Genomic DNA, 72,089 nt, shown 5'->3' on the forward strand with positions numbered 1-72,089 from the left:
TGTCAGAGGGTGACGTCAGGCCTCGGCCACGCGTCACCCCCACGTCGTATCGGAGGTACCTCTGACATTACCGCTTCCGTATGTAAGGCGGTGCGATATAATACCACCTGCGGTTTCCGGTTTTCGCCAACCCGCCCTGCAAATGTCACTGCCAGCGTCATTGCCACGTCAACGCCGCGTCGGCACGCCCCGACCACCATTGCTCCACCTGTCTGCCACCTCATCATCCCCGTGGACCTCTCATATGCCGCCACGTCACCCGATGACGTCATGCTGATGTCATCCGGCCCTGACCCCACCTATGACGTCATGCTAACGTCATCCAAAAAACGCGCCAAATTTCAAAAAATAAATATTATAGCCAAAATTTCGCGTTTTTTGTACTTTTTTACAAAAACGACTATTGCACCTGCATGCATTTTTCACGTCCAACCGTGCACCAACCTGCAGAAGTCAACCTGGAGACCGCTGGCGCACCATTTCCATCTGCGTTCTTGACCATTGCTGGCTGTATATCAGGTATTTATCCATGCAAATCCCTCCTGCTCCCGATTTTGTCTGTAAACTGCCAAAATAACTTAAAACAGTGAAAAACATATAATTCACCGGTAATTCCACTGTGCCTGGTCTCCATTTACACCTAGAACGATGAAATTTACCAGTTGAGCCTTGTTTGCCCGAGTTTTTACCTAGAATTGCATTCTGTTCACGCAATTGCGAAATTGGTAACCCAAACTGCACAAAGTTGCTGAGAAAAGGAGTTTTAAGGCCAGATACTGGTCTTGTCCATACTTTAAGCAGTATTTCAATTGCTTCAATTGACCCTCTGTTCCTCTGTTTATCAATAAATCACCTTTCCCCTCAGGAAACACTCTTTTCTGTTGCTCTGCACACCAACACAAGTTTACATACAACAGAATCCTAAAAGAAACCATGGATCCACAAGTAGCTCCTGTGGCCCTCAATGTTGCCCCTTTGAATGCCCCCCAGAGAGAATTGGAGTGGAAGGCATTAGCAGATTTGGATTATCAAATTTCAGAGGAAATGCTAATGCGCAGCAAGTTCCACATCCACCTGCTAAATGAACTAAAAATCAAGCATGAGGCTGGAACAGATATATTGGGCATTTGGCATTCCTTCCTCCCGATCTTTAAGCTCCCTCAGGTCAATCAATTTCCTGATCTAATTCACCTGTGTGCTGAAGGTTATGATGCCACCCAGAGGGCTGTGCTTGACCCTTCAGGCACAATTGTTTTCTATATTACACCTGAGGCCATCAGAGAGATGCTGCAGTTCAAAACAGAGAAGAAATTGGTTCCTCTATCACTGGTTGATCTGATACAGCAGGGAGCCCAACTAACAAATGCCCAGATCACCAAGCTCAACCAACTATATATTGATTTTGATACTGTGAAGTATCCTCCCATTTGTCATGTTTACCTCAACCAATTGGGCAGGGACCTTGTTGATATGATCAGTCCCATTCTGGGGTATAACTCAATTGAGTATGTGGATGAAACTGTGCTGGTGATGATGCTCATGTTTTCCCCTGGCAAAACTCCAGTCTGCTATGACTATTCCACCTACATATCAGACAAAATGCATGAGCAATTGATGAACCTACCAAGGGAAAGGATGTTCAGATACACCTCCTACATTTACCACTTGATTGTATACCATCAACATGAGAAATTCTCTTTTGCTATGAAAAGAAAGGATGCACAAGCCAATCTAAGGTCAGTAGTGTATTGGACCTCTGCTTTTCACTGCATATCCAATTCTCCATACACTTACTGTGATTTCATAGATCTTTTTATCCATCCAGCCATGTCTCTGCTTCTGAGCTCACCTCCTCCAAGATTAACCGATGAGATGCAGAGACTCCTTCACTTGTCAAAAGCATACAGCATTGGGGATTGGTATTTTTACCAACATCACACAGTTATTATGATATATGGTTGTGAGTTACCCCCATACAGACTGCGCAGATATGTGCCTATGAGGCTGTTTGCCCTTGAATACTTCAGGCAATTTGGAAATGCTGATGTGAAGAACTTCTCAGGCAAAGGCAAGAAAGCATAGCTGAAAGTAAGAAACCAATTGGGCCACTTTCTCTATAATAAAAGGGAGGAAGGCTGGATAGAGGCAGATAGAATGCTAGAAGGCCTTGGCTTAAAGACCAGTTTCCTCTGGAAACCTTATGACCCCAACCACTTTGTAACTGTAAGAAGGGTCAAGTATAGGCTGTCCAGCTATGACCATGTGAGGTTGCCACATGTAGAAAAATATGCAAACCAAGTAAAATGGAAGAGGGGCACCTTAGAGGAACCTATCACACAAGAAGAACTAAATGAAAGAGCACGAAGAAATCTCCTAAAGATGGCTGACTTAGAGCTTTCTGCACAGGTGTTTACTCTTCCAAGCACTCAAGTGGGAACAACTGCATCTTCCTCCACAGCAAATCAGCAAGCAGCCAAAGTTACTGAGCAAACCTCTTCCAAAGGCAAGGAGAAGGAGATGGAACCAGAACAGCCACCTCATGAGGAGGTACAGCAGCAACAACAACAGGTACAACAGCCACAAGAGGGGCAGCAAGAGAAAGAGCAGCCATTACAGCAACAAAAGGCAGCTGAGGCCCCAATTTCTACTGAGCAGCAGCCACCACAAATGGTGCCTCCCAGGCAGGAAACAACAGTTGAAGCCTCAGTCCTCCAAACTCCACAAAAGGAAGACATAAGCAGAAAAAGGGACAGAGAGACTCCCATGACAACATCAATAAGTCATGGGGAGAAGAGGCATAGAATGAATCCCCTTTCAGAGGAGGAAATGCCTATTGGGCAGTCATTGGGCATGGGCCCACCTAGTATGGAGGCATCTGCAAGTTCCTTCCAACAGGAACAAGAGAGGACAGTGGGAGGGGAAGTCAGCTCCTCAAGCCAACAAAGAGAAGGTGAAATGGGCATCAAACAGCAGTTCATTGACATAAAGAAGAGGAATGAGCCCATAAAAATACAGCTATACAATCATTTATTGAAAATGGCTCCCACTAACCAGCAAAGACTAATGTATGCATATGATGTTCAGGAGGGCAAGATGATCATGAGTCACTTTATGCCAACTACATTGCATCCACAGTCCCCTTCAGACTATTTGAGGACCAATCTTGAGGTCCTTGCCAAAGACATCCACCCAATGGACAAAATTGAATTGCATAAACAAACGGGTGAGATGGTGTATGCCTCCTTGGCAGATAAGACACTGGATAACTACAGGCTAGAAAATAGCCTAAATAATACAGCTGTCCAGCTGGAGTTGGAGAGGGCCTCCTCTCAAGCAAAAGACAACAGGATCAGGGCCCTAGAAGATATAATCATAGAGATTGGGCATGACCCCAAGGACATCAAGGGCATACAAGAAATATTGAAATTAAGGGATGCAGACATGACAGCTTTGAGAAAAAAGATCAAAATCCCAGCAACTATTCACCCTCAAACGGATGAAGTTTCCCAGCAGAGACATGATCAAGAGGCCACAACTTTTCTGGTGTCTTTATACAAACAGTTGATCCGGAATCAAGAAAAGTTGGGAGAGTCAGAGGCTGCACAGGCAGCATTACAAGCATCATTACAGCAAAAGGAAGGAGGTTAGACATCTCAGCCTCCTCCAGAAATAATCAATCTGGAAGAAGCTCCTAAGACCACTGCCCCTCCCATTCAGCAGACAGAGCAAACAACACCATCTACATCAGCAGCTGCACCAACAACAGAGCAGGCTCAAAGTCTAGATATGTAGAAACTTAAGAATGAGATTCAGGTCCTGGAAGCTCAAATGTCAGAGCTGAATCAAGCCAAAGATACTTTGGCTAAAATAAATGAAAAATATGATAAATCCAAGCAGACTGTAGCTGAAAAAGAAAGAGAGACAAAGGCTCTCAAAAAGAGGATAAATGAGCTGGAAAAAGAGCTCACACTTGATAAAGTAACAGCTGAGCTCAAGGCAATCCTATGGGCCAATATCGGCCAGTCCATCACTGACCAGTGGCACTACATTGAGACTATACATGAGCAGTCAGAGCTCATTGCAAAAGCACATAGGGAAATCAAAAGAGCAAGGGCATCTCTTGGCAATATGCCAGATGCTGCCAACAAAATGATCAATGTGTTAAATCACAGAACAAGTTCTCAGCTGACCACCATGGGCATTACCAACAGAACTGAGACCATCTCAGTAGTCAAAAGGGTCCTGACCTTAAGAACCCTGGTACAAACATTAGAGAGGAGAAGCCAGGATATGTAGACAGAGATCAATAAATTCATGGACAGATTTCTAGCATTGCAGAACAAAGGTCTCCCTAGCATACTAAGCAGTGCAGGAAAACTACTTACCCATGAAAATTATGCCAAGAGGGTCAACACCTTTGCTACAAATCAGGTTGCAGAAAATCCCAACACTTCAGCAGAATCAGGGCCAGCATCAGAGCAGATTCTCTACAACAGGGTAGAGAACTTATTTTTTATCATGAATGAAATCAATCATTTATTCGATGTTCCTCCAAATTTCTATAAGTACACAGAGGCAGATGAGACTATAGAGGAAATTTTGAGACATCAATTGCCCACACAGGAAGTCTGGACTAGATTGATACAGTAAATATTATCAAACCAGAGCCTGTAATCAAGTTCTTTCATTAAAATATGCAAGTTGTCATGCACAGGAAAATATGATAAAAACAACATCCGTGGAAAGGAGAAGGCTGAGCCAACTCAGCAGAACTATTCGGCCAATAAAACAAGGTTGACAGCTGCAGATGACAAGGCCGAAAACTACAGCACGACAACCACAAAGCGTACATTCTCCAGAGTTAAAGCAAAACATTCAGACAGACTCAGTGGCCTCCAAAGGTCAAAATATCTTCTGACATACATAAAGAGCATTTATGATTATATTCAAAGATGTAATAACTTCTTATCTACTATGCTGTACGAGTTGATGAAGATATTTATTTCTCAGATGACTCAATGCCTGAGATATTTTTGTATGAAACATTTGTATAAATTCCCCCTCGCATGAGTTTGCAGGTGTTGTTGTTGATTTCTCTTCTAGGTTTCTTTTGTTGTAAACTCTCAAAGAAGTAATACAAAGGTTGATGGAATTTCCAAAGCTCTGTGTTTCTTGATTCATTGTGGTGTTTAGCTGAAAGTTACAGGATTCCTGCGTACTTCATAGCACAATAAGTCTTCCTTAAAACTCTGCGTTATGTGTTTTCTAGTCTTTTCATCTCTCTTTCATGTTTATAAACTTTACTGTTAATGGCAAGGAAAAAGAATAGTTCCAGGATTTAATCACAGATTACCCTGAACTCAGTCTAAGCTGTTATGAATTTTTTTCTTCAGTTATAGTAAATAAGGTGTAATTCTTAAATGCTGCACTTTCATACTATATCTCTCACAGTGATAAATATTTCAGGAATTCAAGTTTGCTCCTGAGGAATACATCTCCTTCTCACACCCCAACTTAGTGAAAAATTCTTAATTGCTTTTCACTGGTTGTTTACATATCATCATCACAATCTCAAGTTTGTTTATGAAGTATTTAAATGGCCCTATAATTTCAGCAACTCAACTCAAGATTTCAAATAACCTGTAGCCACAGACTCCATTGCCCAATGGACTAACCTCTTCTGCAGATTTCTCACTATTAGGTACAAAAAGACATCCTTCAACCAAAGCATAAACCAAAAACCCTCACTCCGTAGCTAGCCTAAAATCTCCACAGAACAGAGACAAACCTTAAAGAGAGAGCCCTCTCTGATTATAGTTTGGCTAGAAACTGTAATCCAAAGATTGGTTAGTGGTTACCCCGGCCGTATTCCCTTAGAGTCAAAGGGAACAACCTGGGTGTTAACATAAATGGCGACTCCGCTGGGGACTCCTTAGGATTTTCTAATTACTATACATCTCCCAAAGCTACAAATCAAGCCTGAAATCAGTCAGGAAGCCTTCAAAACTGTTTCTGTGTTACATTAACAGCTTTAGGGAAGAGCTGTTTCAGTCAATCTTCATATTAGCTTTGAAATATATATAGCCATTCCAAAAATCTTATCCAGTCCTTGCAGATATAAAAACTTCCTATAAAATCCAAAAAACAGTTAGAAGCTGGCTCCCAAGAAAAATCCACGGCATACTAGGTCAAATCCTGACCCTAATCCACCCACTATTGTTGATAATCCCAACACTATCCCTAGAATCATTAGGAAGTAGCAAAGGCAGGAGCAGCTTGCTGATTTAACTACAAATATAGTTCATCCCAACCCCAATCAAGGTACTTTTTCGGTCCACCCCTAGTTCCCCTAGTTCACCATCCACATCTCAAAGCCCTCCTCCCACATCTTCATCCACTGCACATATTCCCTTGAATCACACTCTAGGTTCGGCTTTACTTGTTACCCCTGTGGTACCCACCATTCCTATTATCCCAGCTACCCCTGTTAATCCCCTAAACCCTGTAAATATGGCTAGATATGCACCCTTACAGTTGCCTGCTAATCCTGCAGCTTTGCCTCAGGATTACCAAACCAAAATCTCATATTTTGACTCCACTGGCCCTTACTCTGCTATTCAACATGCTAAAAGGATGCAAGATCACTTTGAAAACTATGAAATCGATGATGATAGTGTGAGAATGAGAATCTTTGTCCAGAGCTTGACAGGTGATGTTAGAACCTGGTTCAGATCACTTGCTGCAACTACCATCACAACCCCTGATGAGCTTTATCAAGCCTTTACTAACAGATGGGAGAAGAAGAAAGATCTCTTGCACATACTTGGTGAATATGACACAATCAAGAGGGGTCATCAAGAGACCGTTCTGGAGTATTGTGCTAGGTTCAACAATGTGTACAACGCAATACCACAAAACTTAAGACCTCCCCCTGATTTGGCCTTGTACAAATTCCCTGATTGATTTGATCCTGACATGGCATATCAGTTGAAGGAAAGAGCACCTGAAACTCTCCAAGATGCCCAAAAGGTTGCTGTCACAGTGGAAGCAAACCTGATTGCTAAAAGAAACAGGGCAAGACTAGAAAAGAGAAACATATACAAAGAAGAACCCTCAGCCTTTGATCAAAAACTAGATGCAATACTTAATGGTATGAAAAGATTGGGTGATAGAGTGGAATCAGTTGAGAGAAAGGCATCATGGGAAGCACCATGAAACAACCCCACAAGGAATCCAAACTTTAGGAGAAACCAAAACCCAATCGCTGGCAAGGCCAGTTCTGATCCAGAAATCAGACCTCCATTCCAAGAAAACTATGCTGAAACATCCACTTCAACAGAGCAAGAAGATGATACCCACATTAACTTGATGGGCTTGAATGATGGGCATCAAGTTTTCCTAAGTCAAGAAGATCATAAAGATGATGACATTGAACAATTCCAAACCAAGTCAGGTGAGTCGTTTGACTTCAAACAAGGCTATGACACAACTGTTTATGAAGTTCATAAACAATACAAACTAAGAAGTATAACTATAAATGTAACACATCCTGACAAAACAAAGGACAAGCTGCAGCCTAAAAGAGCCATAGTCACTGAACCAATTAACACAACTAATTCACCTACAAAGGAGATAACCATTGAGGAAGCTACTGAACAACTTCCCTCAACACCACAGCCATTGACTGCATCTTCTTGGCAGCCTAATCCAAGTGATCATCCTCAAGAGATGAGTGCAAAGGACAAGCCTCAAGATCAAGGTAAGAACCAAGAAGAAAGCATAGTGAACAAAGAAAGGGTCGCTGCCCACAACACTAAGTTTCAAACTAAAAAACCTTTTGACTTGGAAGCTGAAATTGGCAAACTGAAAGTGGCTATCCCTCTCTCAGAATTAGCCAAGCATGATATCTACAAACAACAGATTAAGAAATACCTTCAACTCACTCATAGTAAAGATAATGTCAATGTGTTGGATGACACCCCAGAATTGCTGTTTGGTCCAGAGGTTGATGGAAAAATAGCAGTCACAGGGATATTACCTTTCTATATTAGTTTACATGTGCATGACAAGATACTACACAATGCAATGTTTGATTCAGGTGCTTCTCATAACCTTATTCCTAAATCAGTGATGGAGAGGCTCAACTTAGACATTACAAGACCATATAAGGACCTGTTCTCATTTGACTCCAGCCAAGTCAAGTGTTTAGGCTTGATAAAAGACTTATGTGTATCCCTTGTCCAATATCCAAATAAAATAATCTTAATGGATGTTGTAGTTGCTGATATCCCACCCAAATATGGAATGTTGTTATCAATATCATGGGGGGCTAAACTCTAAGGTTCCTTACAGTTAAACATGTCATATGCCACAATCACAGTCTTTGGTCAACCCAAGAGACTATATAGAGAGTCACTCATGAAATACATGGTCAGCAGTGAAGAAAAACCTCAAAACTTCCCCATATATGCTGTCCATTCTGATATAGATTCATACATTCTCTTCAATGATAATTCAGGTCCTACAAATAATGATGAAACCAAAATACTCAAACAAGATCAGGGCTGTAATGAACAAACTGCTGCTCTAGAAATAAAGCTGATCCAATCAAGTGATGAGATTGTTCTAAAAGACAAACAAAATGAAAAACCAGAACTTCAACTCACAATCCCAGACCACAGAGAAGTTGTTAAGTCTCCCCAAGAACATGAGATCCTATGGTTCCTTGAATTTGATGGATCAGTCAACAAGCTAGGGGCCGGAGCTGGAATCTGGATACATAATAAACAAAACAGTCATGCAGAGGGCCGAGCCTATAGACTGAACTTCAGGTGCACTAACAACATGGCTGAATATGAAGCTCTCTTACTAGGCCTCAAGCTAGTAAAATCCCTACAAGCCATAAAAGTTTCAATCCTAGGAGATTCAGACCTAGTTATCCAACAAGTCAAGGGTAATTTTGTCACCAATGACAAAAGATTGAGGTCTTATAGGTCTGCTGCTGCTGAATTACTAAATTCCTTCACTGAATTTCAGATTTCCAAGATTCCCAGAACCCATAACCTTCATGCCCATAGTTTGGCCACATTTGCAAGTACCTGCAAGCTACCTTTTGAGCCCCACCACTGCTTTACAGCTGAGATAAAGCACAGACCATCTGTCCCAAACAATGTCAAGGATTGGCAAGTGTTTGATGATGACATACAAATAAACAATTTCTTGACTTTGCAGCAAGAATTTTCAGGACTAAATATTGACACTGAAAGAGCAAGTCAATCACAAATACTTGAAAGAGCAAGTCAATCACAAATACCTGAAAGAGAAAGTCAATCACAAATACCGGAAAGAGCAAGTCAATCACAAATACAGTATGAACAGAATACCAAAGCAATGTCACCTAAAATAGTTAACCAAATGCTACACCCTACAATTTTTAACAAAGACAACATACTAGAAATTCAACAAATTAATTGTGAAGAGACAGCTGATGATGAAGCTGAAGTGATACAGTTAAAAGACAATTTTCTTCCAACAGGTTTAGCTCCATTGGAGGACATTTTTTACTCCAATGATGTTCCAAGTAAACCAAAAATGCAGCCCCTCAACACTGCCATAGAAGAATGTAACATTGGGACTGTTGAAAAACCCAAAATAATAAAGTTGTATGCTGCATTACCCCCTGATCAAAAGCCTAAATACATTGACCTTTTCAAGGAGTTCCAGGATGTCTTTGCTTGGAGTTATGAGGATTTGAAATCCTATGACACCTCTGTAATTCAACACACTATCCCTCTCAAGCCAGATCAAAAACCTTTTAAACAAAAACATAGGAGAATCAATCCTATGCTTCTCCCAGCAATGGAACAAGAAGTACAAAAAATGTTTAAGGCAGGCATCATAGCACCAATCAGATTCTCTGATTGGATTTCAAACTTAGTCCCTACAAGGAAGAAAACCGGTGAGATAAGGCTTTGTGTTGATCTAAGGAACTTGAATCAAGTATCCTTGAAAGATAATTATCCCTTACCCAAGATGGATCACATCTTGCAGAGAGTAGTGGGGGCCTCAAGAATCTCTTTACTTGATGGATTCTCAGGTTTCAACCAGATCTTAGTTCACCCTGATGATCAGGACAAAACAGCATTTACAACCCCATGGGGAACCTTCAAATATGTTAAAATGCCTTTTGGGTTGAAGAATGCAGGGGCTACATTCCAAAGAGCAATGGATATTGCTTTTTCCAAAGAGATTCATGGCTTTCTTGTCATTTATTTAGATGACCTCACACCTTTTTCCAAATCTGACCAAGAACATTTGAAACATCTAAGGCATATATTCATAACTTGTAGGAAATATGGAATTTCCTTAAATCCTAAGAAATCCCTGTTTGGTTTGGAGGAAGGTAAACTGTTGGGTCACATCATTTCTAAAGATGGCATTAGGATTGATCCAGACCAAATCCAAGCCATCTTACAAATGCCTCATCCAAGAAATGTGAAGGAATTACAAGCCTTTTTGGGAAAAATCAACTTCCTAAGGAGATTCATCCCAAATCTGGCCGAACTAAGCAGACTACTCAATAACATGCTTAAAAAGGATTCAAAAGTAAAATGGACAGTAGAAGCAAGTCAAGCCTTTGAAGGAATAAAGGTGGCCCTCACCCAAACTCCAGTTCTGACAAATCCACAATTTGATAGGGAATTTATCATATTTTCCTTTGCCTCCCAACACACAATTGCTGCTGTTTTATTACAGAAAGATGACCAAGGAAATCAGAAACCCATTGCTTTCTTTAGTAAAGCTCTTAGAGATACACCCCTGAAATACCAGATCATGGAAAAACAAGAATATGCTTTGGTCAAAGCTATTAAAGACTTCAGGATCTACATTCTATACTCCCATGTTATAGCCTATGTACCAAGCCCAATTGTGAAAGACATACTTACTCAAGAGAACTTAGAGGGCAGAAGAGGAAAATGGATTGCCAACATTTTAGAATTTGATATTGAAATAAAACCTACAAAATTGATAAAAGGGCAGGGCTTGGCCAAATTAATGTCTGAAACAAATTTCCAAGCCTTGGACATCAACCAACTGGACAGTGAACCGGAGCTGGCGACTCCAAAGATCAAGGTAGCCTTTGAACAATCCCCCTGGTATTCTAATATATGCTATGTATTGCAAAACCTGTGTGCTCCCCCAGGGCTGCCCAGAACTAAATGTAGGTTCTTAAAAATGAAAGCTTCAAAATTTTGTGTAATAGATGGCAATCTGCTTTGGAAAAACCATGAGGGAATCTTGTTAAACTGTTTGACTGAAAATGAGACTAACAAAATCATGGAAGAATTTCATGCAGGTAATTGTGGTGGACATTTGTATTGGAAGTCCATTGTGGATAAGATATTGAGAGCTGGTTATTATTGGCCCACTGTTTTCTCTGATATCAATAAATTTACTATTGCATGTCATAAATGCCAAGTGTTTGAGGGAAAGAGAAAGCTGCTGCCACTTCCTTTAAGGCCTATTGCAACAGAGAGACCTTTTCAGCAATGGGGCTTGGATTTCATTGGAGAAATTCATCCCTCATCCTCAGGCCAACATAGATGGATTCTAACAGCTACAGACTACTTCACCAAATGGATTGAGGCAATCCCATGTAGACAAGAAAATGACTCCACTATCATTCAGTTCCTTGAGGCCAATATCCTTGCTAGATTTGGATGTCCTGATAAGATAATAACAGACAATGTTGTTTCTTTCAGATCTAAGAAGATGGTAAACTTCTTCCACAAATTCCACATTACTTTGGGCCATTCCACTGCATACTATCCCCAAGGAAATGGCCTTGCTGAGTCATCAAATAAAAGCCTTGTAAACATCATAAAGAAGGTAATGGAAGAAAACAAGAAGAATTGGCATAAGAAACTTGTGAATGCCTTATGGGCAGATAGACTGACAACCAAGAGATCCATAGGGGTCAGCCCATATGAGTTAGTCTATGGATTAGAAGCCAAATTTCCTTCATCACTAGGGATCCCTATTATGAAACTACTTCAAGAAAGTCAAGTTGAGCCAAATGATATGCAAAGGAGGGTGAATCAAATTATCTGTTTACAACAAACTAGAGACCAAGTTTATAATAGAGTTCAAATCCTACAAGAGAAGCTGAAGAAAGCTTTTGACAGAAGAACTAAGGCTGAGGATTTCAACATGGGTGACAAAGTTCTCAAGTGGGATTCAAGAAGGGAAGACAAAGGAAAACATGGAAAATTTGAGTCCCTTTGGAGAGGACCATTTATCATCCAAGCAATACAAGGAAACAACACTTACTTTCTTAAGAATCTTGATGAAACTGATCTGGATGAAGGTCCTGTGAATGGCAGGATGTTGAAGCACTATTTTGACTACCTTCCGTGAATATAACATGGCTGCTACCTTGTACATAATTTACTGTGTATAGTGTTCTTTTTCAGCATGTGAATAACTTAGTTTCAAGGATCTTGCAGAAGCAGGAAAAGGCTGTAGCTCAGCAAGTTCTATAGATATGACAGTTCAAGGTTTTGATGTTTCAAGGAAGAAAAGACTCCAAGTTTTGGTAAAGAAAAGTCAAAGAGCCAAGGCATCCTGACCTGCTGTTCTTGGTCTTTCAAGAAGAAAAACCATCCCCATGTGGAGCCACTGTTGGATACCTATACCAATAGGTTTCATGTTTCATGATTGGAAAATTCAAATGCCAAATATGCTCTGCTTTGCTGATACAAAGATCCCATATTTCCAAGAGAAGACAAAGTCTGTACATAACTTCATGATTACTAAGTTTTGATGAATGATCCAACAGTCTAATCTGGATCATGCCATGTTTCAATTTTCTGTTGTAGAATAGAGAAAGAAGTCTGTCCAAACTGTTTAATCTTGGCAGACAAATAGTTAGGTAGAGAATTAAGGTTCCCAACTGCTTAATCTGGGGCCTTGGAAGAAATAAGGGCAGTGCTAGATAGGCAATCAAAAGAAAAAGCCAAAAGAAAAGAAAAGGCACATAAGGGTCTGCCAGTCCAAGTGCACCCTCCATGAAGAAATCAAAAAATGCTAGGCAAATAGATGGGTAGGTAGATGGGGTTGCAGAAGTGTCATTCCTTTTTGAGTGTTTGATAACCTGTTTACAAAGGAACATCAGTGGATTGAGAGGGTCCTCTTCTCCATCACGTTGCAGCAAAGTAAAGGAGCATGTCTAACTTCCCATTATCCCCTTTCACTCTCATTACTAACATCCCTCCATCAGTTGAGACTCATGGAAGAATGTGAGGTTTTATGGTGGTTCTTATTCCTTTGAAAGCCACATGTCTTGTCTAAGATTCTTTTCATTTTGATCTACTCCCTAAGCTAAGTGGTTTTCAAATAAACTTGGTAATATCACTCCTCATTCACCTTTCCCATCCATATTAACCCCTAACTTCTATTAGCTAAAATCCCCTATGTTACCCTTTCCCTACTATTATAACACCATGGTGTATAAACCCCAAGCATTGTATAAATACTCCCCCCCTTGGCATTATAGCCATATGTTCACTGTTAGGGATTGAATTGGCATCCGGTCAGTTTAAGAACCCTAAACCTTACCCCTTTTTTCCCTCCGGAAGCCATTTGACCCATTAAAACCTTCATTGGCTAAGAAACCTTGCAAAAATCCATTATTGTACCCCTAACCCGCTCCATCTGAAAAATATCCACCAAAAACCCACTTTTCTCCGTTTGCCCAAAGTCTTTGCGCCATGCGCATTTTTGCAAAAAACATATGAAAAACCCACTTTTTCATGTTAACCAAAGTTCGGGCGCTATGCGTGTTTTTATAAAAATACAATGAAAAAACTATGCAAAACCCCCATATTCCAAATGTTTCTGCCGGGCGCAAATCCCAAAAGAAATATTATTTTAATCCCGCCCGCGTCCGTATCGTCCGGCTACCTCGACGATCCGTCAACCGTCCGATTGGGCACCTTTAATCCAACAGCCCTCGTGAATATCAGAGCGGCCCCGACGTCCGAAAGATACCGTCCGATATCTATCAGAGGGTGACGTCAGGCCTCGGCCACGCGTCACCCCCACGTCGTATCGGAGGTACCTCTGACATTACCGCTTCCGTATGTAAGGCGGTGCGATATAATACCACCTGCGGTTTCCAGTTTCCGCCAACCCGCCCTGCAAACGTCACTGCCAGCGTCATTGCCACATCAGCGCCTCGTCGACACGCCCCGCCCACCATTGCTCCAATTGTCTGCCACCTCATCATCCCCGTGGACCTCTCATATGCCGCCACGTCACCCAATGACGTCATGCTGACATCATCCGGCCCTGACCCCACCTATGACGTCATGCTGACGTCATCCAAAAAACGCGCCAAATTTCCAAAAATCAATATTATAGCCAAAATTTCGCGTTTTTTGTACTTTTTTACAAAAACGACTATTGCACCTGCATGCATTTTTCACGTCCAACCGCGCACCAACCTGCAGAACTCAACCTGGAGACCGCTGGCGCACCATTTCCATCTACGTTCTTGACCATTGCTGGTTGTATATCAAGTATTTATCCCTGCAAATCCCTCCTGCGCCCGATTTTGTCTGTAAACTGCCAAAATAACTTAAAACAGTGAAAAACATATAATTCACCGGTAATTCCACTGTGCCTGGTCTCCATTTACACCTAGAATGACGAAATTTACCAGTTGAGCCTTGTTTGCCCGAGTTTTTACCTAGAATTGCATTCTGTTCGCGCAATTGCGAAACTGGTAACCCAAACTGCACAAAGTTGCTGAGAAAAGGAGTTTTAAGGCCAGATACTGGTCTTGTCCATACTTTAAGCAGTATTTCAATTGCTGCAATTGACCCTCTGTTCCTCTGTTTATCAATAAATCACCTTTCCCCTCAGGAAACACTCTTTTCTGTTGCTCTGCACACCAACACAAGTTTACATACAATAGAATCCTAAAAGAAACCATGGATCCACAAGTAGCTCCTGTGGCCCTCAATGTTGCCCCTTTGAATGCCCCCCAGAGAGAATTGGAGTGGAAGGCAATAGCAGATTTAGATTATCAAATTTCAGAGGAAATGCTAATGCGCAGCAAGTTCCACATCCACCTGCTAAATGAACTAAAAATCAAGCATGAGGCTGGAACAGATATATTGGGCATTTGGGATTCCTTCCTCCCGATCTTTAAGCTCCCTCAGGTCAATCAATTTCCTAACCTAATTCACCTGTGTGCAGAAGGTTATGATGCCACCCACCCTTCAGGCACAGTTGTTTTCTATATTACACCTGAGGCCATCAGAGAGATGCTGCAGTTCAAAACAGAGAAGAAATTGGTTCCTCTATCACTGGTTGATCTGATACAGTAGGGAGCCCAACTGACAGATGCCCAGATCACCAAGCTCAACCAACTATATATTGATTCTGATACTGTGAAGTATCCTCCCATTTGTCATGTTTACCTCAACCAATTGGGCAGGGACCTTGTTGATATGATCAGTCCCATTCTGGGGTATAACTCAATTGAGTATGTGGATGAAACTGTGCTGGTGATGATGCTCATGTTTTCCCCTGGCAAAACTCCAGTCTGCTATGACTATGCCACCTACATATCAGACAAAATGCATGAGCAATTGATGAACCTACCAAGGGAAAGGATGTTCAGATACACCTCCTAAATTTACCACTTGATTTTATACAATCAACATGAGAAATTCTCTTTTGCTATGAAAAGAAAGGATGCACAAGGCAATCTAAGGTCAGTAGTGTATTGGACCTCTGCATTTCACTGCATATCCAATTCTCCATACACTTACTGTGAGTTCATAGATCTTTTTATCCATCCAGCCATGTCTCTGCTTCTGAGCTCACCTCCTCCAAGATTAACCGATGAGATGCAGAGACTCCTTCACTTGTCAAAAGCATACAGCATTGGGGATTGGTATTTTTACCAACATCACACAGTTATTAGGATATATGGCTGTGAGTTACCCCCATACAGACTGCCCAGATATGTGCCTATGAGGCTGTTTGCCCTTGAATACTTCAGGAAATTTGGAAATGCTGATGTGAAGAACTTCTCAGGCAAAGGCAAGAAAGCATAGCTGAAAGTAAGAAACCAATTGGGCCACTTTCTCTATAATAAAAGGGAGGAAGGCTGGATAGAGGCAGATAGAATGCTAGAATGCCTTGGCTTAAAGACCAGTTTCCTCTGGAAACCTTATGACCCCAACCACTTTGTAACTGTAAGAAGGTTCAAGTATAGGTTGTCCAGCTATGACCATGTGAGGTTGCCACATGTAGAAAAATATGCAAACCAAGTAAAATGGAAGAGGGGCACCTTAGAGGAACCTATCACAGAAGAAGAACTAAATGAAAGAGCACGCAGAAATATTCTAAAGATGGCTGACTTAGAGCTTTCTGCACAGGTGTTTACTCTTCCAAGCACTCAAGTGGGAACAGCTGCATCTTCCTCCACAGCAAATCAACAAGCAACCAAAGTTACTGAGCAAACCTCTGCCAAAGGCAAGGAGAAGGAGATGGAACCAGAACAGCCACATCATGAGGAGGTACAACAGCAACAGCAACAGGTACAACAACCACAAGAGGGGCAGCAAGAGAAAGAGCAGCCATTACAGCAACAAAAGGCAGTTGAGGCCCCAATTTCTTCTGAGCAGCAGCCACCACAAATGGTGCCTCCCAGGCAGGAAACAACAGTTGAAGCCTCAGTCCTCCAAACTCCACAAAAGGAAGACATAAGCAGAAAAAGGGACAGAGAGACTCCCATGACAACATCAATAAGTCATGGGGAGAAGAGGCACAGAATGAATCCCCTTTCAGAGGAGGAAATGCCTATTGGGCAGTCATTGGGCATGGGCCCACCTAGTATGGACGCATCTGCAAGTTCCTTCCAACAGGAACAAGAGAGGACAGTGGGAGGGGAAGTTAGCTCCTCAAGCCAACAGAGAGAAGGTGTAATGGGCATCAAACAGTAGTTCATTGACATAAAGAAGAGGAATGAGCCCATAAAAATACAGCTATACAATCATTTATTGAAAATGGCTCCCACTAACCAGCAAAGACTAATGTCTGCATATGATGTTCAGGAGGGCAAGATGATCATGAGTCACTTTATGCCAACTACATTGCAACCACAGTCCCCTTCAGACTATTTGAGGACCAATCTTGAGGTCCTTGCCAAAGACATCCACCCAATGGACAAAATTGAATTTCATAAACAAACGGGTGAGATGGTGTATGCCTCCTTGGTAGATAAGACACTCGATAACTACAGGCTAGAAAATAGCCTAAATAATACAGCTGCCCAGCTGGAGTTGGAGAGGGCCTCCTCTCAAGCAAAAGACAACAAGATCAGGGCCCTAGAAGATATAATCATAGAGATTGGGCATGACCCCAAGGACATCAAGGGCATACAAGAAATATTGAAATTAAGGGATGCAGACATGACAGCTTTGAGGAAAAAGATCAAAATCCCAGCAACTATTCACCCTCAAACGGATGAAGTTGCCCAGCAGAGACATGATCAAGAGGCCACAGCTTTGCTGGTGTCTTTATACAAACAATTGATCCAGACTCAAGAAAAGTTGGGAGAGTCAGAGGCTGCACAGGCAGCATTACAAGCATCATTACAGCAAAAGGAAGGAGGTCAGACATCTCAGCCTCCTCCAGAAATAATCAATCTACAAGAAGATCCTAAGACCATTGCCCCTCCCATTCAGCAGATAGAGCAAACAGCACCATCTACATCAGCAGCTGCACCAACAACAGAGCAGGCTCAAAGTCTAGATATGCAGAAACTTAAGAATGAGATTCAGGTCCTGGAAGCTCAAATGTTAGAGCTGAATCAAGCCAAAGAGACTTTGGCTAAAATAAATTAAAAATATGATAAATCCAAGCAGACTGTAGCTGAAAAAGAAAGAGAGACAAAGGCTCTCAAAAAGAGGATAAATGAGCTGGAAAAAGAGCTCACACTTGATAAAGTAATAGCTGAGCTCAAAGCAATCCTATGGGCCAATATCGGCCAGTCCATCACTGGCCAGTGGCACTACATTGAGACTATACATGAGCAGTCAGAGCTCATTGCAAAAGCACATAGGAAAATCCAAAGAGCAAGGGCATCTCTTGGCAATATGCCTGATGCTGCCAACAGAATGATCAATGTGTTAAATCACAGAACAAGTTCTCAACTGACCACCATGGGCATTACCAACAGAACTGAGACCATCTCAGTAGTCAAAAGGGTCCTGACCTTAAGAACCCTGGTACAAACATTAGAGAGGAGAAGCCAGGATATGCAGACAGAGATCAATAAATTCATCGACAGATTTCTAGCATTGCAGAACAAAGGTCTCCCTAGCATACTAAGCAGTGCAGGAAAACTACTTACCCATGAAAATTACGCCAAGAGGTTCAACACCTTTGCTGCAAATGAGGTTGCAGAAAAGCCCAGCACTTCAGCAGAATCAGGGCCAGCATCAGGGCAGATTCTCCACAACAGGGTAGAGAACTTATTTTTTATCATGAATGAAATCAATCATTTATTCGATGTGCCTCCAAATTTCTATAAGTACACAGAGGCAGATGAGACTATAGAGGCAATTTTGAGACATCAATTGCCCACATAGGAAGTCTGGACTAGATTGATACAATTAATATTATCAAACGAGAGCCTCTAATCAAGTTCTTTCATTAAAATATGCAAGTTGTCATGCACAGGCAAATATGATAAAAACAGCATGCGTGGAAAGGAGAAGGCTGAGCCAACTCAGCAGAACTATTCGGCCAATAAAACAAGGTTGACAGCTGCAGATGACAGGGCCGAAAACTACAACACGACAACCACAAAGCGTACATTCTCCAGAGTTAAAGCAAAACATTCAGACCGACTCAGAGGCCTCCAAAGGTCAAATTATCTTCTGACATACATAAAGAGCATTTATGATTATATTCAAAGCTGTAATAACTTCTTATCTACTATGCTGTACGAGTTGATGAAGATATTTATTTCTCAGATTACTCAATGCCTGAGATATTTTTGTATGAAACATTTGTATAAATTCCCCCTCGCATGAGTTTGCAGGTGTTGTTGTTGATTTCTCTTCTAGGTTTCTTTTGTTGTAAACTCTCAAAGAAGTAATACAAAGGTTGATGGAATTTCCAAAGCTCTGTGTTTCTTGATTCATTGTGGTGTTTAGCTGAAAGTTACAGGATTCCTGCGTACTTCATAGCACAATAAGTCTTCCTTAAAACTCTGCGTTATGTGTTTTCTAGTCTTTTCATCTCTCTTTCATGTTTATAAACTTTACTGTTAATGGCAAGGAAAAAGAATAGTTCCAGGATTTAATCACAAATTACCCTGAACTCAGTCTAAGCTGTTATGAATGTTTTTCTTCAGTTATAGTAAATAAGGTGTAATTCTTAAATGCTGCACTTTCATACTATATCTCTCACAGTGATAAATATTTCAGGAATTCAAGTTTGCTCCTGAGGAATACATCTCCTTCTCACACCCCAGCTTAGTGAAAAATTCTTAATTGCTTTTCACTAGTTGTTTACATATCATCATCACAATCTCAAGTTTGCTTATGAAGTATTTAAATGGCCCTGTAATTTCAGCAACTCAACTCAAGATTTCAAATAACCTGTAGCCACAGACTCCATTGCCCAATGGACTAACCTCTTCTGCAGATTTCTCACTATTAGGTACAGAAAGACATCCTTCAACCAAAGCATAAACCAAAAACCCTCACTCCATAGCTAGCCTAAAATCTCCACAGAACAGAGACAAACCTTAAAGAGAGAGCCCTCTCTGATTATAGTTTGGCTAGAAACTGTAATCCAAAGATTGGTTAGTGGTTACCCCGGCCATATTCCCTTAGAGTCAAAGGGAGCAACCTGGGTGTTAACAGACTCGACCTTATCCTTACCGATTCATCTCTCCATCATTAGATCATTCAATCCATTGATTTCTTTTACAACCTAGAGCCTTGCTCTATTTATACACTTCCATGGTTCGTGGACCATGGGTAGGCCGACATTACATCACAAACCTAGGGCAGACAACCCTATGACTCTATCCTACTTTTGCGCCCCGCGCCCGCAATTCACGGATCTTTACAACAAAATTTTGTTACAACTTGGCTTTAAGCCCAAAAACATGCCTTGGTGGGATTCCATGCCTAACAGGCCCCCAACACAAACATCATGACTCGCCCTGGAGTCACTCTGTCAGTGCGGCGATCTTTGTGCGGAGTCCCACCAATTGTCCTTGAGCTATTCGAAGCTTCGTAGCGCATTGAGCTGTTGTTTGTTGAACCTGCTGCATTCGTTCTTCTGAAGCCTCTGTGTCAGGAGTGCATCCCTGCCTCATTGTGTACATCCCTTGCATATGTGTGAGCTTGCCTTTGATATCTACCATGATGGTGAAGGCCCCATCGATCCAAGGCTGGACGCGCAGTTTTAGGACTGCTTCCTTCTGTCGTGTTGCGCCCACCTGTTCTTTCAATACCTTGGTCTGCTGCATCCTCGCAAGCCTCTAAGTGAGGACCAATGTCTGCACAGTGCCCCAGACACTATCATATTGCTACTGTAGTTATCGCACCTCTATTTCCAAGCGTTGGATATTGGGGTCCTCCTGCATAGTTGTGAGGACTCCAAGTGATTCCTCCAACATGCGGGTGAAGTATTGCACTGCACATCCAATTTCTTCCAAGCCTGCTATGATAGTGCTAACACGCTACTCTTTGACTTCCATGGGAGTGGATGGTTGTGCCTTCAATCGCAACTCATCAATCTAAAGGTTCAGCTCCAATTGAACCTTTGTCATTTCATCCTTCGCTTCACAGAACCCTGCTGCCAACCTGTGGATCCGTGCCACCGCTGGCATGTCTGTTGGGATGGCCAGCTCCGGGACACTTCTGCAAGTGTCGTCTATGACCTGTACCAATTGTTAATTTTGTGATAACAATTCCACGCACTGCAAACTGATATGCTCCATGTTTATCTTCTATTCACTAAGAACTTGCAACGTGCGACTCTCCCTAACCCGCAGCTCCACCGTTATCCCATCTTGCAACCCATAGAAGGTCTCACATGGAACTGCAACTAGATTGAGACCGAGACCTTTTAGCACGGTAACCGAAGGCCTATCAGCCGCTTTTGCTGGTACTAGTGCCCCTTCCGATATTACGATGGTGTTCGTCATTTATGCATGCAACATCTTCTCTGCTGCGAGGTTGGTCGAGAGGGTACTAACCTGAGGGGGGCGAACCTATAACTCTTGCAGCTACGCTCTAAGGGCCCCCAACACAATCTGGTTCTCCTGCATGAAATCTTGGAGAGCCTCAGAGGTAAAATCGCACACTATCTCGCCAATGTCATGTAGATCTCCTTCAGTCAAGGTGATTGGTTCGATGGATAATTTCGAAGCCTTGCTCTTCTTCCGCGGCCCTACCCGCTCTGTTGGGTGCTAGTGCTTTAGCTGTGTGTTGTAGGGAAAAGTATCCGACTCGGATGACCCTAACCCACTCTAAGGGTGACAGTTCCTTAGCAACAACTGTAAAACAAACTAATGAAAGTTTACTTCTTTATGAAAGCAAAAGAGAATGGAGGAAGCACTAACCGTTGCCTTGCGCTTAATGTCGAATCCAAACTCTCCTCTTTGGCCGCTTGCTCCTAGCTCTTTGTCCTTCTGCTCGCCCAGCTACAATGAGATCCTGCACAATGACAAAGAAGGAAACTACAAGAGGCATGCAATCATAACTGGTTCATGGATTAGTGTAAACCAAACATGCAATCATCACAATATATAATTGAACAAAAGCACATAGAAGAACCTCAATAGCTTTTATTAATGAAGAAATAAAGGTTCTGAGAGGATTACAACCATTGCAGGCTCCAACCCAGCAACACCTCCCAGCAGAAAGAATTGCTCTTCTTCACCTCTCTCAAACAATCACCCAATAACTCAATGATGAAACCAACAGCATATCATTACTTTGCACAAAATTCCAGCCTCCTGAGCTCATAGGAGAGAGCTCAATATATAGATGAATTGAGAAAGGATGAGTCAGCTTGCAACTGATGTGTAGCTGCCTTGTGTCCTCTCTCTCTTCAGTTAATCTTTAGTTGATCTTCAGTTCTTGAGTCCACTTGGTGAACCTTGCTTCCACTTGGAGAAACAAAGCCTCTGACTCATCACAAGGCGAAATACCTGATCCAAGTGTCATTTTGGAAGATTCCAAAGCTATGACTCACTCTGCCACATGTCCAAACTCGCCCAACGCAGGTGGGCTTTGTTCTGCCTGCTTTGCAACGTAGCTACACCATGGAGCAGTTGTGTTTCAGCGCAGAAACCCAGTGGAGCACCTGCTTTGATTTCAGGATTGCTTGTTTTTGAGTGTTTTCAGGTGGAGAAATGATCTGAGAGCTGTTGGTTTGCTGACCTTGTTCCTCTAGGGGTAGGAACATCATGTTTAGGGAACTTTGGATCCCTTGGATTATTGACAATTCATGCTTGTTGCTGTAAGGCACAAAATTGTCTATAACAGATGCCCCCTAAAGTATGAGGTCGTTTATCGGGTGAAATGCTTTATTGAGAGGATCCGAAGTTCATTCGATCTGCTGAGAAGTGTCCTGTAATAAGATACAATACAATACATTATTTTTCATACATTTTTCATGATCTAGCTGAGGTGGGCATTCCCATGCTCAGCTTTATAAATACATTTTGGTACATAGAGCAGACGATCGTCTGATGCTAGACTGATAATTCTCTGCCGAATTTATCATCCTTTGAAAAGGATGATCATCTGCTGCAATGCTGTACATATCAAATGTCTTTATGTCCTGAATATATATCACAGCCCGGATGGATGAAACTAGATCCGGGGTCTTCAATCTCTTCCGATCTTCACTCGATGTACAAGTCGATCCATGTGAGAATTTCTTGAAGTCGAACATGGAAAGACATCGCTTGATTACCGGTCAATAATGTAAACCGTTAACAAGCGCGAGAGGAATCACCGATAAGGATGATGACCATCAAGGTACGGCAGTACAATCTACATGGTGGGAATAAAGGACTTGGCGTCGACCACCATGCAAAATCTTCTGGTCGAAGGTCATTGATGTATACCTGTCGCCAGAAGTGAGAAACTTGCCATTGAGGCATGCAAGCTTCAAAGTACTGAGGGGGGTGTTCCTAGACCAACTCCTTGGATAATGAGCTGATGTCGACAAGGAGCGATCCGTCAAAGGAGGGCCTTAATGAATCCCACATCAGTGACACGGAACGGAGCTAGTGATTATGATGAGGTGAAAACAAACTGTGATGTATAATTCAGGGTGGCGGTCATGAAGTGGATGAAGGATAATGTATGGCAGTGGGCGGAACAGGGTTGAATCTTTACAGAACCACATCTCTTGAAGATATAACGACACTGATGTGATGGATTGGTAGCATTACCCCAATTGTGGACGGTGTGGCGAGGACCATGGTTCTGCGACCGGTGAATGAAACAACCCAACCCGATGCGGACGGAGGACAAAGTGTCATGTTCAAGAGTGACTTGCTACCATTAATACTGTGAGGTTCTCCCAATTTTTCCCCAGCCATTGCTGACCAGTACCTCTTTATTTTTGTCAAGCTTGAGGAGGATAACATATGCTTGTTCTATAACCTGCCCTTCGGGCAAGCCTATCGCTATGTTTTAACGAGCCTAGCGATAGGGAAACTCGTTCTCGTCTAAAGACAAGTTTGTCGCTATTTAATCATTTTAACGAGTCTAACGACAAAGAAAACTCGGTCCTTTTCATTTTTAGAGAGTCTGAAAAGGCACGAAAAGTTAACTCCAAAATTCCTTTTTCGTCATCTAATCCCTTAAGTCTGAAAAAGTATAAAACAATACAGAAGGGATGAATTTTCGGTTGCTTTAACGAGCCGAACAAAACAAGCGCTCGATCGTTTTGTGAAATAATCCCTCAGGTCCAAAAAGATTAAAATCTAGAGGAGGGATAGCTTTCCGGTCGCTTTAACGAGCTGGAAGGCCAAAACTCGGCAAACTTTTCATATTTTACGAGTCAGTGAAAAGAGCTCAAAGAAGACTCGTCTTTTGAGGAACGAGTGATGAACAGGGATAGCAGCAGATTCCAGGTACAGGTTGGAATTCTCCAATCACGGCAGTGTCACAAGGATGGCTAAGTGAAATCACTCTTCGCAGTTGTTCCTCAAAATGGGTAAACAAACATATGGAGGTGAACGATTGGCCAAATGAACGGATGGAGGTGATGGCATATAAACACGACCAAGGGCTTTTAATATGGCTTTCAAAGGTTACATTTCTCGAGGTTGTTTACCGGTTCATTTTTTCTGGGTGAGCTTGAACTGCTAGGGAAAGATTGCTCACAATTTACGTTTATTTTTTAACGAGCATGAACTTCTGCACAAAAATTGCTCGATTCTTGCGTTTATTTTTTAACGAGCATGAACATTGCTAAAACTGCTCGATATATGGTTTACTTTTGATTTTTACCATAATTAGCTTCTCTTTTTCATTGATAGCACTGCATTTTCCATTTGCTGCAACAAACTAGTTAGAAATGGGTAATATCTACTTGAAAATGAGATTAACTTACAATATTTACCTTGAATTACGTAAGAAAGCAAAATAAAAAAGGTTTTACCTCTCATTTTACCATTTCATTTGCATTTTGCTTGTTGGAGCTTTGGAGGAGCCTCTTTCCCCTCGATTTTCACCAGCTGATTCCGAAGGATTCTGCGGACGATTTTCGGCGCCGTTCGGACCAGGTAGGAGCTAAACCTTAGCTCTTCATTTTCATGGTTTCTTTTTCCTGTTTTATGTCTGTTTTGTTGCTTTGTTGAGCCTCTGGGGTTTTGCTAGGGCGCCCCCTGATCAACGCAGGTACCCCATTCGAAACCTGCGTTGGGATTCAAGCTGCTTGAAGGCAGCTTGTCCCCCAACGCAGGTAGTACACTGGGCACCTGCTTTGGGGCATAAAAGCAACAATTTTTCATAGTTTTTGATGAAATTTTCGCCAGTTTTTCATCAATTTCAGGAGCTGACTCATCCTCTTGTTTGTTTTACAGGGATTCTTGAGCAAGATGGCCCTAACATGGCGAGAACGAGAACACGAAGAAGAAGATATGATTTCCCTTCATGATCCTGTTACGGTGGGCACATTGCGAGACTGTGGTTTACTGAAGTTTTTCTGTATCTCTAGCATGAGAGCACAAATTTCACTACTGCAGTATTTACTTGATGCTTGGGATCCTGTTAACCAAGTATTCCAGATTAGGAACAAACCCATTCCATTGACTGTGACAGATATTTACTTCTTGACTGGCTTGTCAAGGCGGGGTGCTCCCATTTCTTTATCAGGTACAGTTCGGGGGAATGATTCCGTGAGAGATTATGTTCGCCAGTATTGCAGGGAGGGGTCCCAGCCGAGCAGAGACGGCAAGGTGGTTATCCGTGATGTTACTAGCAGGCCTCTCAGGTCCATTTTGTATACTCTTGGTAGGATGGCCGGTAGCGCATCTTTACATGTTGCCAACAGGTCTCACATGCAGCACGCCTTGGAATGCCTCCAACCGAAAATCTTCAACTGGAGTGATGCAGTGCTTAGTCAGATGAAAAATCAATTGAACAAGGTGAAGGACGGGAAGCTGAAGAACTTTGGTTTTGGTTCAATTCTGACTGCCTTTGCCTTGGAGAAGATCCCTCTGATGCAACCTCAGTACATTGATCTCGGAGTGCCTTCTCCTACCGAGCCACGTATGCAGCGATGGGTTGATCACATGTCCAGGCATGCCGGTCAATCCCAGATTTCTTTCAATGCTGCTTTCTTTAGGTGGTTTGATCGCCAGGAGATGGCTTTTTCCGAGTTCCCATATGTTGGTATGGATTTCCGGGGCGATCCGGATATGGTACTGCCAGACGGTGCTCAGTGGGATGCTACTGGTAAGAACTTCAACCATATTACCGTTCATTGTTTTTATCCATAATGTTCTTGTGCTTTATTCTTTCAAGACTTTAATTAAACTCATGTGCGCTTGCAGATGTCGGTCCTGTTCGTCCGGCATTTCGTCCGAGGCCACCTGTTACTGTTCCGGTAGAGGAACCTGCTCGGAGAGTTATTATCCATGATCTTAGCGACACAGAGACCCTTACAGCTGTGCAGGGGCAAGTTGAGAACCTTACCCGTGGTCTTCCGGATGTACAGGTTGACGAGTTACCTTAACCGATGCAGCAGCATACTATCGGTGTACCTAGACGATGGACCCGTCTTCTGCGCATGATCGCACATACTGTGGCTTACTATCAGGAGCATCACTAGGCTAGGGTGCCCCCTAGCATTTTGAGTTTTTAGGTCATATGACCAATTTTTTCTTGGTTGCAGAACATCATGTGTGAACTTTATGAACAGTTTATATATATTTGGATTTTCGAGTCTTATTCTGGTTGTTTTGGATGATTCATATGTACACTTTTTATGATGTGTCCTTTATAAATGTTGCAAATGTCTGTCTAACACATAGTTTGCCAATGAGTCTGTTAATGTGTTTAGATTTCTTGAAATATGTTGATATTGGATTGAATCAAATCGCCTTTCCAAGATCTTTACTCTTAGGAACATGCGATAAATAGCTGGATTACGAACAGAATATATACCATTGAGTTGTAGTACTACGAGCTGTGAGTCTAGCCTGACAATTAGTCGGCGTATGCCTCGTGCGATGGCATCAGAGAGTAGTTCAATCAACGCGCTATATTCAGCGATGTTATTCGTTGATTGCCCAATACATATACCTCTGAAACTTACTAACTCGCCATTTGGATTAAAAATGGCCCACGCTGCGGAGGATAGGTTTCGCGAACTACGACTTGCTCCGTCGGCATATCCAACACATGTCTCCATGAGGTTTGACATCTGCAACGAATGCAAAAAGGGAATCACTCAACCAGAGTAAGAACTTTGGCGAAAACAAAATATAACAAAAGCACGCAGGTTACTATTTAAGCATAGTAACGCTTGAGGTACAGCCCGTTCCGGGGCTGTGCCAGTGGAATTCCATCGTAATCTATTAACTCGTAGGCTCCTTTTGCTAATACTCTTTTAACAATATAGGGGCCCATCCATAAGGGATTGAATTTACCTGCTCCTAATTTATCGGATTCTTGGTCATAAAGCAAGACCAAATCACCTTCTGAGAAGACACGAGGTTTGACATTTTTGTCGAACTGAGCCTTGACTCATTTCTTATGGGCTTCGTTAGCCAAAGCGGCATCACGACGGGTTTCATCCAATTGGATTAATTCCATGAAACGAGCCTCTTCTTACGAAGTTCCGGGGAGGAGATCAATTGCGAGTTTAAGCGACGAAATTTCACACTGGATCGGTAAGACTGCTTCTAGACCGTACACCAATTGAAAAGGTGTGAAACCGGTCGCGTTTCTTACCGAGGTTCGGTAGGCCCACAAGGCTGCATACAGGATTAGGTGCCATCTTCTTTTATGAACTTCGATCATCCTCTGCAACATACGCTTCAGGACCTTGTTGATTGCTTCAACTTGTCCGTTGGCTTGTGGATAATACGGAGTAGAGCTGTCGTGAGATAGCCCTAGTTTGGCAGCTAATTCGACCATCATGTGATTGCGGAAGTGCGATCCATGATCTGTAACTATAGCCTGGGGTACACCGAACCTGGCGACTACATGATTGAAAAAGAAAAGGGCAGCTGTTTCACCAGTATTGTCCAATGTAAGCATCGCCTCGGCCCATTTGGTAAAATAGTCAACTGCGACTATAATATACCCATGCCCCCCGGTCGAGGTGGGGTTACATTGCATGAAATCGATGCCCCATTTGGCGAAAGGCCCAACCGCAACTATTGGTTGCAGCGGTGCGGGTGGTCTTCTGGTTTTGCTATCAAAGATTTGGCAGGAATGACAACTTCAGACTGCGATTATGCAATCTTTGAACATTGTTGGCCAAAAATATCCTGCTCTTAATATCTTTTGGGCTGTAGCGAAACCTGATTGATGCCCCCCACACGCGCCTGAATGACACTCATTCAGGGCCTTTTCGGCTTCTTCATGGGTGAGACACCTCCTCAGAACGGTATCGATACCACGACGGTAAAGAGTATCACCGACGATCATGTAGTCTTTTGCTTGGTATCGTATACGTTTCTGTTCGGAGTGAGAGGTGTCAGGCTGAAACTTTTGGGTTTGGAGATAGATAATTATATCTCCATACCATTCATCGCTTGCAGATATCAGAAATAAAGTTTCGTCCACTATAGACTCTTTGGAAGTTTCGTCGTTGGACGATGATGGGAGATCGCATAATAATTCTGCGAATACTAGAGCTTTCTTTGACTTGGATTTCACAAATTCCAGATCAAACTCTTGAAGGATTGCTATCCATTTGGAATATTTTCCCCCAAGCAACTGTCGTGACAGTATATAAGTCATGGGGTTGCAATCTGACAGAATGGTAGTTTTCCTAAAGAGGATATAATGCCGAAATCTCTGTACCGCTTGAACAGCAGCGAGCGCTAGCTTTTCAACGTAAGAATATTTACTTTCTGTATCATTTAAGTTCTTACTTAAATAATATACAGGATGTTCAACTCCATCGACTTCTTGTACTAAAACCATCGCAATGGTTGTATCTACTGCGGCTAGATACAGGTTAAAATCCCTAAGATAATCTGGGGCGTACATTAATGATGCTTTTACTAGGGACTCTTTCAAAGCGTCAAAGGAAGCTTGCGCAACCTGGTCCCAATCGAAGGGTACATCTTTTTTCAAAAGACGCGTATAACCTTTAGCAAGTTCTGCATAATTTGGAATGAACCTCCTCAGAAAGTTTGCTTTCCCTTGGAGTTTCTGAATCTGAAGCAAATTCGAAGGTGGAGGCAAATTAATGATTGCCTGAACCTTACAGGGGTCGAGACGAATCCCATATTTAGAGACTACAAAGCCAAGTAAACGTCCAAGACCGACGCAAAACACACATTTGTGAGGATTGAGTCTTATCTTGTAGTGTCGGCAACGTAAAAATATCGCTCTTAAATGCTGCGGATGATCAGTCCGCTTTCGTGAATGAGCTGGAAGATCGTCGAGATATGGTTGAACAATGCTCTTGATGTCATGGAAGGCGTAATTCATAGCCCTCTGAAAAGTTGCCCCTGCGTTCTTTAAGCCAAAGGGTAATTTTCGATAAGCGAACGTGCCCCACGGACATATAAATGTAGTCTTTGACTGGTCCTGTGGGCGGATATTTATTTGATTATACCTGGAAAATCCATCCATAAAGGAAAAGATTTCACATCCGGCGCATTCATCAATTATCTGGTCGATGAAGGGTGTAGGGTAGTTGTCCTTCGGACAAGCTTGGTTTACATCCCTATAATCGACGCACACTCTTATCGTCCCTTGTTTCTTCATAACAGGGACAATATTCGATACCCAATCGGTTAGAGGAACCGGGTAGTTGAATCCAGCATGGAGAAGTTTCTCAACTTCTGCTTTAATGGCAACGGCTTTCTTAGGGTGCACCTGTCGAAGCCGTTGTCTTACTGGTTTGACATCAGGATACATTTTGATTTCATGTTCAACGATACTCGAGTCGATGCCTGGCATTTCATCGTATGACCAAGCAAAGACATCTCTAAATTCACGAAAGAGAGCGTTATATATTTTCAGTTCTGAAGGGGAACAACCTTTGCCAACATGAATATTCTCTACAACATCAGGTTTTGTCGAGACATTTATGGCTATAGTCTCCTCGATATTTGATAAGTTTCGCTCGGAATCCACCGTGTTTACAGTATTTGTTAGGAATTCAAAGACTGAAGGGTGGTAAAGATCTTTCTGAGTATCTTCTTCGTATTCTGGAAGAAGGGAACGATGGTGGTGATCATTTCATGGTGCCTCCTCAATCATCATTGATTGTAAGATTCCTTCGTCAGTCCCATGTACTTTTGACCAAGGATCTAATGGGGTACCATATTCCCTAGATCTATCTACCCAAACGCTCGACGAGCGTTGATTTGGGTTTGCCTCCCATGCATGAAACATTGATTGCTACAATATTTCAATGGGACTTGGCGGCAAAACCATTGCATGATCCATAGCGACTCTGCCTTCTGTGACTTTCAAGGTGGATACCATATTGCATGTTGCTACAAATGGTACATTTCCGATATAAATAGGAGGTGGTAGCGCGAAAGTTCCCATCATAGTGGGGTCTTTCAACAGACCTACTCCAATGTCTTGAATCGATCGGTCGCTGCCATGGATCATGGGAACGCTTCCTGTAACTTGTGAACCATTAGGGAGGAAGTTTTGTTGATCGACGACCGTAATCCCTCCTTCAAAGGGGAATGCGATCTTCCTAAAATAAGTCGACACAACAGCTTGCATGGCATAAATCCATGGCCTTCCTAGTAGGATGTTATAGTCAAGATTGCCATCGATGACTTCAACATCTATTTCTACTGTTTTGCCCCCTAGTTCAACCTTCAGGTTACTAAGGATACCATAAGGGGTATATATCCTCCCGTCGAATGCTTTTAATGTCGTCGATGATCGCGACAAGGTTGGAGATCCTAAAGTTTTCTAGCAACTCATCGACATAATACACGTCGATGCTCCCTCATCAATAATCGTTCTATGAACTGTTTTTTTGAGGGCTTTCACTTGGACGAGGAAAGCTAATTGAGCCGGCAACTGAGGATCATACCCTTTGTGATCAAAGGATACCAGATTGGAATCTTTAGGATCCACCCCACCAATCGCTGATAACAATGCCTGCCTTTGGGATGGGCAATGCTGTAATACCTCAAGAGTCGACATAGCAGATGGCGATTGCGCCAAATCTTCTACTATGTTGTAATGCTATGCCGCTCTGGCACGAGGATTGAATGTCGACTTGTGTACTACTCCCTTTGGCGGTTTTATTGTTAATTCATGTGTGATGGGGGGTACAACTTCTGCCGAAGTTGTCGTCGAACTGCTAGGTTGATCTGTTCCTTTATCGCTCGACACCTGTGGATTCCCATAATCTTTGCTCCTTGTCGAAATCAAAGCATCATTTTGCTGTTTCGAAATCGACAACATAAGTACTTGGGACGGGGAAGCGTTTCCACTATCAACCAGATTTTGACCTGGGTTAGGAAATTGATCACTTGACACAGTTGAGGTATGAGGACTTTTAAAGAACCTCTTTAGCTCAGCTTTGAATGGGCAATCCTTAGTGTAGTGATCTTTGTCATCGCATATTTGACACGGAAACCGTTTCCTATTCCCAGGAGGGTTTGAAGAATTTTTCTTAGGGGATGACCCACCTTGTTTATTCTTCCTCCCTTTGTTTTGATTCTTCTTGCTTCCTGGTTGATTGGTTTCTTTGCCTCTATCTGTCGATACGGCATTTACTTTCGAAGCAAGAACTTCTTCATGCGCATTTTGATTCGAATCCTTACGGGCCTTCTTTTGATTGGTCCTTTTCGGATTCGTGTTTACCGTGCCAATCACGCCATCGCCGGCATGAGAGTCACTGTTTGATTTAGGAGGAGGAGGGATTGAAAACACTGGTCTAGGGGCGTCTGGTATTTTGTCATAGAGCGTGCCGGACTGAGTATATACTAAATCCAAGTATTGTGCACGAGCGATAACTTGCTCTTCTGTTACGACTCCTCCCTTTGCTACATCTTCTGTTATAGCCGGAAGTAATGACTTTATAAACCACTCAGCTAAAAGCTGATCAGGAACGTATGTTTTAACCATTCTTCGTCGACGTCACCACTCATGTATATGATCTGATATATGAGTTGCGGTTGTCTGTTTGAAGTTAGTCAATATCTCTGTTCCTGTTTCATACCTTATTGGTAATTGAAAGTGGGTCAAAAATGTCGTGGCAAGGGAGCCAAAATTGTCGAACGAAGCTCTAGGCAATTCTATATACCATTTTGCCACTGGACCTGTCAATGTCCTCTGAAAGAGGCGAAGCCTTATCGAATCGTCATTCAAAGTGTTCGACGAACACCATAGATGAAATGTCATCACATGATTCGACGGGTCTTCACCTGGATTTCCATTGAATTTAGGAATGTCGGATGGGAGTTTGTGTGGAATCACTGGCCACCAAGGGGCGTAAGCAATTGGATCGTTTGTTAACCGATGTAAATCAGGCAACTCTAAAGTCGCCACGAATGGTAACTGCTGGTTCAAGTTAGGTGAAGCGTAACCAGGATACGATGGAATCGCCTGAACAGTCGGTCTTTTCATACCAGCATAATGGAGTTGATGTTGGTATGATGAATACGGTTGATGGACTTGACCACTATAAAGTGGTTTATTTTGACCATTTTGAATATATGGTTGTCCAGTATTCGCAAATATTTGCTGTTCAGAACCTTGGTACACTTGTTGGAATTGCGGTTGTTGGTATTGCATTATCCACGGTTGTGACACCATGGGTTGTTGCGCTACACTAACCATTGGACCAAGATGTGGGGTAGTTGTACCCAATTGTACTTGTGTTGTCCCATCAGTAGGTGATTGTGTTTGGGTCGCAGGGTCAAGTGGCTGTTGCATGAGAACCTGAGCAATTTAAGGTTGACATACAACAGGCATTGTTTGAACTTGCGACACGGTCACAATAGCCGGTGTAGTTGGGATGTTTGTCACAGGTACACACTGTTGCATAGAATATACAACTCTCGGTGGCTGGGATAGCACAGGTACCCAACTACTCGTTGCAATTCCGCCATAACTTGAATAAGGTTGAGAGCTCCCGTATGGGTACTGCCCCCCATACGGTAGCAACCCAGAACTCAAGGCAACTGCCTGCCTTGGAGGACTGGATGGCCTAATTAGATTCCCAAAAGGGTCAATTTGATGAGCCTCACCATGAGAGTTACCAGACATTACTCCGGAACAAACAGGAACAGACCATACTGTCGAGATAGTCTCTTGCTGGACTTCTTCTAGCGACTGCGAGCTAGTTGGGACAGATGGTATGCCGGCGAACATTGTTGGATTTGCAGCAGGTAATTCTGCCGTCACCGTGTCATTCGACACAGTCCTAGATGTCGACGGTTGTTCAGTCATTTTTAGTCTATCCAATTGATCACCTAGTGATTCTACAGGAACTTCCACTGGTGATGGACAAACTTCTGTTGTAGCAGGAAATAGAGCGACCCCTACTCCAAACTGACTTGGAGTGGATACTTGCGGTTCTTCTATAATTTCCTCTATTGCAATCAGACCAGGTGGAAGAGGAAGACCGTCAGGTTCGTAAAAGATTTCCGGTGCCGAAGAAGGGGTTGTATCGACCGCGACGGATGTTTGAGGAACAAAACTCTCTGGACCGGTTACAGATGGAACTGGTTCAGTCATACAAGTATTTGCCCCCAGACTAGGATCAGTATTACTGTCCCTCTGTGGCGGTTGAACTCCTTCTATAGGGGCAGGGTTTCCGGAAATGTTTGGAGTGACCAGAATCTCAGATGTTGTTGGAACGCTTGTTCTAACTTTTAAAGGAGATTTTGAACTAGTTCGACGAGCTCGCTTTGTCCGGATTGTTTTCGATTCCGGAGACAAAGATGGTTGACTCGCAAGCCTCCAAGAACGACGGATATTCAATTGACTTTCTTCCACGATTGCGGATTACTCGATCAACTAAAATATAAAGGGGAAAATTTGTGTTTCCGATTTGAATGAATTTTATTAGACGCTTTTAAACATAACTTTGCTTTTTCATGTTTTAAGAGTCGAGAAAAAGCTAAAGATGACTCTAGTCGCCTTCGATGTATTAACGAGCCCGAAGTGACAAATGCTCGGTTTGACCTTTTCAGTTATAGAGTTTGAAAAGGGCGAAAAGAAACTGCTCTGGAGATCTAGGCAGAGGGTGTGCCAAACCTTTCGCGAAACCACAGAATACGTTTTATGGTACAGGTGGTCGATCTTCGTGAATGTTGTGTTCACTGCATCGCGATCAGTAGGGCGGTCGACATGGCTTCCTATGGATAAAGGATAATTGCCTATAGGGGTCTCCCAATATATACGCGACGGTACGCGGGAGCACAAGTCCGTATTAGTGCCACCGACTCTCAGGAGGAATCACCCACCTTCGTAGAGATCGACAGTCACTATGTTTAACGATGCCGGAACACGTCTCTACCTAGACCTCTAGATGTTTGCGTTATGTTTCAAATGCGTTGTTAGGTTCATTCAGTATATTTTAAGTTGATCTTTTTAAAGTTTGCCTTTCAAGGTTCACCACGAGATGTATATGACAAATTCCTAAATGCAGCCTAAGATGAGAAGCAAGCTTTTTCAAATCTTTTTGACTGATGAAAATCTTAACTACTGAGGGAGAAGAAAAGCAAATTCTTTTCACACAGTTCATACAGCACAAACTAATGCACTTTCTCCTAAATCATCATGCAAACTTTTTCAAATGCAAAATGCACAATGCATGTATTTTCTTTTCCCTTTCTTAATGTGGATGGATTACAAAAAGAAAGTGGTTATATAACTTTGATTTCGATTTAAAGCGAAAGTAAACAAGTTTGTCCAAAATCAAAAGACGCCTTAAGATTCACTTGCTTAATCACTGGAAATACATGAAATCAAACCATACTAACGAAAGTAAAGTGACTAATCAGCTATGGACAGCAAACAAGCTAACTCTTTAGACCAGCAAAACGCCTAACACAGGTTCAGATCTAAGAGGCCAAAAGCATGACTAGTTTACTTTTCGTTATGGGAAATTGTAAATGAGCAAGAAATGCAAAGAACAAGTACAATTTCGTTATATAACAGAGGCAGAATGATGGCAAGTAATATTGGTTTCAAAACAGGTACAAGACTGACACCTAGCAGCAAAACTAAGTGAAAACAGACAAGAGAAAGGAGGAAACCCCAAATGCACTAAGCAAATTTGGGTCAACGCAGGTTCTGCACAGTCAAACTGGCTCTCAGCACAGGTAGCTAGTTCGGGACCTGCGTTGCAAAGCAGGTAGCCTGTGTACTACCTGCTTTGGAAAACGAGAGTTGCGTTTTCACAGTCTCCGGGTCATAATTTTCTCAAAAATGCACGGTTTTTGCTCAAATCAGAAGCATTCAGTCAAGCATACTCAAAGGGATGATTTAGAAGGTGTAAAGCTATCACTAAGAGCTTACAAGGATCTTTGTAGATCAGCTCTTCAAATCATGAATCTGCTCAGACAATGAGCAAGAGTAGCAGCCCCTCTACTTCGCTTTTGATATAGTCAAAAGCTTTTCGATTTGGTACTCTTTTGTTCAGGAAATGAATAACAAAGATACTACAAACACAATCAAACAGATACGATCCCCAGCGGAGTCACCAGTTTGTTGTAGGGAAAAGTATCCAACTCGGATGACCCTAACCCACTCTAAGGGTGACAGTTCCTTAGCAACAACTGTAAAACAAACTAATGAAAGTTTACTTCTTTATGAAAGCAAAAGAGAATGGAGGAAGCACTAACCGTTGCCTTGCGCTTAATGTCAAATCCAAACTCTCCTCTTTGGCCACTTGCTCCTAGCTCTTTGTCCTTCTGCTCGCCCAGCTACAATGAGATCCTGCACAATGACAAAGAAGGAAACTACAAGAGGCATGCAATCATAACTGGTTCATGGATTAGTGTAAACCAAACATGCAATCATCACAATATATAATTGAACAAAAGCACATAGAAGAACCTCAATAGCTTTTATTAATGGAGAAATAAAGGTTCTGAGAGGATTACAACCATTGCAGGCTCCAACCCAGCAACACCTCCCAGCAGAAAGAATTGCTCTTCTTCACCTCTCTCAAACAATCACCCAATAACTCAATGATGAAACCAACAGCATATCATTACTTTGCACAAAATTCCAGCCTCCTGAGCTCATAGGAGAGAGCTCAATATATAGATGAATTGAGAAAGGATGAGTCAGCTTGCAACTGATGTGTAGCTGCCTTGTGTCCTCTCTCTCTTCAGTTAATCTTTAGTTGATCTTCAGTTCTTGAGTCCACTTGGTGAACCTTGCTTCCACTTGGAGAAACAAAGCCTCTGACTCATCACAAGGCGAAATACCTGATCCAAGTGTCATTTTTGGAAGATTCCAAAGCTATGACTCACTCTGCCACATGTCCAAACTCGCCCAACATAGGTGGGCTTTGTTCTGCCTGCTTTGCAATGCAGGTACACCATGGAGCAGTTGTGTTTCAGCGCAGAAACCCAGTGGAGCACCTGCTTTGATTTCAGGATTGCTTGTTTTTGAGTGTTTTCAGGTGGAGAACTGATCTGAGAGCTGTTGGTTTGCTGACCTTGTTCCTCTAGGGGTAGGAACATCATGTTTAGGGAACTTTGGATCCCTTGGATTATTGACAATTCATGCTTGTTGCTGTAAGGCACAAAATTGTCTATAACACTGTGTTGACACATTGGTGGGTCCATGCCTTCCTCTGCGTGTTCTACTTTCTTTGGTTCTTATCCCTGTGTTGTCTGGGCAGTGCTTGCCTTTGCAGTTGCCTCCTGCACTGCTACTGCTGCTATGACCTTCTCATGTTCGGCTGTTGTCTGGGCCGCGTCTTGCGCTACCTGTAATTTTTCTGTTACTAGCTCATGTCTTCTCCTTTCGGCCAACTGCACAATGTGCGGCTTGGTCTCATCTTTCCTTCTTTGAGCTGCCGAATTTTCTTTGAGCTGCATGTTCTGACACCATGTAATAAACAGGTCAGAGTTGAACAAACTGCAAAGTTGTTCTTTCAAGATGTATGGGTTCATTTTGGGTTACCCACTTATATTGTATCCAAACGAGATTCTTGATTTGTTGGGAAATTTTGGTCAAGTATATGGGAGTTAATGGACACAAAATTAAAGAAGATCATGGCATTTCATCCGCAAACAGATGGTCAGACAGAAGTGGTCAACAAGATAGTGATATAGTTGCTTCGAGGATATTGAAGCAAGAATCCCAAACTTTGGGATGAGAATTTGTTTTATGTGCAACAAGCTTACAACCATGTAAAACATTCTTCTACTCAGAGATCTCTTTTTGAGACTTGTTTTGGTTTTATACCAAAGTCTCCCTTGGATTTTATCTTTGGTAAAGACATAGAAGTTGATGGACACTGTGATGTGGACAAAGAGACCAAGTTCATTGAACAAATCCAAGAAATTCACCAGGCAGTACGAGAACAACTGGAAAGAAGCCAAGCAAAGTATAAAGCGCAGCATGACAAGCATCGAGTTGAGCATAGTTTTAAAATTTGTGATCAAGTTTGGTTGTACATCAGCAAAGATAGATTGCAAGGGGAAGGTAAAAAGTTGAAACCAATTAGATATGGTCCTTTCAAAATACTTGACAAAATTGGTGAAAATTATTTCTGCCTAGATCTACCAGCTTATATGCATATCTATTCCGTCGTAAATGTTGAAAACTTATGATTTTATGAGCCTTCATTGATTGAATATTTTGAAGAACAAGGTCAGCTACCTTCCATTGAAGATCTGTTTCCCAAGTATCTCAAAGAGCTACAGGAGGACACAGTTCTTTATAGGAGGATAAGAACTTCATGATGGGGAAATGTTGAGTATCTTCAAGTTCGAATCAAAGGTACAAATCCAAGTAAATCACAATGGATAGAGATCAAAAAGGTGAGGGAAATTTATCCTCACTTACTCGACAGTTAAAACCAACTTTTGGTGGTCAGAAATCTTCCAGTGGGGAGGAGTGATCCAAAATGGATTAAATTTTGCCTCCAAATAAAAGTCTTCAAATTTAGTTTAAAGTTGAATAAAATTTAAGTGCTTATCGATACGATTCCAACAGCGTGAACAACACGTAAATCTGAGTCTGGATGAAGAAGTTAAAGCAAGTCAAAATTTCAAGGCAAATTAGGGAAAAATGAGGAAAAGTCAAAGTCAAAGTCAAATAGTCAAAGTCAAAGGTCAACAGTCAACACAGGGTGACGTCAGAAGGACACGTGTCTTCCCAAGAATGCACCATATGTCTAGGGTGATTTCATCAAGGTTGGTGATGTGTCGTGATTTGATTGGTTGATACAGGTCAATCTAGTGCTGACACGTGGCAGCCCGGATTTGCCCAATGTTGGCATGAAATCCCAAAATTTGGGGGTCAGAAAGAATCGAACCCCTGACCTCCCTAAAAGGCTAAGATTTCACTGGATTGCGCTCACCAGTTGAGCTATGTTGTCGCTTGTTTATAGCGGTGCAGATATTGTATTTATTGGGACAGGATATGGCTACCGGAAAAAGGGTCGGATGATCGAGGTCAACCCCATGACCGCTGGTCACCTTACTGGAATTAGAGTAGTGTCAAACATACATGTTTACATATGGGCCATATATGATATATATAATATTGTAACATATATACGATATATCAAACTATATCAAATACCAAACTTGCGATATATCAAATCATATCCAAACCATGTAAAACGCCGGAAGTGTCGGGCGGGGGTTTCGACCCATCGACCTCCCACTATATAAATGACCTCATGCTAAATCTCTTTCCAATATGCCAAGCCAGATGGACTTGTTAACAAGCCATCAGATAAACCTTTTCACTTGTTGCAGGTACAATCCGCCTAGAAGAGCATGCACAAATTCCAAGGTGGTTTTTCATCCACAGAGGCGGTTTTTGTCAGCGAAAGGGTGGTTTTGTAAAAGGCAGAGGTGGTTTTGATCATTCCAGGGGGTCTAAAGGTCACAGTGGCCAAATATGGGTGAGATTATACTCATTTGACTCGAAATTTTGAGATGTATGTAATGGTGATTTCCATTTTCTTATTTGAGACTTTGTTTTCAAGCTCATACCTGTAACAGCACTTTGAAGACAAAATAAAGCGGTCAGCACTAGAAGCTAAAGGACTAGGAAACATAGCTAGGAATTCTGGTGAACTCCTTTATTAAATTTTGTTGTGTTGATGTGTTTGAATATGTTTTCAATTTGTTTATGTGTTTATGTTATTCACAATCTGTTCGATCCATTGCACTAAGTAACATAAGCGAATTCACACATAGTCTATGATACCTTTTTCATCAATGGATCACTTATATCCTTGATGAGATGGGTTCTCATACTTCAGTTGAGTGGGATATCTGGATGGACTCGAAGCTGAGTGGGGTGGATCTCTGAAATGAAAAACATATGGCCAAGTGGTCCCTGAAGGGGACTGTGGATCACGGTAAATCCGTTAGCTTAGTAACGTCTAAGCTAGACTATGGGTCAAGTCAGGATTGTGTGCCCCAGTGGGCCTAGTAAGCCTTGTCGGTGAATGGCGGGATATACAGTAAATCCAAGAGGTGGATTGCTCTTCGTTGGGCCTAGTAGTCCCAGGATGGGATGTATGGTAAAGCTTGAAGAGTGGGTCTCGGTGTAGGGCCTAATGATCCCTAGATTGGACTGTGGATCACGGTAAAGTCTGAGAGACTATGAGTCAATAAAATTTATTAGAATGTAGGTGGAGAACTCTGGTAGCTTCCATGCTTGTTTGGTTCTTCTTGGTTGGTTATGGATCCCACATTCATTCTTCGAATTTGACATGGGAGTGATTTAATGAAGATAGATTTGGCCCAGCGAATCTATGATCAGGTTGAATGCGGTAGTCCCATCCTCAATTGGTTTCTACACTCATTAATGAGAAATTCATTCCCTTGGTTTTCATGTGTAAATGTACTAGTTTATATATGGATTCTATGGTTGATGTATTTATTGTATTTCCGTTGTTAGTATGCGAGTTATGTATATGTTTTATAAGAGAATCTATGTATGGATCTCATCATGTTTTTACTTCTAAATGAATGGACAATGTATCTATGACCTAATAGAGGATAATGAAACAAATGACATGAGGGAACAATGGTTTTTAGCGATTCTTAGATAAGTATGAGATTCCTATGCTTAAATATGTTGTTTACACTTGTAGATTACATGCTTTTGATATGTTTGACGAAATTCCTATCATGGCTAGTAGGGATATGGTTAAGGGCTTGTTCAACTAATTTCTTTTGCATCATTGTTTCCCTATCATTTCACTATTATGGAGATTCCATTCCATCCTGGGCAGTGACATGGGCTTTGGGCCTGAAAAAGTGGCTCAAATCCTGGGGACATTAGCACAGAACTAGACAAAATAGTCTCTAGATGCTAGCATGCCTATAGCATGAGAGATTCCATATCCTCCTAGATTTTGGTAGGCCTATAGAATGAGAGTGTCCAAGGATCAAGTGATTCAAAATCTTAGTGGGACCCATTGGCTAGTTGGTAGTGAAGTTGGGTTGTTTTCTAAGGGTCCTAATGCTAATGTTTAACATTTTTATGGTGTGTTTCTATTGGTTCCACTTCCTTAACATGGCTTAGGAGGTCGAATCATATCATAGTGGCCTCTCAATGCATGTTTATCATGGTTGGTTGGTTTCTTAGGTAGATGTGGGAGGAGGGTTTTACAGAGTGGTATCAGAGCATGGTTCACCCCTTGGACTGGATGGGATGTGTGTTGGTCATGAATGCATGTAGGTTCCATGTGTGTCTCTTATGCTTGCATTCCATGTGCTTGTTGCATTTCATGGTGTTGATCATGGTTGTAGTGTTGTCACCATGTGGAAGTTAATGTTATGAGTGCATCGTCGTGAGTGTATGGCTGGCTATATGTTGATGTCGCTTACATGTGTAATTTTGTATGCTAGTTTATATTCTCATATTTTTGGTTACATTCTTATATGCTTAGTTGAATGTATCCTTCTTGTATGCTTGGTTTCATGTATCCTTCTTGTATACCTAGTTGCATGTATCCTTCTTGTAGGCTTGGCTTCAAGTATTGTTCGCTTATGCTTGATTACATGTTTTCGTGCATGTGTGTGGTTGATTACGCATTACTTTTGCATGTTGATGTTAGCATGTGGCCATGTGTACAGTGGCTTAATGGTTGTTGTCCTGCATGACGTCATGGTATGTGTAGTCAATATGGTCATGCATTGATGATTGGATTCTAGTTAGAATGATGTTTATGTGTTGATCCACTTATTTTTATATGTCTATATATTGTTATGATTATGTTATACATGTATCACACTGATTTGGTTGATCGCCCACATGAGGTAAACTCCCCAAATTATACTAAGGTACGTTGGTTTATTATGGTTTGGTTTATCTGACATATTATGCCTTGAAAGAGAAAGGTGAAAATGAATAGTAATATGGTAGACTATAAAGACTCTTGCTATGAATTAGATGAGCAGCGTGGTGAGAAATATTCTGATTTGGAGAACACATTGATAATATTGAAGGAAGAGATAAGGATTTGTAAGGCAGACAATGACAGGATCATACAGGCTCAAGAGAAACAAGCAGAGGTTAATGCAATACTCCTTCAAAGCTTGTCAGAATTGCAGCAACAAGGGCCACTTCGGATCAACCATGGACATGAGGAAAAAAATGATGGGGCATATGGCAGTAGATCTCCTAGTAGACACAGGTCAGATAGAGCTAACATAGTGAGAGATGTCAGGTTGTTGGACACTCTAGATAAGATGGGTGATGAGTACAGGTACTATTCTGGTTTTCGTTCTTACAAGAATCATGATCGTCATCGTTATCATCCTTACAAGAGGAGTGATAGGGGATGCTTTCCAATTTAATTTAATAAAGAAAAGCCACCTACTTTTGATGGAGATGTGAAGAAGCGTGAAGATGCAGAGGCTTGGATACATGGATTGAACAAATTCTTTGAGTTGCACGAGTACACATAAAACATGCATGCCAGAATCAATATCTTCAGCTTCAAAGGTAAATCCGATATTTGGTGGGAAGACATGAAGCAGGTCAGAGACATTAGGATGGATGACTTGAGTTGGCATGAGTTCAAGAGTCTTTTCAGGAATAAATACTTGTTAGAAAGGTACTAGGACAATAAGGCCAAAGAATTTTATGAGCTAAAGATGGGGTCAATGATAGTTGAAGAGTACACAACCAAGTCTCTGGATCTATTAAGGTATGTATTGTATCTTATAGATGAGAAGGCTAAAGTTCAACAATTTGTCAGTGGTTTTCCATTAGTATTTAGAGATCTGATTGAGTATGATGAGCCTCGGTCACTTGAGGAAGTCATTGGGAAATTCAAGCATTGTTATGAACAGTCAAAGTGTAAGAATGAATCTCAACAAGGATGGAAAGGGAAAGACAAAGGTAAAACTAAATGGCATCCTAAGAGAGGAATGCCTCAAAATGCAGGGGAGAAAGAAAATGTGGCACCTCAAAAGAATTTTACTGTAGCTAGATAGGTACATGGATCACAATAGCAACACAGAGGTAATGGTAATAAATGGTTGGAGTGTTGGACTTGTGGTGAGGAACACCTTAGGAGAGATTGTCCACAGAAATAAGGTGGTGGGCCTAAGATATACAATGCACAAGAGGTAGAGATTGTTGGATATGTGGGGCAAAATATTCCTTGTATTTCTGTAACCATGGATAATAGACAGGTAGAGCACCATGCATCTATCATTGAGATGTATGGTAAGCTTTGTGGTCAAGTAATTTCTATTTTGATTGACCCTGGATCTAATTATAGATATGTCAGTCCTAACTTGGTGGATAAGGGTGGTTTGAGTAAGGAATTGCATGCAGAATATTGGTTAGTGCAGTTGGTGTCAGGTACAAAGAAATTAGTGCATCATTGGGTAAGATCTTTTGCATTTGATTTAAATGGTATGCCTACCGCAACACATCTAAATGTATTACTATTGTGATCATACAATATGTTGTTGGGCATGGTTTAGTTGTATCTTCAAAGGACCAAAGTGGATTTTTATGACAAAGACATTGAGGGTTTTGATGAAAATGGGGAACGAAGAGTCATACAAGGTAAGAAGAAAGCCACATCAGTAAGGATGTTGACAACTATGAAGGAAAATCATAGTCGCAAGAAATGGTGTATGTTATATGCAGTGCACATTTCTAGTGACAAGGGTAAGGAAGTTGAGGATGTAGATTTGTTGAGCAGGTACCAAATTCTACAATAGTTTCAGGATGTATTTCCTGAGCACATTTTAGAGTTTCCACCTCACAGGGAGGAAGACTTTTCTATTGAGTTAGTGCTAGGGGTAGCTCCAACATCAAAATCACCTTATAGGATGAGCACACTTGATTTGGTAGAGTTAAAGTTGCAACTGAAGGAGATGCTTGACAATGGATACATTATGAAAAGTGTATCACCTTGGGGTGCACTAATATTTTTTGTGAAGAAGAAAGATGGTATTCTTAGATTATGCATTGATTACAGGTAGTTGAACAAAGTGACCATCAAGAACAAGTACCCATTACCGAGGATTAATGATTTGTTTGATTAGATGAAGGTAGCAACAGTGTTCTCTAAGATCGACTTGAGGTCAAGATACTACCAGCTACGCATCAAAGAGGAGGACATTTACAAGACAGATTTCCAGACCAAGTATGGGCATTATGAGTTTGTTGTAGTTCCATTTGGTTTCACTAATGCTCCAACTACATTTATGCGCTTGATGAATAGTGTGTTGCATCCGTATTTGGATAAGTCTATTATTATGTTCATTGATGACATATTGGTGTTTTATAAAAATGAAGAAGAGCATGCCAATCTTTTAGCAGTAGTGTTGAGGTTATTGAGAGAGCATCAGTTGTATTCTAATCTCGGCAATTGTAGTTTCTTTCAGACTGAGGTACACTAATTGGGACATGTTGTTTCCAAGGAGGGCATTGCAGTAGATCTAGAAAAGATAAGAGCCATCATCGAGTGGGTAGCTCCTAAGAATGTAGATGAGGTGATATCTTTCATGAGTTTGGCAAGCTATTATAGGAGGTTCATCAAGAACTTCTCACATATTTCTTATCCTATCACATCATTATAGAGAAAAGGTAAGAAGTTTGAATGGACGGAGGAGTGTGAGGCCAATTTTGAGTAGCTTAAGCAGTTGTTAAAAAATGCTCCAGTATTAAAGATTATATATTCAGATGAGTTTGTAGTATGCATAGATCCTTTCAAGAGAGTACTTGGTGGGATCCTTATGTAGGATGGATAGGTGGTGTGATACGAGTCATGAAAATTGAATGAACATGAGTAGAACTACATGAAGCATGATTTGGAGTTAGCGGAGATCGTACATGCCTTGAAGATGTGGAGGCACTATCTTCTAGTAAGGAGGTTTATACTGATGAGTGATCACATTGAGTTGAGGTATTCATTTGACCAATCAAATCTGAATTCCAGGGAGGCTAGATGGTTATCCATGATCGTGAGTTTGATTTCGAGATTAGGTACATCAAAGGAAAAGAGAATAGGGTGGAAAATTCTCTTAGTAGGTGGGTATAGGTAAATCACTTAGCATCTATGAGCTCCTATGAGACAGACTTATAGGATAGGATCTCGCAGGCAGGTCAGTAGGATGTCAGATATATGGAGATTATTCATAGGTTGCAACAGGGTATTGGTACAAGTACAGGTGATAGTACAGGTACTAGTAAAGGTACATGTATAGGTGTAGGTGCACAGGATGTGGACTATTACCTTACAGAAGATGGATTGGTTAGATTCAAAGACAAGATATATGTTCTAGATAACAGTGAGCTTAAGAAGGTGATCTTGAGGGAGTTTCATGCAAAACCATATTCAGGTCACCTAGGTTACCATAAGACATTGACTGCAGTGAAGAAATTTTATTATTGGCCAAATATGAAGAGGGATGTAGCAGAGTTTGTGGCTAGCTATTTTGATTGTTAGTGTGTGAAGGAAAAGTGTAAGAATCCAAGTGGAATGCTGCAGCTCATTGTTATTTTAGAGTGGAAATGGGAGGCAATTTCCATGGAATTTATCAAAGGGCTGCTGAGGACAGTGAGATAGCATGATTCCATCATCGTTGTTGTGCACAGGTTGAAAAAGGGCATGCACTTAATACCAGTGAATTCTACATTATGAGCTAGTGATTTATCACACATATTCATTACAGATGTGTTCAAGTTGCATGGAGTTCCAAAGAATATTGTGTTAGGCAGGGATGCAAAGTTCACTTTTTGGAAGGAATTTTTTGCAGGTTTGGGCATAGAGTTAGCCTTCAATACAACTTATCATCCGCAAACAAATGGAAAAACATAAAGGGTCAACACGATATTGGAGAACATGTTGAGGATGTATGTGATTCATCAGCAGTAGAAGTCGTAGGATTATCTTCCCTTGGTTGATTTCGCTTACAACAATGGTTATCAGCCATCATTAAGGATGAGTCCTTTCGAGGCATTGTATCGAGGGAGTTTTAATACTCCCATAAGTTGGAGTGATCAAGTGAAGATCATACTTATTGGACTAGATATGTTGGTAGACATGGAATAGGAAATGCAGGTAATCAATAAGAATCTAAAGGCAACACATGATAGGAAAAATAGTTATGCACATCGGAACAGGTTGTTCAAGGAGTTCCAAGGTGGGGAATAGGTGTACTTGCACATCAAACCAAAGAAGAGATCTTTATAGATTGGATCATGTGCCAAGTTGGCACAAAAGTTTTGTGGACGCTTCAGTATTGTTGAGAGGATTGGGCTAGTATCCTTTCGAATTGTACCGTCTCTAATAGTGAAAGTACATGATTTTTCCCATGTGTCATTTCTTAAGAAGCATGTTAAATATGTTGATCATGTGATTGACTAGTTTGTATTGCAGGTGGAACTAGATGGAGAATTCCAGTTGGAGCCTCAATGTATATTTCAAAAAAAAGTTCTCATGGTCCGAAATTGAGAAATCGAGCAATTTAAAGTGTATTGGAAGCACTTTGGGCCCGATGAAGCTACATAGGAGATGGTAGATCAAATACGGGCTATGTATCCTTCCTTGTTTTCCGTTTGAGGCAAACCAATTTTGGGTATTGTGTTTTGATACATGCCTTTGGTATATGTTTTGGTACATGCATTGATGATTTTTTGGTATATGTACATATGTATATGGATGTAAATACCACCATGAGATATGTTATAAAGCTCGAATAAGCGATATGGACATCATGTTTTCATGTTACTATGTTATAATGTTGTTATGTTGTCATGTGCATTGGAATTCAGCAAAGTGATCAAATCATGGAAAATTTTAGGGGCTAATGTTCGCCCAGTGGGCTAATTTTCCATGATTTTTCCAAAAAAAAGATTCACCAATTCCCAATTTTATAAAACATGATTCGCACAAATTTTAGAATATAAAATTATTTCACCTCAAAAATCGCCAAAATTATATATAGAGTATATATAAAATCATTATAAATTTGAATAATTTTACAAATATATCAATAAACATTTTATAATTTATATATTAGGGATTAGTGAGATTCACTAATGTTTTTAAACTTCAAGAGAATTTTCCATCCTTAAAAATTTCCATGGTGATCATTATAAATATTGCATCGAGTTATGTTATAAAGCTCCATGAGTAGTATGTCTTCTTTACAACATTTTTGCTAAGGTATATGTGTGATTGAACACCGAGGACAGTGTCCCCCAAGGGGGAGCATTTTATAACAACCCTAGTGAAAATTCCATGTAATAAAAGTTAAAAATAAAAACCACAGCTGATAGGACACTTATCCCAAGTTGAATGTTGAGCAAGACATCCTAGGGGGTGTTCATTTGGTTTATTATGTCTAAGGAAATTGGCAAAGGCAATGGCTAAGGATTTGGAAAGGAAAAATGGCATTTTTGGCACATATATTTATGAAAATAATAGAAAATAGGAGAAAAGGGAGGTGAAAGGTCACAAGTTGCATGTGAGGAGGAAAAATGAAGGAAAATAATGGAAAATGAAGAAAATAGAGGCCTCATTACTAAAAATACTTCTAAGGATCAGTTGGTAACCTTTTGTCAGTTCAGTTTTGGAGCTATCTCATTATTCTCTCTCTCTCTCACTCATCACAACTTAGAGTTTTCATGGATCACTTGGGCATTGGATCAAGAAATGCAAAGAAGGTAAGAGGAAGCAAAGATCAAGCAAGGAAAGGTAGGATCAAGCAACTCGAATAGGATTCTTTGTAGGTATTGATTTGGATGTGTCATTTCCTTGTTAGATTTTGCATGCATGGTGTTGCATGTGGTCTTTTTCTATCATGGCATGGGTTTTTCCAAGTGTGACAGTGATTTTCAACTTAGCGTTACAATTTCCTGATAGGCTTGAAGAGATGGGTTGTCATACTTCAGTTGAGCTGGATTGCTAGATGGAATCGAAGCTTATTGGGGTGGATCTCTAAAATCACAAACACATGGCCTAGTGGTCCCTGAATCAAATTGTGGATCACAGTAAAGAAACTAGCCTAGTAACTCCTGAGTCAGATTGTGGGTTGCGAAAAAGCCAAGATTGTGTGCCTCGGTGGGCCTAGAAATCCTTGCTGGTGAATGGAGGGATATACAGTAAAGCCAAGAGGTGGATTTCTCTTCGTTGGGCCTAGTAGTCCTGGGATGGCATGTATGGTAAATCCTAGAGAGTGGGTCTTGGTGTAGGGCCTAGTGATCCCTAAATCATATTGTGGATTACGGTAAAGACTAAGAGACTAGGAGGCACTTAATTTCCTCACAGTGTAGGTAAAGAGCTTTGGTAGCATCCATGCTTGTTTGGTTCTTCTTGGTTGGTTATGAGTCCCACATTGATGCTTGGAATATGGAATAGGGGTGATTGGATGGAGAGGTATTTGGCTCAACCAACCTATGGTCAGGTGGAATGTGGTAGTCCCATCCCCAGTTGGTTTCTACACTCACTAATGAGAAATTCATTCCCTTGGTTTTCATGTGTAAATGTACTAGTTTATATGTGGATTTTATGGTTGATGTATTTATGGTATTTATGTTGTTACTATGTTGGTTATTTATATGTTTTATGACAAAACTATGTTTTATGATGAAACTATGTATGGCTCTCATCATGTTTTTACTCGTAAATGAATGGACAATGTATCTATGACCTAATAGATGATAAAGCAACAAATGACATGAAGGAACAATGGTTCTGTTGATGGTGTTGGACCCGCCAACATGTCATGGGATCTCCACAGTAAGAAGTCCCACCTAAACATCAGATCGTTTGGTGTAGGAGTCCCAGCAGTGAGTCGTATGGTATCGCCTTTACCGTGGTTACGAACAGAGGTAAGTAGGATGTCCTTGTTGGTGGAAAGGGTGTGACAAGCATAAAAATCCAAGGAAGGTGCATGAAGGGTTCTAACAAATGGAAAGCAGAATGAATGCGCCCCTTGGGAACCTGTTGAAACACGTAGCTTGGAATGGAACACACGAGCGAAGATACATCACAACCTGGAAGGCAAGTTAACCAACGATCCAAAGTGATGTTTAAAACAACAACACATTTCAATAAGATTGATATATATATATATATATATATATATATATATATATATATATATATATATATATATATATATATATATATATATATATATATATATATATATATATATATATATATATAGATAGAAAGAGTCCATACATACATGCGTAAGAAAATAGCTACATATATCATTAGAGTAACCAAGATAACTGAAATAGAATAACAATATATGCATGAAACATGTTGGCTCTGTTATATTAAGAGAGTGAAATTTCCAATCATACATGCAACCATGTCCAACAACTAGTCCTGACAACAGAATGTTACAGTCACTACCATGTGCTCCTCCAAAGATATATTCTAGCTCTGCACTATGGAGAAGCCAAGGCTCATTAAAATACACTCTAAGCTTTCTCTAAGATACACCTAGAGGAATATTGGCAACTAAAAGCCTCTACAATGAGTTATGAGGTTCTATAAATAGCAAAGGGTGGGGTGACCCTTGACATTCCCCTTTGTGACTCTACACCTACCCTCACGACTCTTCAAATACTACATGACTATTACATTTGACCATCGACACTTGGTCTTTCACTTTTACAAGATGTTACATTATAATTTGCACATGTACCCATGTGAGACAAAATAGGCTTGAGCAAGCCAAGTAAGCTATCACTAAGATTTGGAAAGTTGTGGGAAGACCAACTCTTCGATATCCTCGCGATGATGGATGGTGGCAAACTGACACCAAGCTTGGTAGTCCATGATGGTGTCCGTGTGCTCGATGGTGGCATCCTACTAAAAGCAAACTCTTACCTCCATTTCATCTAGGTACACTGATTTGGCACCCCTGTCCAACTAGTCTGATAACATTCGCATAATAGTCTTGAGTGCAGCCGAACCAACAACATATTTATGCATAGTGTATGCACTAATCTCCAAGTTTGTGCTAGTGGCCATGCACATCAACCCATCAAAGTACTTGTCAAGCTCTATTCGGAGTTGGGTCTTTGACTTCGCCTTAGCGAGTGTGCTAATAGATGGGATCGCTTGCGTGCATACAATGACATCCATGCTTCTAAACACCCGTGCATGTGAAGCCTGCAAACTGGTGATGAGCTGCAGGAGTTCCTCATATTTATGGATCTGACTCTGGATGCATGCCTTCAACTCTACTGCCTTGGGCTTCATCATATTTGGAAATTGCAATGGGGCTCCTTTGTACCTCATTGTCCATGTTTGCATGCAATCAAAATCAGTGTGAAAATTTGACAAGATCTGTGCTCTCCTAGCACAATGTTGCTGCCAACTACTGAGATGAACAATTGACTTTTGCACAGTTATGAATTTGGAATAAAACATCCACATGACCGCTTCGAGAGACGTCACTTCATCCAGTATCGCTCTCCTCAACTCTACTCAGGTGGATGATGTAATTTGTTCTCCTCCCTACTTGGTCGCTTGAAACTCCTTAGCCATTTTCTCATTCTCTAATATCAAGAATTGAACACTCGAGCCAGTGGCTTCATCATATGATCTAGTAGCATTGACTAATGTTGTTTGATGCTTGCGCACATTAGATATGATCACTCATTCTTCAAACTATGTAGGAGATATGTGGGCATCCGGAGTAGCGACTCTGTTGTGTTGTGACTCGTCGAAAGATATGTTGTGCATCCCCATCTCTAGATTTTCTTCAAGGATCTCTATGTCTCCTTGATCGCTTGGGACTTGCTCCGCTACCGAATCTAGTGAAGTTGATCGGGTGACCTCTCGGTTATGAGGCATGAGGTCAATGTTCTATTTGGACTTTGGATGCACCACATCCGTATCCATTTTCTCTAGCATTTGTTCAATCTCTTGAGCTAAGTCCTACTACTACGACTGCTCACCTTGTATGCTCTGTGATATCTACTCAGATAAGTCTATAGCCTATATGAGGTCAGTTTCATCAATATGTGCATGTTGCACCTCCTACTATGTATGACCCTATTTCGTTTCCTTCTCTCTTCTGTGCAGCTCCTGCTGTGTATGTCCCGGAGTTGTTACTTCAACTCTTGCAACTCCTTTTATGTTTCCTCCATCCTCTATTTCTCTCTTTGCCTTTTCACATTCCTCTTGTCGTGTTGTCGCTTCTTACCCTCAATCTCCAAAGCTACTTTTATCACGAGTGTATCTGCTTTGAACATGCAGCTTTGTTTTACCTCTACATTGTCAACAAACTTTATCTTGCCCTTGTTATGCATGGGTATGTTACCCTTTACCGTTGCTAATGATGGTGCTCTCTAAGATGCTGCTTTGCTAACCATTCCACAACTATGTCGATCAGTTCATTGAGCCTAGAAAAGATGTGAAAATATATTCATGTGTCTTCCTTAGGCCAATGAAACAGCCCATGGATCCAAGGAAACCACACTCTCACATAGTGTTCCTTCACCCAAAAATGTAGATCATATGGATTGAAACTTCTAGTGCCGAAGCTGAATCTCTTGAACTCCTCCATTTCGGCCTCACCATGCTTGAGATTTCGTATCTCGTAAAACCAGATTTGCAAAGGAAGAGCAGGCCAAGGTGCCTTATTCTTTATGTGTAGTTTAGCTAAAAACCTTATCGAGATGTGATACAACACTTCTTGCATGATGAGCTTGTCCGTGGCAAACTTCGATAAAAAATGCAGAGACTTCTCCATGTTGTACATTCGTATGAAGGTGCCAAGGGGTGAGGCATACCAATCTGCTATGTCGATCAATGCCTCCATTGTTTCCTATGACATGCAAGGTGGATCCTGCTCAAATATCATTTTGTACACTTGGATGAAAAATTGGTCTGACAACTGTTTGATAACTCCATGGAAGTTGCATTTGGAGAACAATATACAATAAGTGTGCATAGAGGTTTCTGAAGGTGTCCATCCCCAACTCAATATTGGGAACTACTGATGAGCATAGGCTACATCAAGTATGTATGCATACATGTATATCCCTTTTTGTTGACCTTTGGGTGGATGTCGGGCTTCTGTCACATGTTCCCTTAACATGAGAGACAACATATCGGACTAGTTGCAAGGTCTTCCTTCACTGGTCAGTTGGTCCAACACAATTACCCAAATGTGTGAGAAGGTTTTTGTACTCTCTTGGTCGTATAAGTGACATGCAAAGATGACCAAGTACTGATATTCCTTCCGCAGTATCTTCATCTTGTAAACTAGGTTGGGTGTTGTCCTAAACTTGGCTGGCTCTTTCACCTAGCTCTTCAAGATATATTTGGAGTTTGTGCGGCTACTTGGTTTGTTGAAGGGTTTCTCCATTGTAATCATCGGTTGTGACAAGTGGTACATCTGGTGAAAGTCCTTAACCCTGAAGGTAGCAATATCAGGCCCACTGACACTGCTCAATGTCATCGTCTCAGGATCAATGTGCGAGCCAATCCAATGGATCATGTTCGTGCAAGGAAACACAGGATACCTACATGCAATCCGGTACAAGCCAGACTTGTGGATGTTGACATAGACATTGCGGTCTTCTAGATATTCCTCAAATGTGCCTGAGAATGTGTCTCTATCTATGAAAAACTTGGTGTCTTCATAAATGGAGAAGCTCATCGACACTTCCAATGGTGTCTATTGACCCTACTCTCTTGGAGGCCATTGTACTTGTACTGCTGAGAGACAGATGAAAACCTACTATACCTGGAGATATAGCGACACTCATGGAAAGGAATATATCAATGGAAAACCGAAATAAGTATGAGGACTGACATGAAACATACCTGGGTGACTGGTAGTAAAGATTGCACAATTTTCACCGGAAGGCTAGGAGACTGACTGCCAAAACTACATAAGGTATAGTCCAAACTGTCAGAAGGATGAATGACTACTAGAAATGAAAAATGCACAGTCTAGCTTGGCCTACTGAGGACTGAAACTGCGCAATGCACATTTTCATTTAGCAAGGGCATGCAAACCCAAGGATTGCATTGCACAATTTTCTAGGTTAGTAGGGCACTGCCTCCCAGACTTGCACATATTAAGCCTAGAGGTTAGTGGTAGCCAGGTTTGCACAGTTTCTGGAGGGAAGGTAGAGCCTTCACTCCAGAAATGTGCATTTCTATCTAAGCAAGGAAAGGTTTGGGCCAAGGCAGCCCAGACCCACCGAAAGTGACTGAAAACATGAAAATTTTTGGATTCATGGTGAGACAGAGTGTAAGAAAGAGTGAATGATCATGCATGCAAATAGTGAATGCAAGGTTCAGAAAATGAGAGTGCATGCATGTGTGTGAAGTGAGTCCCCGCAACAGCGACCGTTAGTGCAAAATAATGTCATGCATGTGACAGTAGTGAGATGAAAATAAAAATTGAAATGGTGCTTCTACAAGCTAACACACATTAAAAAGATAGCAAAAGCCTAAAAAAAACCAAGCAAACAACATTCATACAAGGTGAAAGAAAAGAAGGAAATGACATGAAAAGAAGACTTATCTGGAAAAGTTGAGTTGAATGTGCCGAAGACTCCTGGTTGCAATGTGGGATGTCAGATCTCCAAGATTGATGTGAGGAATGAGCTCTACAACGTCGAATAAATAAGTTTGAAAAGGATGAGGCTTATGACGCACATGCCACAAATATAGGAAAAATCAACATTTGGAGGGAAGTTTCTAAAATTATCTTTGCATGTAACCTGTAGCTGTTAAAAATAGATCCCCAAAATATGGGGATTCTTTTTGAATTTTTCTTTTTTTCTATTTTGGGAAAAGCAGCCCACGCATGCAAAATTAGGATTTCTCAATCTTGGAGGGAACCACTCAACCTGAAGGCACATGCAATAGTCTGCAAGCCTGGGAAATGGATTTGCACATTTTCTGGGCTGAGAAAGGTTGGTTGTCCCTCAGGCATTGCACAATTTATGGGGTCAGCAAGTCACTTCCTCCCAGAATTGCGCAATTTCTAGGCTGAAGCCCAATGTTGGGCTGGATTGCACAATTTCTTGAGGGAGGGCTGCCTAGCTAGATTTGTGCAATTCTGGAGCCTAGCGGGCAACCCAGTAGGATTGAAAAAATTTTGGAAGGAAGGCTAGTTCCCCTCCAGAATTGTGCAATTTTCAGAGGGAACATCTCAGCCAGAGATTTTCCTAAGTCTAGAATGTCGGCCTGTGGGTGGGAGACAAACAAGATGACATGCACAGGTTGGGAAGCCAATAAAACTTAGCTAAAGCCTATGTGCTTGACAATGCAAGACATGCTGCTAAGGATGGTTGGTAGGGATTCTCCAAAATGAAGCTAAGGAAAAATTTTGGAGGGTGATTGTAGCTGCTACAACACTTGGCGACACGCTGGTAGAACTCCAGCTCTCTTAATGGACCTTGTTTCATGAAAAGCAAGTCTAACACCCCCTGAAGTATTGTCGAGTTCTCTGATCATCTTGGTTTCCACACTAGCTTGATTGAAAAATGTAGCATCTACCATGTTGTTGGTCGGTCAGCACACATTCCAAGCCAAGTCAACATAGTTGTTTCAATTAGGATGAGGGGTATATTGATGCACAAGCAATATGATAGTGAGAGTTTAAGTTTCATCTCTCATTTTTCTTCACTTCCAGCAAGCCTAGACCGTAGCCTGATAGAGTCACGCAGGAACACAAGTATCGCTCTGCTGCCAGCGAGTCTGGTCAGTACCGCGACAGAGTCACACATGAACACAAGCATTGCTCTACTACCAGCGAGCCTGATCAGGACCCCGACAGAGTTAGTTGCATCACCTCTCTATCCAGGAAGGATTTCTCTTCTTTTGCCTTATTCATTTCTCATTTTTTTCAAAATTTTTCACATTTTCATTTTTTCATTTTTCATTTTTCAAAACTGTGCATAAGCACTTATTCATTTCAAAGGTGGAAGAGGGATCCCAACTTATTGAGAGTAGAAGGGGTTGTTCCTTCAAAGAAGTATTTTTTATATACCTCTGACATGCTTGTTAAGGTTTTCCCCCTCACCTTACTCTACTTAACTAAGCTAACAAGGGTTAACCCAAAACAACCGACTAGAGTAGGTGATACTAGTTAGCGTGCAAGCCTTGCATTTTCATCAAGCTTCACTTTGGACAGAACGTATTTTCCATTAGTGTATCATGGACTAAAGAAAAAAAGTTCTACATACAGAGACAAACAAGATGACAGATAACCAAGTATTGGTAACTTCACATGTCCTCTTGCACTTTACCTTGCTTGTTTCAAGAGTTGGACACGATTCATGCGAAACCAACCTATAAATGTAAACAAGAAAACAACCAACTAAAAGAGCGAAGAGTAGAAGCAAAACGTGAAAGAAAAGCAAGTAAGGAAACAAACATACCAAGTAAGAAGCAAACATGCATGCAAGCAAACAAGACAAGAAGAAAACACTACTTCAACTCCTAAGCTAATGGTGCATGGGCTTGATCACGTGAAGTGATATTTCTAATGCAGCCACTGGCGCATTGGTTGACCCATGTTGGTGAAGGCATGGTTTGTGAACAGTACAGTTGTGCAAACCAGTGGACATGAAAGATATAAAAATGAAGAAAAATACACTCCGAGTTTAAATGTGTCCACAGAAAAGAAACAAGTGAAAGAACATGACATGCAATTTGTGGACTTGTTGTGCTACACTACGTTCATATGTTAAGCTTATGCATTCTCTTGACTGTGACATGCAAGCAAACGACAGAAACATAGAAAACTTGCGTCGTGCATGTGTGCTTTCTGTATAAGATTCCTCCAATGCATGAGCGATGGGATCATGTAGTTTGAGTGGAGGAAGCAAAATCTGTGTGTGGGATTGATCTTCAATGCATACAGATGAGTGATGAGGAGCCTTGGGTGTTTCAACAATTTCTTGATCGGAAGTGAAACCAGACTCAGGACAACAAGGGCCTGACATAACCATCAGTTCAGGCTGAATTGCTTCAACAGTCTGTCGGGTTTCGACTTCGTCGATAGATAGATCATCATAAATAGGTGGCTTTGAAAAATCAACAGTGATAGGATCAATGTCATGATCGAATACAGGAGTAAATGGATGAAGACATCTACGATCAGAAAAATCAATGATTTCTTCGACACCCTCATGATCAGATAAATCAAACAGAGGGGTAGATAAGAAGCAAGAATGTTCACCCTCTGCATTTCTGAAAAAAGAAGATGAAAAATCAAGGGGAGTTTCAATGAATGATTTTTCCTCTTCACTGTCGAATGATGGAATAACATCCAGAATGTTCTGCGAATGATAAATAATGGGTGCATTCGTAGATGGAGATACACAAGAGAAATCAGGGATAGGAGAATCGCCGAAGATGTTAGGAAAAAGCATAGGAGGAACAGACAAAAAGGGAATCATCCTTCGTTGTAGGTTGATGTTCAGGTTCCCAGTCATACTCGTCATGAATGATGATGCATCTTGGTTATGCAACACCAACTTCGTCAATGTCTTGATCCTCATTCATTGCAGAAGTAGAGTTTGGAATAGAATAACACAAGACAGTGCAATCTGGAGGATCAGCAGAACACGAAGACATAGGTTGAGGTAATAGATACATGTGAAAACCCATGGGCTTCATAACCAAATCTGTGCGAAAATTGAGAGAAATGATGTAGAGAGGATATGACAGTTGAATAGACGTGTGTGCCTGTTCTCCCACATCACTTTGAGGTGGTGAAGTTTTTTGATCAGGGGAAGGTAGACAGTCACTTGTGCGAGGGACTGTCTCCACTTGTGATTGCACAGCTCCATCATTGAAGTATGCTGAGCGGGGTTTTAACTTCAACTTCATATTGGTATTGACTAATTTTTTAAGGAAATATTTGAAACTATCCCAAAGATATTGAAACATCATCTAGCTTTTCAGAGCTTCAAACTACAATACACGAAAACTCTGCCAAAAATCCATAAGAGATTCTTGGAGAGTCTTTCGTTGTTTTAACAGGTTTTGTCAATATGTTCCAGATCAAAATGATGGAAATTAGATTTCATGAGATCATAAAATTTCTCAAGTCAGTGCATGTTGCCGGGTGGCAGGCTGCTACACCATCGTCGTGGGGATTCGCAAAGTGTGTGTGAAAGCAGCAAGCTACTCTCCTCTGCATAGAACTCGTATGCATTATCAAGGAATCCTAAGAATTCTTGTAAGTACTTAGACCACGCCATTTCACCTTCACCATCTTACATGAATTCTGGAAAGAGATCAAACAACTCCCTCGTGATGTTGAGATGTTCATCATTAGAGAAACATCTCGGAGGGATGAGTATAACAGCATCCATGACGGATATGTGAAGATTCAAAACAGGATGAGAAGAAACATCTTGTCATCTGGCCTTCCTTCTAGCGCCAGAAATTTTGATGATGTTGGACCTGCCAACATGTCAGGGGATCTCCCCGGTAAGAAGTCCTAACTAGACCTCAGACCGTTTGGTGTAGGAGTCCCAGTAATGGGTCGTATGGTATCGCCTTGACCACAGTTGTGCGCAAAGGTAAGTAGGATTTCTTTGTTGGTAGAAAGGGTGTGACAAGAATAGCAACCCAAGCAAGGTGCATGAAGGGTTCTGGAAAGTAGAATGAGTGTGCCCCTTGGAAACCTGTGGAAACACACATCTTGGAAGGGAACACACGAGCAAAGATACATCACAAACTAGAAGGAAAGTTAACCAACGATCTGAAGTGATGGTTAAACCAACAACACATTTCAATAATATTCTTACATATATATATAGAAAGAGCCCATACATACATGCGTAAGAAAACAACTACATATATCATTAGAGTAACCAAGATAATTGAAATATAATAAAAACATATGCATGAAACATGTTGGCTCTGTTATATTAAGAAAGTGAAAGTTCCAATCATGCATATAACCATGTCCAATTACTAGTCCCGACAATGGAACGTTACAATCACTGCCGCTTGCTCCTCCAAAGAGATATAATAGCTCTGCACTATGAAGAAGCCAAGGCTCATTATGATACACTCACATATTTCTCTAAGATACATCTATAGGAATCTTGGCTCCCAAAATCCTCTACAATGAGTTATGAGGTTCTATAAATAGAAAAGGGTGGGGTGACCCTTGACATTGCCCTTTGTGACTCTTCACCTACCCTCATGACTCTTCAACTACTACATGGTTGTTAAATTTGACCATCAACACTTGGTATTTCACTTTTACAAGATTTTATATTACAATTTGCACATGTACCCATGTGAGAGAAAATAGGCTTGAGCAATCCATGCAAGCTATCACTAAGACTCGGACAGTTGTGGGAATACCAACTCTTTGACATCTTCGTAATGATCGATGGTGGTGAACTGATGCCAAGCTTGGTAGTCCATGATGATGTTTGCATTCTCGATGGTGACATCCTACTGAAAGAAAACTCTTTCCTCTATTGCATCTGATAACACTAATTTAGCACCTCTATCCAACTCGTTTGATAACATGCACATCATAGTCTTGAGTGCAACCGGACCAACAATATATTGATGCATAGTGTTTGCATTGATCGCCAAGACTGTGCTAGTGGCCACACACATCAAATCATCAAATTACATGTCAAGCTTCAGTCAGACTTGATTCTTTGACTTCACCTCGGTGAGTGTGCCAATAGATGGGATCCCATGTGCGCGCACAATGACATCCATGCTTCTGAACATGTGAAGCCTGCAAACTGGTGATCAGATGCGTGAGATCCTCATAGTTGCAGATCTGACTCTGGATGTGTGCCTTCAACTCTACTGCCTTGGGCTTCTTCATCTTTGGCAAGTGCAATGGGGCTTCTTTATAGCTCATTGCCCATGTTTGCAAGCGATCAACAACAATGTGAAAATTTGGCAAGATGCATGCTATCCTAGCATTATTCTATTCCCAATCGTTGAGATGGACAACTGACTTGTGTATGGTGTTGAATTTGGAATACAACATCTGCATGACTGCTTTGATAGATGATACTTCATCCAATATCGCTTTCCTCAACACTACTCAGGCGGATGATGTAATCTATTCTTCTCCTTGCTTGGCACTTGTAATTCCTTAGCCATTCGCTCATTCTCTACTATCAAGAATCGAACACTCGAGCTGGTGGCTTCGGCATATGCTCTGGTAGCATCAACCAATGTTGTTGGATGCTTGTGCACATCGGATATGATCAATCGTTATTCAAACTACGCAGGAGATATGTGGGCTTTTGGAGTAGGCACTCTGTGCGATTGCACAACTCTATGTTGTGACTCATCGAAATATATGTTGTGCATCTCCACCTCTGGATTGTCTACAAGGATCTTTGTGTCTCCTTGATCGCTTGGGAATTTCTCTGCTTCCAGATGTGGCGAAGACGGTGGGGTTACCTCTCGGTTATGGGACATGAGGTCAGTGTCTTTTTTAGACTCTAGTTCCACCACATCCGTATCCATCTTCTCTAGCATCTGTTCAATCTCTTGAGCTAACTCTTGCTCCTGTGACTGCTCACCCTGTCTGCTTTGTGTCAAATACTCTTCGAATGATTCTATAACCTATATGGGTGAAGTTTCATCAATCTATACATGTTGCACCTCCTACTGTGTCTATTCTTGATGCACTTCCTTCTATCTTCTACACAGCTCCTGTTCTTCCTAGGGTTGTTGCTTCAACTCTTGCAACTCCTTTTATGTTTCCTCCATAATTTGTTTCTCTCTTTGCGTTTGCACGTTCCTCATGTTACGGTGTCACCTCTTAGCCTCAAACTCCAAAGCCGTTTTCATCACTAGTGGATCTTATTTGAACTTGCGGCTTTCTTCTGCCTCTGCACTATCAACAACCTTTCTCTTGCCTTTTTCATGTGCAGGTATGTTACCCTCTACTGGTAATGATGATGGTTCTCTCTAAGATGCTTCTTCCCTCTGCTTTGCTAACCATTCCAAAACTATGTCAACCGGTTCATTGAGCCTGGAGAAGCTGTGACAATATCTCCATGGGTCTTCCTCAGGCCAATGACATGCCCGATGGATCCAAGGAAACCACACTCTCGCGTAGTGTTCCTTCACCAATCAAAGTGGGTTATATGGATTGAAACTTTTGGTGCTGAAGTTGAATCTCTTGAACTCCTCCATTTCAGCCTTAGCATGCTTGAGATTTTGAATCTCTTACAACCTGATCTGCAAAGGAAGAGTAGGCCAAGGTGCCTTCTTCTTCCTATGCAGTCTAGCTGACAACCGTTTCGAGATGTGCTATGACACTTCTTGCATGATGAGCTTGTCCATGGAAAAATTCGGTAAAACATGCGTAGGCTTCTCTACGTTGTACATCTACATGAAGGTGCCAAGGGGTGAGGCATACCAATCTACTATGTCAATCAATGCCTCCATTTTTGTGTGCGACATGCAAGGTGGATCCTGCTCAAATATCATTTTGTACACTGGGGTGAAAAAGTGGTTTGAAAACTGTCTGATAACTCCATGGAAGTTGCATTTGGAGAAAAATCTGCAATAAGTGTGCACATAAGTTTCCGAAGGTGTCCATCCCCAACTCAAGCCTCGAAACTACTGACAGGCATAGAATGCATCAAGTATGTATGCAAAAATGTATAACTTCGCTTGTTGACCTATGGGTGAATGTCGGGCTTCTGTCACTTGTTCCTTCAACTTGAGAGCCAACATGTCAGGCCAGTTCCAAGGTCTTCCTTCACTAGCCAATTATTCCAACACAATCACCCAACTCTGCAGGAATGTTTTTGTGCTCTCTTGGTCATATAAGTGGCATGAAAAGATGACCAAGTACTAATATGCCTTCCGTAGTATCTTCATCTTGTAAACCAGGATGGGTGTTGTCCTGAACATGGCTGGCTCTTTCACCCAGCTCTTCATGATATCTTTGGAGTTTTCGCTGCTACTGGGTTTGCTTAAGGGTTACTCCATTGTAATCAATGGATGTGATAAGTGATGCATCTGTTGAAATTCGTTCACCATGAAGGTATCAAGCTCGGTCCCACTGACAATGCCTAAAGTCATCGTCTCACGATCAGTGTGCAAGACAATCTAATGGTTCATGTCTGTGCATGGAAACGTGAGATACCTATATGAAATCCAGTACAAGGCAGACATGTGGATGTTGATGTAGACCTTGCGGTTTTCCAGATCTTCCTCAAATGTGCCTGAGAATGTGTCATTGGTGTCTTGCCATTTCATCTTGATGTATCTATTGGGTTGTGTTATATTCTTGCACCGATGTCGGGGGGGTGGAAGCCCCCCCTGTACGGGGGGTTTGAGGGGGGTGGTTAGCCCCCCTCTACGGGGTTCGAGGCAGCATCCCAGGGAAATTTTTTTTGGAACCTATATTAGGTGGGCGGACCTACCTATGGTTTTGTGTATGGTTTTCGCACATGGTTTTGGGCGCGATGGTTTTTAGTCCATGGTATTTTGTAGATCTGGTCAATGGATCTTTGGTTATGTTCTAATCTAGGGTTAATGGATTAGGGTTTATGGATGCTTCGACATGTATATATATGTATTCAACATTGAAAGGAACATAATTAAAAATCAATCTAGTAGTCCCGGTTTTGGGATCTAGGGGAAAATCTCTGTGTATATTTGTTTTATGTGTTATTCTCTCACTATTTTTTATTTTCCATTGTTTAGAATTTGTATGTAGTTAATTTCTGTATAGGGTTAAAACCTACAGTCTCTATCTATGAATAGCTCGGTGTCTTCGTAAATGGAAAAACTCATAAACATTTGTTCAACCGCATCTACAGTTGCACTTCCAACGGTGTCCTTTGACCTTGCTCTCTTGGAGGCCATTTTACCTATACTACGGAGAGATGAATGAACACCTGCTATACCTGGAGACATAGTGACACTCATGGAAAGTAATTTGTCGGTTGAAAACCAAAACAAATATGAGGACTCACATGCAACATACCTAGGTGACAGGTAGTAAAGATTGTGCAATTTTCACCGGGAGGCTAGGAGACTAATTACCAAAACTATGCAAGGCACAACACATAATGGGATGTTAGGAAGTTGACTAACTGCTAGAACTATGCAATCCATAGTCCAAATTGGCCTACTGAGGATTGAAACTGCACAATGCACAATTTCAGTCAGCAAGGGCATGCAAGCCCATGAACTGCATTACACAATTTTTTGGGTCAACGGGGCACTTCCTCCCAGAATTGCGCAAAGAAAACCTAGAGGTTAGTGTTGGCCAGGTTTGCACATTTTTCTAGAGGAAAGGAGGAGCCTTCACTTACAGAAATGTGCATTTCTTGTCGGGCAAGGCAAGGTTTGATCCAAGGCAGCCTAGACCCCCCGACGAGCGACTGAAAACATGAAAAGATTTGGATGCATGGCGAGACTGAGTGTAAGCAAGAGTGAATGATCATTCATGCAAAGAGTGAATACAAGATTCAGAAAATGGGAACGCATGCATGTGTGTGAAGCGAATCAATGCAACGATGAGCGTTAGTGCAAAACAATTTCATGCATGCAACAACAGTGAGATGCAAATAAAAACTGAAATGGTGCTTCTACAAGATAACATACATTAAAATGATAGTAGACGTTCAACAAAACCAAGCAAACAACATTCATACAAAGTGAAATACAAAAAGTGACAGAAAAGCAACAAATGACATGAAAGAAGACTTACCCGAAAAACATTGAGTTGAATGTGTCAAAGACTCCTGGATGCGATGTGGGATGTCGAAGCTCCAAGATCAATGTGAGGAATGAGCTATGCAACATTGAATAAATAAGTTTGATAAGGACGAGGCTTATGACGCGCATGCCACAAATCTAGGAAAAAGTGACACTTGGAGGGAAGTTTCTAAAACATTCTTTGCATGTAACCTCCAGCTGCTAAAAATAGATCCCTAAAATCTAGGGATGCTTTCTGCATGTTTCTTTTAACTATTTCGGGAAAAGTAACTGATGCATGCAAGTCAAGAATGCTCAGTCCCAGAGGGAACCAGTCAACCTGAAGGCACATGTAGTAGTTTGCAAGCCTGGGAAAGGTATTTGCGTAGTTTATGGGCTGAGCAAGGCTAGTTGTCCCTCAGGCATTGCACATTTTCTAGAGTCAGCAGGTCACTGCCTCCCACATTTGCACAATTTCTTGGTTGAAGCCTAGTGTCAGGTTGAATTGTGCAATTTCCTGAGGGAGGGTTTCCTAGAGGGATTGTGTAATTCTGGAGCCCAACAGGAAGCTCAATAAGATTGCGCAATTTCTGGAGGGAAGGTTGGTTCCCCTCCAGAATTGCGCAATTTTTAGAGGCACAATTTTCAGAGGGATCATCTCAGCTAGGATATTTGCCTAAGTCCAGAGTGCTGGCCTACAGGTGGGAGACAAAAAATCTAACATGCATAGGCTGGAAAGCCACTAAAACTCAACTCAAGCCTATGTACTTGACATCGCAAGACATGCTTCTAAGGATGGTTGGTAGGGAGGCTCCAAATAAAAGCTAAGGCAAAATCTTGGAGGATGGTTGTAGCCACTACAACAAGTTCTTATCGATTCTTAGATGAGTATGATATTCATATGCTTAAATCTATTGTTTACACCTATAGATTAAATATTTGTGATACATTTGATGAAATGCCTATCATGACTAGTGGGGTTTGTTTAAGGGCTTGTTCAACTAGTTGCTTTTGCATCATTGTTTCCTTGTTATTTTAATGTTTTGAAAATGTCATTTTATTCTACATAATGACCTAGGCTCTGGGCCTGAAAAAAGTGGCTCAAATCCCAGGGATGCTAGCACAGAACTGGAAAAAATAGTCGTTGGACGCAAGCATGCCTGTAGCATGAGAGAGTCTAGAGCCTCCTAGATGCTGGAAGACCTATAGCATGAGAGATTTTAGGGGTTAAGTGATTGAAAATCTTAGTGGGAACTGTTGTAACTCATTTTAATATTGGTCTATGTTGTATATATATTACCTTATTAAAAAAAATAAAAAATAAAAAAAATACTCAAGTAAAAAGAAAAAGAAGAAGAAAGATAGTTTAGTTTTGCTCATATTGAAATGATTTAGTTCTTATTAAAGTATTTTATTAAGAACTAATCATTTTTACAAAGCGCTTGACATAAGTTTCATTAAGCGAAGGTGGGACCATGTGTCAAGAGCTAAAAAGTTAAAAAGCAAACAAGTTGGATGTCAGAGATGAATCAAAGTGATGGGGCCCGCACGATGGTGCAAACCTGACACCACAAACTGCTCAATGGTTATCATAAGGGGTGCCTCTGAAAGGACTTGGAGTCAAGCACGTTGACCTCAAATCAATGGCTCAGATTAACTACATGGGCACTACTTCAAAAATGGTCCCGTACAGATAAGTCCCTCTATAGTTGCGTCATCAAGTGAGCCAGACCCCACCCATTCCTCCACCATGTCATTCCCCTTTTGCCAACTATCATCATAATTTTCACAATGGTTTTTTAAATTAATTTTGCCAAGAAATTAAATTTCCCATGAAAACAATAAATATTGTTTTCCCTCTATTGTTATTCCATTTTACTTATAAAATATCATTCCTGAGTCATTCTTTTTTCACTTGTCCTCACGCTCTAGTTTTCGAAGACTCCATAAACTCTAGCTAGTGTCCCAGTCATCATAACCCATGAACACCAGGTATTTATATCACAATTAGTCATCCTATAACTATTAAAATGGCCAAGAAAGATGGATTATTTGGATCATCCTCTCATATTCCCCTCATGGACACAGAGAGGGACATATTTGATATTGTCTTCCCTGTAAACCACCTTGAATTTTATCAACATGTTCATCTAAACTAGCCAAGTTCTCCCATTTATGCTGCGATAATAAGTTCAAGTGTTTTGTCATCATTTGTCCCTCAGACCTATCTTTTTGCAGAGTTTAACAATTGGCTAGTCTCAACAATGTATCCTTATAAATGATTTGTTATGAATAGATTAGGAGAAAATATTTTTCAGGTATCCTCACTTCTAATCCAACAAGCTTTGTGTTATCCTTCTACAGATTCATATTTCTCCTTCTCTAAAGAATCCTTATCTTCCTATTTCAAAGATTTATTCAGACCAGAGTATGCCCTAATCATCCTTTACCGTATGTCTGATGGAAAACAATTTTTTTTGGATTCAACTCAATTTCCTTTAGATGATTTTGTTGAAGATGTCAAACCTAGTTTTCAAATTTTAGCCAGTATTTTTGGAAAATAGGACACTACAGTGATTGATAAAGCAAATTTGGGGATGTTTATTGTAATGATGAAACCTAATGTTGTTTTAGATATACCTGTTTTTTGGAAGGAGTGATTAATGCTCGGTTCATGAATCTTTCACTCATTGGTTGCTTCAGATTTCCCTCCTGAGTAACCTATATGTTCCTGTATACTCATGTTGAAATTTTTATGCATTTGGGATTGAACATTTTGGATCCTCAAAAAAATAAGCAATCATAGTCTTCTGGACTGGTACAATAAGGAGTGATCCTAAAAATGAAAACCTGTTTGGTTTTTCCTCCTCTTTCCTCTCAATAGTATATTCAATTATAAATGGTTCACCTACACCATGCATGTTACTAAAAGATCAAGCTCTTCTTTAGTATAGCAGATATGCAAATGTTGGAATTGTTTTTCTTTTGAATATCATGTAGAAAGAAGATTGTATGGAGCTGAAATTTCACCCTACAGGTTGCCAACTTTTTTTCCCATGAGATTATTTGCTTTGGAGTTAATAAGGCAAAGTTTAAGGAACGGACATATTTTTAGGTTACCTAGAACTATTGGATCTTTCATTGTGAATACCAGACAGGAAGGAGAAGAAGTTCAGAAGATGTTGGAGGAGATGAATTTATTACTAGGAGAAAAATGGGCCTATGACCCATGTCATATAATCTCAAATATAAGAGTGGAGAATGGTTATGCTCCTTTTATACATAAGTCTAAACCAGAAGTTGAAAAGTTGGCTAATCAGGGACATTCTACTTTGTCAGGGTGCATAGAGATTGAAACCCCTCTCCCTACTGAAAAGAATTTGAAGAGAGGTAGAGTTGAGGTGATTGATTTAGATGAAGAAGTGGATAGAACAACAAAAACAGAAGAAATATATGATGAAGCTAGTTTATCATTAGTTCCTAGTTTTCAATTGCAGCTAGGGGAGACACTATGTACACCTTCTTCTCCTATTCTAGAAGAATCTTCTCAAAGTTCTATGTCTGTAATTAAATTTTTTTTTTTGCAAGTTGAGGAAAGAAACAAGAAATTAGAGAGAATATGGAGTCTTAGTCAGAGGCACAAATTTCTTCTAAATATCAAACAAGGTTGATGTCAGCCATGGATTTACAAAGAAGTTAGTTGAATTTTTTTTTCTCATCCTTCAACAATGTCTATATCATCATCAACATGTTTTAAATATATTAATCTACCAGTAGATGCAAAGAAAAACCCTATCCCTGATTAGATCAATCTTCATATGCAGACTCGTCAATTGATTTTTATGATTTGAACAAATCTTTCTCAGTTGCTACTAAGGCTGAAGGTATGCTATAAAAAGTGGTAAATTAGTTGAAGCTAGAGAAAGCTAATTCTAGAGCTCTTAATACCCAAAATGAAGAATTTGAAAAAGTTGATTGTTAAGATTGGAGTGAACCTAGAAGAGAGGACTACAATCCAAAAATTATTACAAGGTGCTGAAACAAAGATTTAGGTGTTGAGGAAGAAATTGAAGCTTCCTTTTGTAGAACATCCAATGGCTACAAAGGTGGATGAAGTTTAAAAAGAAAAATAAATGTTGGTTCCAGAGCTTTCGCAGATGAAGAGGTAACAAAATTAAAAGAAATGAATCTTATTCTACAATAGAAGATTGATTCACATGTCTGTACAGTTGTGATAGAAGCATATTCAGAGGATCCCACTACTAAGTTAACTCAGGTTATGGCTGAGTTACAAATCATTGAAGGTGAACTAAGGAAAAGGCAAACAAATTTAGAAAATGCTCTAAAAATTATCAAGGCCACTGAACATGAGTTATTGATGTCCAAGGAAACTGCAGAGAAGTACAGGAAAGATTATCATATTTCTCACCAGTAAATCAAGGAGTTAAAATAAAAGGTAAAAGGCAACATGTCCCTTATACATGAAAGGGAAATATTATGAAGTGTTATAATTAATGCAATCAAAAACATGTGGGAATTTTTGGTCATCATGGAAGAATAAAAAATCATTGTTAGAGAGTTACAAGGAATCATCATGGCTAACAAACAAAAAATACAACAAAGAGCCCAATTTTATAAGAAGATGATTGGTTTTCTAAATTCTTAGTGATACGGGAATAAGTACCCTCGGGTTTTGGGTTGGAACCCCAATAGAGCAGAAGCAAACTACAACAAGAAACACTCGTACAACTTAGGAAAAATGCGTATATAAACAAACTACGTAAGAGTGACCGTACCCAAATTTCCTTCGTTCGAGTAGGTCCCATAGGGTTCAAACCCTCTGTAACTCCCGATGTTCTTCAAACCTGAAAATCATTCAATTCGAACATACATAGCAATATAGAAGTAAATAATATTCACGAAATTGACTTTATATCATATAAACAAATGACTGATCATACATCAAAACAAAGTTCATACATGAATTACAACACAATTTGATGCATAAAAAAAGTTAATTTCGGAAACAATATGGCATTTCTTTTATTTGTGTAAGCTATAAATAACATGGAGAGAATTCACCTGAGTCTTCTTCTTTTGGCTCCAAGCGGAACCATCCTCCGGATTCATCCTATCCCAGCCTTCAACAATCGTCTTCCATAACCAACACCATGATATCTCAAGCAAGAGGGAGAATATCTATAATCAAGGAAACAAGGGTTTCCTGAAGCTTGGGGAAGTGCATGAAGCACAGGGATTCATCAGACTCAGTCAGGGATATTCTCAGTATAATAACTCTATCTCTTCTCCCTTTAGGCCTTCCCATAGAAGCCTCTTTATACTTCTCCCAATTAGTTTTTTAGTTGGGAAACAGTTGGGAAATAGTTGGGCCATGGGAAATAGGAGGTAATAAACAGGTAAAACCCGTGAACTCCACCCATAGTTAAGGAAATTTGATTTTTTTAATTGTTTTAACAAATATACGCGGTTTGGGTATTGACTAACCCGCGTGTACATGATTTTATCTCAGGGAAAAGTAGTGTACAAGGAATAAAATATTGTTTTTAATATATTTGGACCAATTCCAGAAGGAGGGTTTCCCTAGGCCATAAATCAAGCATCACAAATACCAAGGGTGATAACTGGTGCTATAACACTAGCTCTGCATAGGAGCTAAAGGAATTTGGGGTAGAGGACAAAACTACACATATCATGGAGATCAATAAGATGATAGTGAAGAATTCATATAGGAAAGCAACAAAGTAAAAGCTAAATGAAGTCAAGGAAGTAGTGATGAAGTTCAATATCATCTTTGATAAAAGAACTAGAGTTGGTTTACCATCTTGTTGGGATGAGCAAGGAATTTTTTTAACTTGGGAAACATATGAAACATTATTGGTGTGGGCTAAAAGTAAAATCAGTTCCACACATGAGAAGGCTGCAGTATTGAAAGGAATTACCATTGTTAAGTATTTACTTAAATATCCTTTGGATGATGAAGACTCTTTTAATTGAGAAGCTAGCATATAGCAAGGTTAAAAATTTCAGGATGGCACATGTGAAGTTTATCAAATCTCCCAGCACAAGTACAGAAACTTGGAGAAAATGCATAGAATGGATATCTCCACAAGAAAACACTACAGAAGCAGAGCCTTCTACTATCCCACGGTCACAAATTATTGAATGATAAAGTTCTTTATTTCTAGTTTTTATGAAGTCATGCAATTTTTATGTTTCAATGTAATGATCAAATGTAAGGTAGTTTAGGAAGTTGATAGTTCCCATAACTGTCCTTTGCAAATTTTGTATAGAAGAACTTGAAGAATGTGAATGAGGGTTTCAGAATTTTGGCACCTCAGGAGAAACTACTATTTTGTACTTTGGATCTTCATATGATATTGAATAAATATTTTCATAGTTTTCTCATAAATTGTTCGGTATGATTTGTTTCCTCTATTACATATTATGTGTTATTTTCTTCATTGAAAAGAATTGAAGCAACTGGGCCTTATTTTTACAATTCTTTGGTTCTAAGTTTCTGTAAACCTAAGGTTAAAAATCCTTAAAAAGCGCTCTTCTTTTCAAATTCCATTTCATGCTAATTAAATTTTCTTCTAAGTCAAAGATAAAAGATTTTGTATAAACAACCTATTATCTGAAACTTTCACAAACACTTCTTACTATTTCCTGTTCATTTGTATTCAACATTCAAAGGCCACTTGAGAAGTATTATTCATATATTGAAGACTAAGGGGTTTGAAATATATATCTTGGGGTTTACAAGATGATGGGACAGCAAATCAGTCAATTTTAAATTTTCAGTCAATGTCTTGGGCACTAATCCCTACTCAGCGAGAGATAGTCCCCTAAGGTACAACAGGACCCATGGGTTAGTTGGCAGTGAAGTTGGGTTGTTTTCTGAGGGTCCTAATGCTAATGTTTAATGTATGTATGGTGTTTTTCCATCGGTTCCACTTCCTTAATGTGACTTAGGAGGTTGAATCATATCATAGTGGCCTCTCTTCGCATGTTTACTCCACCTAGCCAATTTCTTGCGTAGATGTGGGAGGAGGGTGTTACAGGATCTTAGGTCTCATTATCACCAGTTGAGAATTAAATAGGAAGACATTCACAAAGCATATTTTCGAACCAAATACAGACACTATGAATTTACACTGCGTCCCTTAGGACTTACGAATGCATCAGCCACCTTATGTTCTTGATGTATACTTTTTTTAGAAAATTTATGTTTCATACTAATAATTATAGATGATATACTAATTTATTCAAATACACTAAAGGAACACAAACAACATCTAGAAATAATGTTGCAGACTTTAGGTGAACATCAACTGTATGCTAAGTTTAGCAAATGAAATTTTTATCAAGCTAAGATACAATATCTAAGACATGTGATCTCTAAACATGGAATCATAATGGTGATCCGAACTAAAACAAGAACTCAACAAATTACAGATATAATCATAAACACAAAGATGAGGTAGAAAAACACTTAATTTCATTAATGGAAAAATGTTGAACTATGCTTACAAACAGAATGGAAATAAGATAGCTCGGGCAATGGTAGCTTATCTCTCAGGAGAGATGTGGCAGCTACATGCCTCTTAACTGTGTTACAATGAGGCTTAAAGGCCTATTTATTATTGAGAAACAATGGAAGACCCTAAACATCCAAAAACCTAACCCTCAGAGATGAAGTGCCAAAACAGTGGGCCCCGTTTCCAACTTCTTGGGGTGGTAACTTTGGCATGCGATCTCCTTTTGGCTATCATAATACCTCGTTTTGAAGATCTAAAAGAGAATGTTGAACAAAAACAGACAAGCTAGTTTGGGATGTATTTGGTCTCTCTCGTTTCTCCTAAAAACGCCGTTTAGGGCCTTAAAATGACTTTGGAATTTCAGGACCCGAAAAACTGCCAAAAATAGTAAATTGTGCTACAGTTAAGGAAACCAAAAACTGAAAGAGACAGTCTTGGGGGTCCGAGTGGAATAGGCAGGTGGCCACCAATATCCACTTAGATCATTCCATCCCCCTTAGGAAGCAATGGTCCCCATTGCGTTGAGTGCCTCCATGAGATGGGGAAATTTCTGTTGAACTTGGACCCTAGTGAGCCACTTGCCTTGGTGAAGGAGTTGGCCAGCTTGACAACCTGATATAGTTGGATCTTCTGTTGGCGAGTGATCTTGATATGTGTGTCCATGATCCAATCAGTGGTGGCATGGTCTTTGCAGTATAGGTTTAGCTCTATTGGTGTGAGTTTTTCTGCAATGTCAGATGTGTCCAACAATGGTGGGAAGTATGGTCGAAGGTGATCTAGACCAAGGAACGATGGGATGCTGAGCTTGAAGGCATTGTCACTGATGGCCTTGGTGATGGTGTATGTCCCATATCAGAGAGGGTGAAGCTTGTGGTGGGGCCCAACAAGGCGCTCTTTCTGCAAATGAAGCAAAACTTTGTTTCCCACTAGAAACTTGTGTGACACTCGATGTTGATCATGGCACTGCTTATACTTAGCATTGGATCTGTACAATATATCATGGACCTATTGGTAGATGCATTGAATGTGCTCAATGAAGTTTCTATCCCTTTCAACTTCAGACTACACGTGAGACAAATCTACTTGAGTGGCTGTAAATGGTATGGCCACATCAATGGGGCATAATGGCTGAAATCCCAGCCCTACCTGAAATGGGTTGTGGTCTATTGAGCTATGGAGAGCTCTATTGTAGCTATGTTGGACATAGGGGATGCTTTCATCCCATGTGCGTAGATGCTTCGAGTTGTACATGCACAAAATTTGTATGATCATTCTGTTGACAACCTCTGTTTGGCCATCAGTTTGGGGATGGAAAGTCGTGGACTTAGTGATTTTTGTATCCAACATTGACCAGAGACTTCACCAAAATGCACTCAGGAATCTGTTGTCTCGATTTGAGATAATGGACTATCGGATCCCAAAGTGTACCGACACATACTCAAAGAAGAGCTTATCACTGGCCTCTACTGAGATACTCTTCTTGCAGGCCACCATGATGGCCATCTTAGAGGATCTGTCAATGACCATGAAAACGCAATCGTTGTCGTGCTTAGTAGAAGGAAGGCCTGACATATAATCCATGGAGACAGATTCCCAAGGCTGGCTAGGAGTAGGTAGAGGAGTATATAGGCCTTGATTCTTGATGGTTGGTTTGGCAATGGCACAGGCGGTGTAGGATCTAATGTACTTCCCAAAATCTTTACGAAGTTTCGTCCAATAAAATACTTCTGCAATACTGCCACTATTTTCTCTACTTCGAAATGTCTAGCGACTCCACTGTAGTGCACCTCCCAAATCATATTGGCATGCTCACTTGAAGGAACACAAATGTGTCCCAAGTGGAATAACAGTGCATCCTGAAGGTGAAAAATTGGAACTTTCTTCCCTTCTAGGAGTGTCTGTTATATGCTTCTGAATTCTAGATTGCTCTTGTAAACATGCAGCCACCCCGATGTCTCGTGCCCACAGTAGTCGAGCATAGTGGTCAGCACAATGACTGGTGATCTGTTGAGGAAATCAGTGAAATTATTGGTGTTTCCCTTCTTATACTTAATGTTCAAATGGAACTATTGCAGATAGGTGGACCATTTCTGATGGCGATCGTTCTGCAACTTCCATTGTTCCTGTATGAATTGTATAGGCTGGTGGTCTGTGTGGATGATTGTTTCCTTCCCTACAATGTAATGCTTCCGTTGACGACAGGACTGCACAATCGATTACATTTATTTGTCATAAGTGGGGTACTTTCAGATTGTTTCTGAAAGTGTCTCACTATGGTAAGCCACTAGATGCCCATGTTGAGTAAGAATTACCCCAATGGAATAGTTAGAGGCATCCATCTCAATCTCAAATGGTTGTTGCAGGTCTGGTAATCTGAGCACTGGTGCAGAACAAAGGCAATTCTTCAACTCGAAGAATGTTCATTACTGGGTTTCTGACCAAAAT

The sequence above is a fragment of the Pinus tabuliformis genome, chromosome 1_1 (genome assembly GCF_031772625.1).
Source record: "Pinus tabuliformis cultivar Carrire ecotype Pingquan chromosome 1_1, CPIR1, whole genome shotgun sequence".
NCBI lineage: Eukaryota > Viridiplantae > Streptophyta > Pinopsida > Pinales > Pinaceae > Pinus > Pinus tabuliformis.